Below are 63,100 nucleotides of genomic sequence, written 5' to 3' on the forward strand. Positions count from 1 at the left end.
GAAGACCAGGTGGCTGCCTTGCAAATGTCATCGTATGGAACCTCTGCCCAATTAGCCCATGAAGTTGACAATGCTCTGGTTGAATGAGCCTTTATCTTCAGTGGAGGAGAGCGATCTTTATTGAGATATGCCTTTCTGATTACAAGAGCAATCCAACGCTTCAACGTAGATAGAGAGGCTGCCTCACCTCTCCTGGCCCCTGAAGGCAAAACGAAAAGCTGGTGAGTTTTCCTGTAAGGAGCAGAACGTTCAAGGTACACAGACAGGCAGTTCATAACATCCAAACGTTGCCACTTGATCTCCTCTGGTGAAGAAGGATTGGGGTAGAAGGAGGGCAGGACCACCTCTTGAGATAGATGGAAACGAGAGACCACTTTAGGCAGAAATGCTGGATTAGGTTGCAGGCACACCCTATTGTGGTAGAATTGTAGACAAGAAGGCAAGGTGGAGAAGGCCTTGATCTCTGAAACTCTCCTAGCGGAAGTAATTCTACTAAGAACAATGTTTTGTAAGTTAGGAGGACAGCATCCAAATTCTCAAGAGGAACGAATAGATCCTCAGTCAGGTAGTCGAGAACAAGCGGAAGGTCCCAAGGAGGGGTAGTGGATCTCGAAGGCGGTCTCAACTTGAAAGCTGCCTTGAAGAACCTGGAGATCAATGGGTCTGATGACCAAGAGGTGTTGCACAAAGCTGACAGGGCCGAAGACTGAACTTTAAGAGTGCTGATGCTAAGACCCTTATCCAGACCTTCTTGCAGGAACTCCAAGATTTCAGTGTTGCAAGGGCGTATGAAGTCAACTCGCTTGGCCGAAGCCCATTCCTGAAACACATCCCAGATTCTATGGTAGCATGAGGACGTAGAAGCCTTCCTTGAGTGTAAGAGGGTATTGACCACTGCTTCTGAAAGGCCTAATTGTTGAAGTCTCTCTTTTTCAAGACCCACCCCCCCAAATTGAGGCGTTCCGGATGAGGATGGAATATTGGACCCTGCGTTAGCAGATCCTTCAGAACAGGCAGGGGCCGAGGCTGTTCCTGGCTCAACATTGACAGTAGGGGAAACCACGGCCTTCGAGGCCAAATTGGGATTACGGCAATAACCTTCTTCCCTTCTGACCAAACTTTTCTCAGGAACCTGGGTATCATGGGTAGGGGAGGGAACGCATACCCCAGATCGAACGACCAAGGAAGAGATAGAGCATCCTGGCCCATTGCCTGACTCTCTGGGTGGAGGGAGTAGTAATTCTCCACCTGGCGATTCCTGAACGAGGCCATCAGGTCGATCTGGGGCATGCCCCACCGATGGGTGATCCAAGCAAAAACTGACTGGTGAAGTTTCCATTCTCCCGGGAGAATTTCCGTTCTGCTGAGAAAATCCGCCGCTACGTTCTCCCAGCCTGGGAGATAGACAGCCTTCAGTCCCTGGAGATAGGTCATGGCCATTTCCATTAGAGGAGCTAGCTCTTTTAAGAGCTGCTTGCTCCTTGTGCCTCCCTGGTTGTTTACATATGAGGCCACCGCTCGGTTGTCCGTCTTGATCAACACCCAGGAATTCCTGATCTTCGGAAGGAACACCCGAATGGCCTTTGAAAAAGCTCGTAGTTCTCTTAGGTTCGAGTGGAGCCGACTTTCTTCTCGAGTCCACCACCCCTGAGTCCACGAGGAATCTAGGTGGGCACCCCAACCAGAAGAACTGGCATCTGTCGTAATAACGGTCCACGGAGGCTCTTCCAAGGGAAAGCCCTTTGCTAGGTTCTTCCCGTTCTTCCACCAGTTCAACTCTTTTCTTACTGGCAGTGGCAGAGATATCTTCTTATCCCAATCCGTTTTTTCTCTGTCGAACTGGAGAAGGAAACAACTCTGTACAGGGCGAAACTTCCATTGGGCCCACTTCACCAAACCTATCGTAGACGTTAAAGAACCCAGGAAACTCATGACTTCCCTTGCCGAGGCCCTTTCGAGAACCTGGAGCTTCTTGACTTTGTCTTGTATCTTCATGACCCTCTCTGGAGACAAAAACACACGGGCAGAAATGGTATTTATCACCGCTCCGAGGAACACGATGGTCTGAGACGGAATCAGGGAGCTTTTCTCTATATTGAGAAGCCACCCGTGATCTTGCAGGACGTTCATTGCCATTAAAGTATGATGCTCCACTATTCTTTGTGAAGGCCCTATGATGAGTATGTCGTCCAGGTAATGGAATATCTCGATACCTCTCATCCTTATGACGGCAATCAAAGAGACAAGGACCTTCGAGAAAGTCCTTGGCGCTAAGCTGAGACCAAACGGAAGCCCTCGGAACTGGAAATGTCTTCCTAAAGCCCAGAACCGAAGGAACTGCATGTGATTGCTGTTTACAGGGATTTGGTAGTAGGCGTCTTTTAAGTCTATGGAGGTCATCCAATCTCCTGGTTTTACGCACTTTAGGATAGTCTGTAAGGATTCCATTTTGAATGTCCTTACGTCTAGAAAGGCGTTCACTCCTTTCAGGTTCAGGATGAGACGCCACTTTCCCTGGGGCTTTGGGGCCAAAAACACAGTGGAATACATCCCCTGGAACCTTTCGTGAGTAGGGACTTCCTCCAACACCTTCTGTTCCAGCAGAGTGGAAATGCAAGTCCTCATAGCCCTTCGTTTGACACCTTCTGACACTTTTGATTTTCTGAAATGGGCAGCATGTGAACGAGAGGAAAATTCTATCCTGTAGCCTTCTTTTATGATTGAGGTGACCCACTCGTCTGTGACATTTGCGGCCCATACCGGGTAAAAGAACTGCAGTCTTCCACCCACCGTACCCGGATGGGCCCGAGGACCTTCAGAAGGTCTTCCCGGAGGTTCTGGCACCTCTACCTCTGGAAGCCTTATTGGAAGAGGAGTGAGAGAAGGACTTCCACGAAGAGTTCCTGGAATACTCCCTTCCGGGCTTGTAGCTTCTACTGTCCCGAAAGGACCGATCCTTAAATCGCCTGGTTTTCCAGGAGGAGGAAAAACTCTTTCTGCTGACTTGTGGAAGAAACGCTTTTTTCCCATCAGCAGCTTTCTGAATGGCATCCTCCAGGGTCTTACCAAACAGGAGGTCCCCCTGGAACGGGAGACCACACAAGGAAGCTTTGGAGGCATAGTCCGCCCCCCAGGAATGAAGCCATAAGGCCCTTCTGGAGGCCACAGATAGGGCCATACCTTTGGCAATCATGCGAGTGATGTCCAGGGAGGCCTCAGAGCAAAATTCAGTAGCAAGGCTCAAATCCTTGAGACTTTCCAGGAGATGTTCTCTACGGACACCTTGACCAATATCTTCCTCCAAATTAGCGAGCCAAACTCTTAAGGCCCTGGAGAGAGTGGTCAGCGCCACTGCCGGATGAAGGGTGGAGCCTAGCGCCAGATAGGCTTTAATTAGGTCACCATCCATACGCTTTTCCATAGGTTCTCTTAAGTATGCCATGGAGTCTATAGGAAGCGTGGTCTTTCTAGCCATATGGATCACTGCGGCATCAACCTTGGGAACCGAATTCCAAAGGCAGCAGTCCATGGCAGAATAAGGATAAGTCCTTGTGAATTTGTTTTTCAAGGTGGACTTCCTCTCCGGCTTATTCCATTCCTGAAGGATCATGTCCCTTATAGAGGAATGTACTGGGAACGTTGGTCTATTAGGTTTCAAGTCCTCAAAAAACCTGTCAGCCTCTCTCAATTCAGATTTTTCTTCCGTGAGGCTAAGAGTGTCTCTGAGGAGGGTAATAAGTCGATCTATAGATTTAGAGTCCAGAGACCTGGAGGCATAGTCAGCCTCCTCCTCCCCCTCATCAGAGACCTCCCACAGGTCAGGATCCTCCTCAGAGCTGGAAGACTGAGGTTCCGCTCTGCATCTCTTAGGAGGGCCACCACATCCCGTGGTAGACTTAAAGCCCTCAGCAATTGCATGGGAAATCCAAAGCTTAAGGTCGTCCTGCGGTGAAGTCTTACTGGGGACATTAGCCGCTTCCGACAAGCATTCCCTGCAGAGGTTCCTTCCAGGTGGAGCAGGTGATGAACAATTGATGCATCTGTTGGTCTTTTCTCTGGATTTTCTCGCTGGAGAATCCAACTGTTTGCTGGGGCTGAAATAAAGCCATATATAACATATATTACAGGCTCAGTATGGCACTCTTTTAATAACCCCCCCTGAACAAAATAAATGGCTCACCTATGTTTTCTAGAGAGGGATCTAGCAGAGGCAGAGGGAGAATCCATACTAAGAAAGGAACAAAGGCAAATCAGAACACATCCCTAAAAAGCCCAAAAGGTAAACTGGAAAGCAAACCCAAAGCCCCCAGCAAAAACCAGGCAATCCTACCTCATAACGGCAGAAAACACACTCCAGGCAGCCAGGAGACAGCAAGAAGGAGAACTGGCGAAAGTTCAGACCGCAAATCAGAAGTTCCGAACAGCTGACAGGCAAGTGTCAGTATTCCCCTGTTTAAATACCTCTGCGCCCGGTCCGCGCATGCGCAGAGTGCTGGAACGCACGCCATGCGTTCCAAGCCTCGCGGTCGTCGCGAGGCACTTCCGGGTTCGGCAATTCCGCGGCTGGAATGCACACCACGGCAAACCAGCCAATCCGGGCGAATACAGCCCCCACAAGGACAGCAACTCCCAGCAAGCCCCCAGGGGCAATACAGGGCACTCAGGCAGAAAACAACACGCAATAGAGCCCAACAGCATCCACCATCCGGATGACTGCAGTATGGATCCCCAAAACACTGCCAACAAGGTAAGGGGGGGATTTCGACCCCAATTACTAGGGGCACTTCCAGAAACAAGGGGAAATTTTTAAGGATAACCAAGCCCAGGAAGTTTTAGAACAGTGTCTCCCTCAGAACACTCATACATCCCACGCAGCAGTTCAGTACTTACTCTGAACCTGACCCAGTTAGTCCTGCCCATGCAGGCCGTTTACTGGGTCCTTCAAATGAAGAGAGGCTGAACTTCATTTGGAACGAACCCACGACAAACGCAGGAAGGTGGCCATAAAATAAAAAGTAAAAAGTCCTGTAGAACTTGCTAAGGACAGGAAAAAAGACTGTGGTGTAAGGGGAGGAGGGACTCTTTATACCTATCAGTCTAATTAATTAATTAATCTAATTAATTCCTGTCCTGTGACTGCTAAGGGAGGAGCTACCCATAAGTGATGCTGCCATGATTAGCCAGGAAAGTCTTTTTTTGAGATACAATGGGTATGTGACCAAGGCCTTTTACTCTTTACCTATTACTCTTAATATTATTAGGTTATGGGGGAGGGGCTATACCAACATTGGGATATACGTATACTAACATTTGAACAAAGGATATATTTGGTATTAAGCATACACATTTATAAACAAAAAGTGTGCTGCGCCCCTCCTGCCGCTCTGGGTAGCATGGCCGAGCGGACCACATCTGACAGGAAGTGTTCACTGAGAGCACTTCCTGTCAGTCCTAGTACCGCAGTCTGGGTGAACAGGTACAGAAGTGAAGGCAGGAGAGACACATGCAGAGGCTGGGGTGGAATGAAACACATAGAGGGACCGAGGTGAAGGAGGGGCAGAGATATGTGGAGGGGCGAGGGTGAATTGAGACACATGATGGGGTGGGGGGAGGGAATGAGACACATCTCCATAGGGGGGAAGGAGACACATGGAGGGGCTAAAGGGGGAGGAGAAAATGGAGGGGCTTGGGGCATGGGAATGAGACACATTGAGTGGCTGGAAGAGGGAAGGAGACACATGGAAAGGTGGGGGGTAGAGAAAACACATGGAAAATTGGGGGGATGAGACATGTATGGGGAAGCAATAAGCCACTTGGAGGGAGGGAATGAGACACATGGAAGGACTGGGGGTAGATGAGAGACATGGAGAGGCAATGGGGGAATGAGACACATGTAGGGGCTGGGGGAGGGAATAAGTCACATGGAGGGGCTGGGGGGAGGAATGAGACACATGTAGGGGATGTGGGGGAATAGGAGACATTGAGAGGCAATGGCGGGAAAAGCTGAAAATCGCTTACAGTCCCTGTATTTAAAAAAAAACAAAAGAGACTGTTTACCTCTCAGGTGATTACACTGACGAATGATGCCATATATCTTAAGAGAATATATAGCATTCTTAAAATAGCCCCACATGTAGGGGCTGGGGGAGGGAATAAGTCACATGGAGGGGCTGGGGGGGAAGGAATGAGACACATGTAGGGGCTGGGGGGAATAGGAGAAATGGAGAGGCAATGGGAGGAAATGAGACACATGGAGGGGCTGGGAAGGAATAAGACACATGGGGGGCGAATGAGACGCATGAAGGGGTTGGGGGGGAGGGAGTGAGATGCATGGAGGGGATAGGGGGAAGGGAATAAGACACAAGGAGGGGCTGAGGGGGATGAGATGCATAGAGGGGGGCCCAGGTCAATTTTCGCACCAGGGCCCAGTGATTTCTAGTTATGCCTCTGTGTCGCTTTATATACTTTATTTAATAAACTAAATTTTACTTCAACCTACAATGACAACTGCTATTCAATAAATCAAATTGGTACATAATATCGTAATTAAACAAGTGGGGTATAAATTGTCATTGGCCAGAAATCATTACAATAATTAAAATAGATATAGTGTAAAGAGACATGATATAGCATGAAAAGAGTATCAAAAGGGTTAAATTTTGTGGGGAAGAGGAATAATTAGGATGAATCATCTCCAAAAATCCCAGATCTGCAGCTGGTCACTGCATAGAGAGAGAGAATTTTACCACAGGCAAAACCCACGGGATCTGTTCTACAAAATGGGCATGTTGGCCACATCATACACATAGTACAGCTTTTCCCTTAAATATTCAATGTATGACTATCATAGAGTCAGCAGCACACAGGGTACAGTCCCTGACCCTTATAGTAAATGCTTTTTTTTTTTTTTTAAGAAACATCTTAAGTCATTTAACCACTGTTGATTTTTAACAATGATCAAACTTGCGACCACAGACCACTTTAACATGGTATTTTCAATCTGCCGATCACACCCTGCCCTGCTGTGTACCATTTGACATTGTTCAAGCTGAATGCAGTGTGACATTTTATTAAGATGACTAGACTGGTGGAATAATTAAAGCATGCCCCCCAAGATTTTCAATGGGCAACAAAGTGGTCACACATGATTTAGATGTTTAAGAAGTAAAGGTGGGTCTAGAATTTGTTTAAGGGCTTTCTGACCTATTGATAGGTTTCTAGGTAACAGGTTCAGTTGTTTACAATACGAACAAAATATTATATATGTAATGGTTTATTAGCACATTTAAAACAGGTTTAACACAGTTTACTGTGTTTTATTGCTCTAGAGTTTTGTGATTTACTCATACACAGCAAAGGTTCTGAGCTCAACTAAAGGACGGAGTGGCAGGAAGAATGACTGATGAGAAGCCATCCCACCTAAACAACCGCCATCTTGTATTTTCTATAGTGAGGTGGCTTGTCTATCCTTCTTCAGGTACGTGAGCTCCTATTTTGCAGCTTTCCTGTTCAGATCAAATAAATGTACATCCCCTTGTACGCTTTCTGGGAGTACGGCTCACAGTGCAGCTCTCACCCTGTTTTTATTGCATGAGGGCTTTATTACACGTCAACAGATTGCCCTCTGCAAATGAGCTAAATACTGCACTGCGAAGGGAGGCTCAGGAGAGCGAATGGAAGCTTTTCGGGGTTAGTAATGGAGGTGGGGAGTGTCACGTGGCAGACCATAGGTAAGAAGTCAAACTGTTCAAAAAGAATGGAGGGCACCAGGATAAGTAAGCTGTAGTGGTTATAGTGCTTGTACTGTTCCTTTAAAAGTAGCTATGTCACCTTCTGGGGTCTTTGCATGTTATGCAAAGACCTCAGACGGTGACTGCTCGGCTTGCATTGCGGTGGTCCAGGGGTTTAGGGAAGGTGGTTTTTACTTATCAGAACCTGTCCCTTGTGGTTGCTGTCATCTTCTACGCTCCTGGTGCTTCATCCGCCATAAGCCAGTGCTGTGTCATAGCCAGAGCCTTTTCCCCACAGCTGTCACTGGTGGCGGCTGAGTTCTTGGCAAAGTTTGACAGTGGTAGCGCCACCTTTTTGTCAAGCGTAGGAAAAATACATCAGACAAAGTGGTCCTAAATTTGTCTTGTGTTATCTTTTGACTGGGTTGGAATTTCAGTTAAATGGCAAACATCGAGGCATTTCATATAGATTTTATCTTTATTAAATTATCTTTTTTTTTGGGGGGGGGGGGGGTTGACAAAGTCACTTTAATGTATAATTGTACTATGTATGTTAGTGTTATGTGTATTGGGCATATTGACGTGATTACACGGACCCAGCGGCCCCCTTAGTACAACTTGGCAGGTATGAACCCGTCATCACTTAATCAAAAGCTTTCACTGGTCCATAAAATGTGGTGGGTTACAGTAGCCATTCTGTGCAGGGCTCTGGCATGAGATGGGTTAATTAGATCATTCAGTGCAGGACTGGGGCATGGGGTGGGCTAAAGTAACTATCCTGTGAGTGACTATTATAAGCCATAAGAAAATGAAATAATTGGCATTAAATGATAATTCCTGTTAGAAGAATTAATTGAAGCATTGTCTTCGGGGATATTGCATTAGATAGGTTGATAGAAGCATTCTTTTTGGGGCTGTGGTATGAAATGGGTTAATTTCAGGGCTGAGGGATGAGTGTGTGTAAACGGAAATATCCTTTCTGGCTGGCTGATAATGATGTGAGTTGTTTCTGGAAGTGTGCCATGAGATAAGTTGTAGAGGGATTCTCTGTAGGGCTGTGGTGTGATACGGGTTAATAGAAGCATTTTGTTATAGCCTGTGGCATAAATTGGGTTAAAACATAAAATTATTATGAAAGGATAATTCCCAAACTGTTGTTAAACTACAACTCCCATGATGCCTCATTGGGGGACCTACATTTTAGTCACAAGTGACTTTTAGGAATCATTCTGTGGCAAGCTGAGGAATGAGATGGGTTAGAAGCAAAAAAAATATGTTGCATTGATTATGGCATGAGACGGGTTAAAAGAATCATGTTGTGAAAGGTCTTGCATGAGATGGGTTAAAATAAGCATCTGGGCTGTAATATGAGATGGGTTAAAATAAGCATCTGGGCTGCAGTATGAGATGGGTTAAAATAAGCATCTGGGCTGCAGTATGAGATGGGTTAAAATAAGCATCTGGGCTTTAATATGAGATGGGTTAAAATAAGCATCTGGGCTGTAGTGTGAGATGGGTTAAAATAAGCATCTGGGCTGCAGTATGAGATGGGTTAAAATAAGCATCTGGGCTGCAGTATGAGATGGGTTAAAATAAGCATCTGGGCTGCAGTATGAGATGGGTTAAAATAAGCATCTGGGCTGCAGTATGAGATGGGTTAAAATAAGCATCTGGGCTTTAATATGAGATGGGTTAAAATAAGCATCTGGGCTGCAGTATGAGATGGGTTAAAATAAGCATCTGGGCTTTAATATGAGATGGGTTAAAATAAGCATCTGGGCTTTAATATGAGATGGGTTAAAATAAGCATCTGGGCTGCAGTATGAGATGGGTTAAAATAAGCATCTGGGCTGCAGTATGAGATGGGTTTAGAAAAAGCAATATGTTCAGGGCTGTGAAATAGGACTAGTTCATGGTTGTGTAACACTGGCATGGAAGAGGTTAATTAAAGCACATTGATGGCAGGGTGATATGAATTATATTTTTACCACTGCTGGGAGGCTGTAAATTGCCCAATCTAGATGCTGTGCTTGCACTGTCTGTTTGCTCCCTGTCTGAGTCACACACCTTGGGGGGTGACCTGTGTGTGTCTGGGGGTCAGTCCCTGGGAGGTGAGTCACATGTACCAGACAGGGCAGGGTGTGTTTGCTGTGTCTCTATCTGCATGTCTGTCTGTCTGTCTGTCGGTCTGAGTTTGTGTGTAAATTGGGGAGGGGGCAGTCTGTCTCTGCTTCCAGACAAAAACATGTTTTTCTCCCTGAAAAGGAAATTCTTTGTCTGGAAGACACAGCTGTGGAAAACACACACACACACACACACAACGTAATCCCTAGATTGTAAGCTCTTGGGAGTAGAACTTCTCTTTGTTGTACTGCGTCTAGTACTTATTTTGGGGCTTTATTCACTAAACAGTGAGCTTTGAAAAAAAAATAACTATACTTGGAAAGTATAGTATTTTTCCAGCTCACAGTCATTGACATTTTAACACAATTTACTGTTTAGTAAATAATCCAGTTATTTATCCTCATACAATATCCCTCTACCTATTTATTATATATTAATCATACAGCAATATAAAAAATGCCATTTTGAGTGTACCTTGTTTGGGGAAAGTATTAAAATTCTCTTTGGTGCATCCCAATATTGTTTACACGTGTGTTGTAAACTGTGGCCCCATCTACTGTTGGACTACAACTCCCATTACAGGTTGGTTGACTGAAAATTATGTGAGTTGCGATCCATGTAGACAAGGAAGGGACTTGGACTTACATTGTAATGTTAACATGCAAAGAATACCCGGCAGATATTAACCTCTTAAAGACCAAGAATAAAAAAAATCCCTTTATATGATGACAATTAGTTTTAAAAATCACTGCTAATTTATATATAGAGATTGTCTGACAAACAAGGGGTTTACAGAACTGATCAGGACTGCCATCCTGTCTGTTGGGGCTCCTAGCCCAGCTCAAGGTCACCCCCAAGTCCACCCACAGGGCCCACCCTGAATGCTCCCTCTGGGCCTACCCCTGTGTCCTGAGTCCACCCACAGGGCCTACCCCCTGAGTCCGCCCACAAGGATGCTGTGTATGTAGAGTAGATGCAGTGTGTGTGTAGTCATAGTGCATGTAGTGTGTATAAGGAGTGTGTGTATAGTGGATGCAGAGTTTGTGTGTATTAGTGGATGCAGTGTGTAAATAGTAGATGCAGATTGCAATGGATGCAGTGTGTGTGTGTGCGTAGTGGATTATTGGATGTAGAGTCTGTGTGTGTAGTTGATACAGTGTGTGTTTAGTGGATGCAGAGCGTGTGTAGTTGATACAGTGTGTGTGTAGTTGATACAGTGTGTGTTTAGTGGATGCAGAGTGTGTGTGTAGAGGATGTGTGTGTACTTGATACAGTGTGTGTTTAGTGGATGCAGAGTGTGTGTGTAGTTGATACAGTGTGTATTTAGTGGATGCAGAGTGTGTGTGTAGTTGATGCAGTGTGTGTGTAGTGGATTCAATGTGTGTATAGTGGATGTAGTGTGTTTGTGTAGTGGATGTAGTGTGTGTCATGTTGTATGTATGTATATATATACACACACACAGCGGAGGATAAGAAGATCAGATTCTCCCTGAGTAATCAGAGTCTCCAGGACCTGCGTACCGAAGCTGTCAGAGACTTTGGCAGCACATACAAGATAGAGGGAGATTGAGCAGTCCTGCCCCCCCCCCTCCCCCCCCCCCCCCAGGATTTCCGGGGGTTGTCACACCCTGATAGCGGCCCTGTTACTGATCCTTGTGACTCTCTGCTGTATATATAAGGGGTTAACAGAATGATGACATGTTTATAAACAGGCAATGTGCAGTGCAAGGAAGTTGTTGCAGACTGATTAGGTTTACTGGATCTGAAGCCCTCCGGCATGAGATGTAAGAAGTATATAGGAGGTTAAACAAAGTATATGGGTCATGGAGTGGTTAAATACTGAGCCTGTCATTGGAAAGTTGTTGTCAGGGTTAATTGGAGGAGGAGGATGAGTAATGAGAGAAAGTCAGTGATAGGTCCCTGGGGGGTACAGGCAGGGGGCAGAGGAGGGGGGTTAAACCAGGTGTTAGAGATTCCCAGAATCCATGCAGTATGTTGGAGGAAATCCCAAACCAGGGGAAAGGGGGCGGGTGGGAAGACACAAGCTGGGAACAGGATGGACAGCATAGATAGACCATCAAGGCAGATGGGGATATTCTCTGAAGTCTGAACTAAAACAGGGAAAATGGTTTGGGGCACCTCCGGAAAATTGGGGTTTATTCACTAAACTGGGAGCTGTGTCGGATTGATCACAATTAGCCAGGACACAGGGCATTGAAGAAGGGGAAATAATGATGACACAATGAAGATGTTTCAAAGTGTTCTTTTCTGAAGTAGTCTAAAGTTCTAAAACCAGGGCAATCACAGTGGAAACTAGGGTAGCCTACAGACACATTCCATTGAAATCGTCTCCTCTATGTCTTTGCACCACTTTTTAAAAACTGAACACCTTTATCCATCCCTTGAATTGAAGAATATCTTTGGATTAACCCAAATTGACCTCTCAATATCCCAGAGCAGCATGAAAATTGCTCAAAGATTAAGTTCAGTTTCCTAAATACAGATGTTATACCTGTCATAGTGCACACAACTTTTCTTTGAATAATATGAGCATAAAAATATGTAAATTGGGCAAGCTGAATGGCTACAAAATGTATGGAGTTTAGATGTAGATATTTATATATATATATATATATATATATATATATATATATATATATATATATATTCTTTTTTATTAACTCTTACACTGCTGCCTGTGGTGTGAGAGAATGGGAGGCATTATCTGATTAATAGCAGGCTTTGGTTGATTTTAATTACATATTTATTTACATTGATTTTAGCCCTTTGCAAATGTGCCACAAATATACAATTCTGGGTCTTGGTAGCGTTTCAGGAATGTGTGACTTCATATGCCATATAGAAAACTGGTTGTATTGAGGAGTGTTTATTTTTTATCAGACATAATATGGCTCTGAATTGGAATTTCATTATTGGAAGTAATCAATAATGTTGCCCCCTAAAATGCCTTTAATAAATGATCGAATTGCAATTTCTGGTCAAATTCTGAGATTTCTCTAAAATTTGCCATTCAAACGGACAGCCCAAGGCCTGTGACTAAATGCAAGTGGCAGACAGAGAAACAGGCATACTGAGGCATTACTTAAGTTAATTTTGTTTGCATTCTCTGTCAGCAAAAACGCTCAGTCACATAACTATAGTCTGCGAACTCACATCATTCCAGCCAGGGGCGGTTCCAGAGACTGAACTTGGGTGGTGCACTGCTGGGTTTTGAGGATGTTATAAATAGTGGACACATACATACACACAAACACACTTACAAATGTATACAATGACAAATGCCCACTTACACCCACACCCAAAATTAAACAGACAGACACATAACAATGCAGCGATAGATACAGATTCATACAGGTACAAATTGATATATATGAATTGACCAGGCATTTATTGACAGACTAGAGGTGACTCATTCTGTTGCCAGCCAGGCATATTGCCCAAAGCTTCTCTGATGGAAGCAATAGCCCTGCTGCCCCCTCCTTGATCTGCCACTGATTCCAGCAGACCTTTTGCTCATCACAAACGGAGCATAACCCCAGGCCGCCACCAAAAGTCTTGAAAGCCTAGCCTGTCCCCAGGGCACAGGTGACAACGAATGTTCCATGCCATGGCTCCTGCTTTTTCGGGCAACATTTCCTGCTGTAGGGACTTAGCTTTGTAGAAAATGGAGTCTACATCACCTGGTGTGCCAAAGCTTAACGGAACTCTAATCTAAAAATAAATATATTGTGTTATATGTACAATGTGTTCATTTTTTACTTTAATTTTAAACTGACCTGTAATTTAGAGCTGGGGCGAAAAAAAACCCCTCTCTGCTGCCTTACTAAGACCATGATGACCTCTATCCAATCAGATGCTTCACACAGAGAAGCATTTCAGACATACAGCACATAGCGTGACAACTGCAGTGATCGCCCAATCTATTGCTTACCTATGAGAAACATTAGCTGCATTCTGTGTATCATAAGAGTGAATGTGAAAATCAAAGTATATGGAGGTGGCTTTCAGTCTGACAGCCAATATAGGCACATTTTTATAGAAACATAGAATGTGACGGCAGATAAGAACCATTCGGCCCATCTAGTCTGCCCAATTTTCTAAATACTTTCATTAGTCCCTGGCCTTACCTTATAGTTAGGATAGCCTTATGCCTATCCCACGCATGCTTAAACTCCCTCACTGTGTTGACCTCTACCACTTCAGCTGGAAGGCTATTCCATGCATACACTACCCTCTCAGTAAAGTAATACTTCCTGATATTATTTTTAAACCTTTGTCCCTCTAATGTAAGACTATGTCCTCCTTTACTGTGTTGATTTGGCCAATATTTGGCCAAATTGCTGTTTCTCACAAATAGTAATGATTTGCATTGCCATACAAAAGGGGGGCGTCTATGCACCAAAACCACTACATTAAGATGCAGTGGTTTTGCTGCTTCGAGTGTCCCTTTAAGTGTAACCTATGTGTTACTTTGCAGCATAAGCTGTCTCTTGTATGCAATTGCATGATTCAACGCACAGCACCAATTGTCCCATTCTGTGAGTGCCATGTGTGCTGAGGAAGGATGCTGAGTGTTTCTTTCATACAGTTGCCTTTTATTTCTCTGTATGTAGCTTTGGGCTAGTAAAATTTATAGCTGGCTGACTTCTTCCCAACAATAAGAGAAGAACATATTCTAGATTTTCTTAATTAAAAAGCTTCCACTAGTATCAAAAGTTATTGTGTGTTTCTGTTTTGATACTTTATCGCAGTTCCATACAGTATGATTTATGAAATAATAAAATTCAATTTCCGTAATTCACTGTTAATATGTTTCCCCCACTCTAACCCCAGCCCTAAAAACAAGGATTAACAACAGGGTGAGCACACACGTCACACTAATTATAGGCGCGTCCTAATGTATAATTACATGTAATTAGCTGTCCTCAAAAGGTGACAGATTAATTGCATGTCCTTGTTAATGTAGGGTAAACGGAGTGACTGCACTAAATGGAACGCAAGAGCTAGGATATTGTAATAAGATGTTACGGGGTAATAAGGCACTCAGGAGCCGGGTTACGGGGTAATAAGGCACTCAGGAGCCGGGTTACTGTAATAAGATGTTACAGGGTAATAAGGCACTCAGGAGCCGGGTTACGGTGTAATAAGGCACTCAGGAGCCGGGTTACTGTAATAAGATGTTACAGGGTAATAAGGCACTCAGGAGCCGGGTTACTGTAATAAGATGTTACAGGGTAATAAGGCACTCAGGAGCCGAGTTACTGTAATAAGACGTTACAGGGTAATAAGACACTCAGGAGCCGGGTTACTGTAATAAGATGCTACAGGGAGTAATAAGGCACTCAGGAGCCGGGTTACTGTAATAAGATGTTACAGGGTAATAAGGCACTCAGGAGCCGGGTTACTGTAATAAGATGTTACAGGGTAATAAGGCACTCAGGAGCCAGGTTACTGTAATAAGACATGACAGGGTAATAAGGCACTCAGGAGCCAGGTTACTGTAATAAGCTGTTACGGGGTAATAAGGCACTCAGGAGCCGGGTTACTGTAATAAGATGTTACGGGGTAATAAGGCACTCAGGCGCCGGGTTACTATAATAAGATGTTACAGGGTAATAAGGCACTCAGGAGCCGAGTTACTGTAATAAGATGTTACAGGGTAATAAGGCACTCAGGAGCCGGGTTACTGTAATAAGATGTTGCTGGGTAATAAGGCACTCAGGAGCCGGGTTACTGTAATAAGATGTTACAGGGTTATAAGGCACACAGGAGCCGGGTTACTGTAATAAGATGTTACAGGGTTATAAGGCACACAGGAGCCGGGTTACTGTAATAAGATGTTACAGGGTAATAAGGCACACAGGAGCCGGGTTACTGTAATAAGATGTTACAGGGTAATAAGGCGCTCAGGAGCCGGGTTACTGTAATAAGATGTTACAGGGTAATAAGGCGCTCAGGCACCGGGTTAATGTAATAAGATGTTACGGGGTAATAATGCACTCAGGAGCCAGGTTACTGTAATAAGATGTTACAGGGTAATAAGGCGCTCAGGCACCGGGTTACTGTAATAAGATGTTACGGGGTAATAAGGCGCTCAGGAGCCGGGTTACTGTAATAAGATGTTACAGGGTAATAAGGCACTCAGGCACCGGGTTAATGTAATAAGATGTTACGGGGTAATAAGGCACTCAGGAGCTGGGTTACTGTAATAAGATGTTACAGGGTAATAAGGCGCTCAGGCACCGGGTTAATGTAATAAGATGTTACGGGGTAATAAGGCGCTCAGGAGCCGGGTTACTGTAATAAGATGTTACAGGGTAATAAGGCGCTCAGGCACCGGGTTAATGTAATAAGATGTTACGGGGTAATAATGCACTCAGGAGCTGGGTTACTGTAATGAGATAAAGGGACATTGTTGGGTGAATTTCTAACCCTGTTTATTAATAGTGTTTTAAAACAACCTGCATTTAACGAATACTAAAGAAACATGTATTAAATATTCTTGCGACTTAATGTGCCTTATTTACATATTTTTTTCAAGGAACCTTATCTACTTCCAGGGCTATCACAGCCATACTTTGTCCCATAAGCACATGAATGGGAGGATTAGTGGGCCAAACATGAATGAGTGGTTTACTTGCTCACTAAATATGCACATACATATTTATATTAATGAATAAAATAATGCTCTTAAAGCACATGGATGCTCTGCCACAGTAGGCCCTTAACAGGACCATTACTACCATGGTGTGCATCATATCTGATATGTGGGTATTTCACTCTTTTTGCTTCCTTACTTTGCTACAGGCAGTACCAAAAAGAGAAATTATGATAGGTGCCCTTATTCTCTACAAAATTAACAGAATTTAGGAATTATACCAGCTGTATAAGAAGAAATAATTACCCAAGAAACTAGGTCGTGTCCTGGCTTCACAGCTGAGATGATATCTGTCGATTTGTTTGAGCCTCGGGCCCTGATTTTAAAGTTGTGCAACCCAGCAGGAGAGAGAGGCGTTCACCCTGGTATAACATTACTAGCCGAGAAGGCCAGGATAGACATACGTTATCAGATCAGACATATGTTAATGCTGTAGGACCACTCTGTGGGCCTGAGCAAGTGAGCACAATACCATCTGCACATCCATTATGCGTGGTAGGGGAGACATCAAAGTGACTTGGGACCCATCCATCCCATCTCCTTTGACACAAGGGACCACAGCAGCAATCTTGCCGCTGGGCAGGTAGGTAGGTATTAACACCCCTATATGCTCCTTTCCATAGCTACATGAGGAACTCCCAAAAAAAGCTTTAATTAAAATCGGGACTGGTGTTAAAAACAGTACATTTACATTATGGTGACATACTCAAAACAATACGTAAAACATAATTGTATGGTAAAACATAGAGGCAACAACACAATAACTATCACAAGTATGGGTGAGTCAGGGGAACGTGAACAATAAAAATCTAAATATTCTGCCTGCATTACCACAATATGCAAATATATGCAAATACAAACATTACTCACAGCACTCTGTGACATGGGGAGCTTTCAACAACAGAATGCTGTGCAACACAATGTAAATGCTGGAATCTTGTAAGAGCGTGTGGGCTGGCTGACAGAAGCTCTTTGAGTCCAAATATAACCTCTTGGCTGGTGGCTAGTTCTCAACCGTTCCACAAGCCCTTTCAGTCTTTTTCACCACAGGTGTAAAGTAACCCTCAGGAGCCGAGTTATGAGATATTTTTAATCCTCAAGACATTTTCTGTTATTTGCCATTATGGCCAACTTTTCCCTATTGAGCAGTTTCAGCAGTCATAATTAAATCTAGATTAAAATCACCGTTTGGAAATTATCATCATTATTTTATTAGGACAGACCATGTTGAACTTAATTGCATTCTAGAGTATAGATATAAATCACAGTGTTGTGGTGGATGTGATCTATTCTGACTTTGTTAAACTTGATACTAAAAATTTAAATTTGAGTGGGATTGAACACTGGTTTTAATGTCACCAGGATGTCCTAAGCTGTCCTCACAATAGTCCTTAAATGATGTAGAATGGCCTGCAGTTTTAGTGGTAGCAAGGTTAAATTCCTGCTCACACTACGGAGATCCAGGTATAGATTGAAATCTGGATCTCTCCTCTTTCAGCTGGGGCCATATTTAGTGTCCCTAGACCGACCAAGGAGCTGTGTGGATCACGAGAATCACGGTGATTCTCAGAGAGAGGGAGACCTATGGGGTCTGAAAAGACCACAATCAGATCTCCCTGCATTCCTTCCTGCCAACAGTGATCAGTGAGGGTTTTGCATGCTGCCCAGTACTATACATTGTGCGATTTTCAGCTACAGCATTAGATGCAGATTTTTCTACAATTATATACTTTTGTGTATCTATTTTGGATTCTGTGACTGCTATTAAAGGATCAAACCAGGCACCAGACAATGAGCCAACACTGCACTGTAGAGCTTAGTTCGAGGGAGCTAAGAGAAGCTCTGTGCAGGAGCCTCTGGTTTTCCTGAAGGCTGTGACCTGTGTCTGGTGGACCCCAGGTAAGTTATCAAACTATTTGCAAATGGTTTTATTATTTACCCTGGGAGGGTGCCACAGCACTGCTGGTACCATAACCATTGTTGTGCACATGTACTACCCCCATTGTTTAAATCAATCTGATCTGATACATATACTGCTTCGAAATCAGAAATATTCATATTTGTAATATGTATTAATTCTATACCACTGGCGTACATACCGCAAACCGCCGGGGCCGCACGTTAAGGTGCCTATCGGGTGGCCCATGCTGTCAGGGCACCCGATGGAGATGGATTGTCAGGGGGCCCGGTCAGCGCTGGGCGCTTTAACAGTGCGACCGGGCCCCCTGTAATGAGATCATCACTGCTGGGAGGAAGTGACTGCACTTCAGCTAACACTGAGAACCCGCACGGGAGGAAGAACAGGGAGTCAGAGTGGGAACACTGACTCCCATAAACCTGAGCCACTACTGGACCCCAGGGAAAGTCACTCTCCTGCACCCTCAAAGGTAGTAAACAGGAGGGTGACTTAAATATTGTGTGTGTGTGTTTGTTTGTATGTATGTATGTGTCTGTGTCTATCTGTCTGTATGTATGTATGTGTGCCTGTCTGTTTGTATGTATGTGTCTTTGTATGTATGTTGTGTGTGTCTGTCTATCTGTCTGTATGTATGTGTCTTTGTATGTATGTGTGTCTTGTGTGTATCTGTATGTGTGTGTCTATCTGTCTGTATGTATGTATGTGTGCCTGTCTGTTTTTATGTATGTATGTGTCTTTGTATGTATGTGTGTCTTGTGTGTGTCTGTATGTATGTGTGCCTGTCTGTCTGTTTGTATGTATGTATCTGTGTCTTGTCTGTATGTATGTGTGTCTTGTCAGTATGTATGTGTCTTTGTATGTATGTTTGTCGTGTGTGTGTGTGTGTGTGTGTCTGCCTGTCTGTGTCTGTATGTATGTGTGTGTGCCTCTGTTTTTATGTATGTATGTGTGTCTTGTATGTGTGTGTCTGTCTGTGTGTGTCTGTCTATCTGTATGTATGTCTGTCTGTTTGTATGTATGTATGCCTGTCTGTCTGTTTGTATGTATGTGTCTGTCTGTGTCTCTGTATGTATGTGTGTGTGTGTGTGTGTGTGTCTGTCAGGGGGTAGTTAGAGGGGGGGAAGAGAGAGGGAGGGGGCCCGTGGATCAGTTTTGCACCGGGGCCCTATGGGTTATGTGTACACCAATGTTCTATACATTATTTTAACGGCTACATCCTTTTGGCCAGTGATCATGGCTAAGAAAGGAAAATCCTCTTTTATATGTCTGATTTTTTATTCTAGTACCAATAATTCAACTTTTCCGTGCAATAGAAATGTGATGGTTTTATGTTTCTTTGTCTCTGACTAAGTAGTAGCTCTCGTGTGGAGAATGAGATTGGAAACCCCCAGTTAGAGGAGGAGGGGCACATGATGTTTTAATCTGTGTACATCATGTGTCTTGGCAGGATCTACAAACGCTATTAGAGACTATAAAGAGGGACCATAGCACAAGAATTATAAGGCGACCCGTGCATGACTCCTCATCAAACATGAGTTGAGTTTAAAAGACGGGCATCAAATAAACTGACTCATTAATGATGTTGTAATTTAAGAAGGATGTGCAATGTACCCTACGTTGGGTTTGGAGGGACTTCAAGCTTGGAGGAAACCAACTTCAACATACAATGAACTTTAATGCCTATCACTTCCAGCCTAATTGAGCTGATGAGAGTTACCATTCACAGCATCTTAAAGGCAGGGTCTCCCTAACACCCCCAAACAATTAAAGGGACTCTATAGGCACCAAAACAACTTTAGCTTACAGGGATCCTATAGTACCAGGAAACCAAACCCATTTTCCTGGCACTATAGGCTCCTGGAGTGTCCCCTCCCGCGGACCACTTACCTGAATCCAGCTCCAGAGTCAGGCTCCGCCTATGCTCTTCCCCCGCTGACATCAGCCGGCGGGGGAGACCTAAGGCGCGAATGCGGCAATGGCCGTGCGCGCATTAGACCTCCCCATAGGAAAGCAGTATTCAATGCTTTGCTATGGGGAAAATCTGATGCTGGAGGTCCGTGAGGACGTCCAGCGACAGATAACGGAACAAAAGTCAGTTTGGATTCCGGAAGCCCTCTAGTGGTTGTCTGTTAGACAGCCACAGAGGGCAGACTTCTCTGGAACTGCAATGTTTTACATTGCAGCACTAAGTGCAGAAGTGTCATAGCACCCAGACTACTTCAATTGGGTGGTCTGAGTGCCTACAGTGTCCCTTTAATGAAGCCGTTTTTGTGTAGTGATCATATCTCTGATGTTTTACTGCTCAATTCACTGACATTTAGGAGTTAAATCAATTTTGTTTATATTAATGCAGCCCTAGCCACACCTCTGCTGACAAAGCCTGGATGAAAATAAAATGGTTTCATTTTCAATCAGCTGTTAGCTTATTTTAAAATTAATATAATAATTATATATATATAATAATTTTCAATTTTTAGAGTGCTTTTCTCCCTGTGAGACTCAAAGCACTTTACAAGTATCCAAACATAAAGACATAAAAGTTAGGAGTTTCTGAAGGTCAGCTGAGCTGACTGAATACCTGATGGAAGAAGTGGGTCTTTAGCTTTTTAAAGAAAAAAAAAGTCTGTAAGGACGGTGCCTCTCTGATTGCGCATGGTAAATAGTTCCAGAAGGTAGGGGCAGCGTGGCTGAATGCCCTGGAACCTGAGTCTGTCCTTATTCTTGGCACTTGATAAAGGCCCTAAGGGGTCGAAACGTTGCATTTTGGTTCTTGGGTCCAATAAAATTGCCTGGATAACTTGTCTACTAATTTATTCTTGGCACTGACAGGAGGGATTTGCTGGCTGACCTGTCAGCGCCAAGAATAAATTAGTAGAAAAGTAATCCAGGGTGTCAGGAGCTCTTTCAGGTAACTGTGGGCCTTGATTGTTTAAGGCTTTCAAGGTTAGCTGGCCAATTTTAAAATATGTTCGCCATTTAATTGGAAGCCAATGCAGGGAGTGGACAAAAGGTGTTATGTGGCACGAGCAAATTTGATTGATCAGTAGTCTGGCTGCTGCATTTTGAACAATCTGAAGGCGATGGAGTTATTTTTCTGGGAGGCCCAAGTAAAGTACATTGCAGTAATATAGCCAAGAGGATACAAATGCATGGATTAATGTTGATATATCATCCGGTGGAATTAAGTGTTGTATCCTGGCTATGTTTTTCAGATTAAAGTAGGCAGATTTTATTATGCAGGAAATCTGCTGTTTAAATGATAGTCCAGAGTCAATCAGCACTCCGAGGTTTCGTACCTTTGATGAACTGATGAGTTCAGAGCCTTCAAGCTCCAGGCCAGTTGGGTGATCATGGGATATTTTTGTTGCCCGGGGTCCCCTCCCCAAGAGTAACTCTGTTTTGTCCTGGTTCACTTTAAGCCAATTAGCATTCATCCATTCTACGAGGTCTGCTAAACAACTGTTGATGTGGCATGTTGGGTCTGTGGTATCTGGAGCAAAGGAGAAGTAGAGTTGTGTGTCATCAGTGTAACAATGATACCTTAGGCCATGACGCCTAATGATGTCCCCCAGTGGTAGCAAGTAAAATGCGAATAGCATGGGAGACAAGATGGATCCTTGTGGAACTCCGCAGGCCAGTTCTGTTGGTGCCGATGAGCTTGATCCTGATGTTGCTCTCTGTGATCTATGAGTGAGGAAAGATTTAAACCAGTTAAGGACTGTGCCTCCTAGACCACAGATGTGCTGCAAGTGCTCTATTAAAATCCTGTGGTGAATGTTGTCAAATGCAGCTGAGAGATCCTACAGGATTAGGATGGGGTAATCACCTTTGTCTCTTGCCATAAGGAAAACATTTAACACTTGGAATAGCTCTGTTTCAGTCTTGTGGCGGCATCTGAAACCTGACTGGAAAGGATCAAAGATGTTCAAGCTTGATGGATGGGCCTCTAGTTGAGTTGCAACTACTTTTTCATTTTTTCCCCCCAGAAATGTAAGGTTTTAAAGGTTTTTATCTCCTGCTCTGCAAATTGAACTTTAATTCAATGCAGGAGGCTCCTGCAAGGTCCAGCAAGCTATTAACATAGCAGGGGATAAAAAAAAAAATCTAAATTAAACCGAACTTGCAATAAAGGAAGTGTAAACATTAGATGACTTTTTACAAAATGTGTTTAGGGAGGCTGTGCAAGTCACATGCAAGGAGGTGTGACTAGGGCAGCATAAACAAAGTGATTTTACTTCTAAATGACAGAAGTGAGCAGGGGCATGATCTATAAACCACAACTTCTTCATTAAACTAAAGTGTTTTGGTGACCATAGTGTCCCTTTTTACTGTCTCTCTAACTCTCTCTATAACTCTATTCTATTGAAACTCTAACAATTATCCTACTCATTACTAGGAACTGGCATGGATAAGGGCATGCATACATGTAAAGCGCTACAGAATTTGTTGGCGCTATAGAATAATAATATAAAAAAGACAGCTCACCTGATCAAGGACAGACGCATCATCTTTAAGCGTATCTTATATAGAAAGGACCAGGTACTCAAAAAGGGACGAGCCAAACAGCAGCAACTTTAATCGAAAACATTAAGTGGAAACGTTTGGGCTCAAAACAAGCCTTTGTCAAGCCTCACTTTTCTCAGACATGGCAATGTTTAACCCCCCTGGTCACATGTAGTCAGCCCTCCCCTGCCTGGGAGACCACAAACACCAGGCTCAATCTTCATTTTCCTACAGATCGCCGCAATTATGGAATAACTTCAGGGACAGTCAAATCTTCATTCAAACTAAAATCTTCTAAGAGATCTATGGCAATATACCAAAGCACAGAATGCACCTGTCATGGTTGAACATATTTATTACCTGTTATGTATTAAATTTATATATGTGTTTTATCCTACTGTATCAATGCAATGTTTTGTGGACCCAGGACATACTTGTAAACGAGAGAAGTCTCAAAGTATCCTTCCTGGTAAAATATTTTATAAATAAACACCTTACCTACACCTCCCCAACCCAGCCCAACCCAACCTAAATCTGGCAGCCCAACCCAACTATACCTGTCAAACCAACCCACTTACACCTCACCTAAACCTGACAAACCAACCCAACTATAGCTGACAGATCAAACCACCTACACCTGACAGACCAACCCACCTACACATCAACCCATCTGCACCTGACAGATAAACCCACCTACACCTGGCAGCCCAACCCACCTACACCTGGCAGCCCAACCCACCTACACCTGGCAGCCCAACCCACCTATGCCTAGCAGATCAACTCAACTACACCTGACAAACCAACCCAACCACACCTGGCAGATCAGCCCACCTACACCTGGCAGATAAAACCACCTACACCTGGCAGAGGAGGAGGGGCAGATATCTACACTCCCATGTTACATTTTATGACCAGTTGTTGTCCATTCCTACGAGTGACAGAATGTATCAATAATTTCTCAGATCAGGCGCTATCCCGGACAGCTATATCTTTTGCCGGGGAAGGACCCCGAACCCGGAAGTGTTGTCATGGTAACAGCGAGCACGCTGTATCAGGATAGGCGGAGCTCTGAGGAGGGGGCGTCATGCTTCGCGTGTTACGTGGCATGCTTGGAATCTGCTGGCGGTACGGCGGCCGCGAGGGCACATAAACAGTCAATCTCCGGAGCGGCCTAGCGCGACTCAACCGAGCCTTGGAGCAGAGTGCCAGGAGGAACCGGGGACTGAGCGAACATGAGTGCCTGGAGGGAAGGGGAGCTGTGTGACTCCCTGCTGACATGGGTATAGAGAGTGTTTACTGGGGACATGGGGGGTCATTACTAGGCATGTAATTCACTTTCCTCTAATCTACTAACAGGTGCCTGAGGGACAGTCTGACTCCACTTACTGGGCAACATCTGGCACCCACCTGTGGAGTGTGTGCAATTATAATACATTCAGCTATCTATATTGTAATAATAATAATATAATATCCAGCCAGGTATCTGTATTATAATAATATATCCAGCCAGGTATCTGTATTATAATAATAATAATAATAATATAATATCCAGCCAGGTATCTGTATAATAATAACAACAAAAATATAATATCCAGCTAGGGATCTGTATAATAATAATAATAATAATAATATCCAGCCTGGTATCTGTATAATAATAATAATATCCAGCCTGGTATCTGTATAATAATAATATAATATATCCAGCCTGGTATCTGTATAATAATAATATAATATATCCAGCCTGGTATCTGTATAATAATAATATAATATATCCAGCCTGGTATCTGTATAATAATAATAATAATAATAATAATAATAATAATAATAATAATAATATAACATATCCAGCATGGTATCTGTATAATAATAATATAACATATCCAGCATGGTATCTGTATAATAATAATATAATATATCCAGCCTGGTATCTGTATAATAATAATAATAATAATATAACATATCCAGCATGGTATCTGTATAATAATAATATAATATATCCAGCCAGGTATCTGTATAATAATAATAATAATAATAATAATATCCAGCCTGGTATCTGTATAATAATAATAATTAATAATAATATAATATCCAGCCTGGTATCTGTATTATAATAATATATCCAGCCAGGTATCTGTATTATAATAATAATAATAATATAATATCCAGCCAGGTATCTGTATAATAATAACAACAAAAATATAATATCCAGCTAGGGATCTGTATAATAATAATAATAATAATAATAATATCCAGCCTGGTATCTGTATAATAATAATAATATCCAGCCTGGTATCTGTATAATAATAATATAATATATCCAGCCTGGTATCTGTATAATAATAATATAATATATCCAGCCTGGTATCTGTATAATAATAATATAATATATCCAGCCTGGTATCTGTATAATAATAATAATAATAATAATAATATAACATATCCAGCATGGTATCTGTTTAATAATAATATAATATATCCAGCCTGGTATCTGTATAATAATAATAATAATAATAATATAACATATCCAGCATGGTATCTGTATAATAATAATATAATATATCCAGCCAGGTATCTGTATAATAATAATAATAATAATAATAATATCCAGCCTGGTATCTGTATAATAATTAATAATAATATAATATCCAGCCTGGTATCTGTATTATAATAATATATCCAGCCAGGTATCTGTATTATAATAATAATAATAATATAATATCCAGCCAGGTATCTGTATAATAATAACAACAAAAATATAATATCCAGCTAGGGATCTGTATAATAATAATAATAATAATATCCAGCCTGGTATCTGTATAATAATAATAATATCCAGCCTGGTATCTGTATAATAATAATATAATATATCCAGCCTGGTATCTGTATAATAATAATATAATATATCCAGCCTGGTATCTGTATAATAATAATATAATATATCCAGCCTGGTATCTGTATAATAATAATAATAATAATATAACATATCCAGCATGGTATCTGTATAATAATAATATAATATATCCAGCCTGGTATCTGTATAATAATAATAATAATAATAATAATAATAATAATAATAATAATAATATAATATATCCAGCCTGGTATCTGTATAATAATAATAATAATAATAATAATAATAATAATATAACATATCCAGCATGGTATCTGTATAATAATAATATAATATATCCAGCCAGGTATCTGTATAATAATAATAATAATAATAATATCCAGCCTGGTATCTGTATAATAATAATAATTAATAATAATATAATATCCAGCCTGGTATCTGTATTATAATAATATATCCAGCCAGGTATCTGTATTATAATAATATAATATATCCAGCCTGGTATCTGTATTATAATAATAATAATATAATATATCCAGCCTGGTATCTGTATAATAACAATAATAATAATATAATATATCCAGCCAGGTATCTGTATAATAACAATAATAATAATATAATATATCCAGCCAGGTATCTGTATTATAATAATAATATAATATATCCAGCCTGGTATCTGTATAATAATAATAATATAATATATCCAGCCAGGTATCTGTATAATGACAATAATAATAATATAATATATACAGTCAGGTATCTGTATAATAATATAATGTATCCAGCCAGGTATCTGTATAATAATATAATATATCCAGCCAGGTATCTGTATAATAATAATAATATAATATATCCAGACAGGTATCTGTATTATAATAATAATATAATATCCAGCTAGGTATCTGTATAATAATAATAATATATTATATCCAGCCATTATCTGTATTGTAATAATATATCCAGCCATTATCTGTATTGTAATAATATATCTAGCCATTATCTATATTATAATAATATATATCCAGCCAGGTCTCTGTATTCTAACAATATATCCAGCCTGGTCTCTGTATTGTAACAAAATATATCCAGCCAGGTATCTGTATTGTAACAAAATATATCCAGCCAGGTATCTGTATTGTAACAAAATATATCCAGCCAGGTATCTGTATTGCAACAATATATCCAGCCAGGTATCTGTATTGCAACAATATATCCAGCCTGGTCTCTGTATTGGAACAATATATCCAGCCAGGTATCTGTATTGCAGCAATATATCCAGCCTGGTCTCTGTATTGTAACAAAATATATCCAGCCTGGTCTCTGTATTGTAACAAAATATATCCAGCCAGGTATCTGTATTGTAACAAAATATATCCAGCCAGGTATCTGTATTGCAACAATATATCCAGCCTGGTCTCTGTATTGTAACAATATATCCAGCCAGGTATCTGTATTGCAACAATATATCCAGCCTGGTCTCTGTATTGGAACAATATATCCAGCCAGGTATCTGTATTGGAACAATATATCCAGCCTGGTCTCTGTATTGGAACAATATATCCAGCCTGGTCTCTGTATTGGAACAATATATCCAGCCTGGTCTCTGTATTGGAACAATATATCCAGCCAGGTCTCTGTATTGGAACAATATATCCAGCCAGGTATCTGTATTGTAACAAAATATATCCAACCTGGTCTCTGTATTGGAACAATATATCCAGCCAGGTATCTGTATTGCAACAATATATCCAGCCAGGTATCTGTATTGGAACAATATATCCAGCCTGGTCTCTGTATTGGAACAATATATCCAGCCTGGTCTCTGTATTGGAACAATATATCCAGCCAGGTATCTGTATAGGAACAATATATCCAGCCTGGTCTCTGTATAGGAACAATATATCCAGCCAGGTATCTGTATAGGAACAATATATCCAGCCAGGTATCTGTATAGGAACAATATATCCAGCCAGGTATCTGTATAGGAACAATATATCCAGCCAGGTATCTGTATTGGAACAATATATCCAGCCAGGTATCTGTATTGTAACAATATATCCAGCCAGGTATCTGTATTGGAACAATATATCCAGCCAGGTATCTGTATTGGAACACTATATCCAGCCAGGTATCTGTATTGGAACAATATATCCAGCCTGGTCTCTGTATTGGATCAATATATCCAGCCTGGTCTCTGTATTGGAACAATATATCCAGCCAGGTATCTGTATTGGAACAATATATCCAGCCAGGTATCTGTATTGGAACAATATATCCAGCCAGGTATCTGTATAGGAACAATATATCCAGCCAGGTATCTGTATAGGAACAATATATCCAGCCAGGTATCTGTATAGGAACAATATATCCAGCCAGGTATCTGTATAGGAACAATATATCCAGCCTGGTCTCTGTATTGGAACAATATATCCAGCCAGGTATCTGTATTGGAACAATATATCCAGCCAGGTATCTGTATTGGAACATGCCTCTCCCCTCCCTGGTGTACCTTATTACATCTCTTGTAGCGTGGCTGAGCGAAGCGGACCGTGGTACAGGACTGACTGGTAGAGGGAGCGCTGTGCGCTTCCTTCCTGACGGTCACTTGATTGTTGCGGCCACATGTTCCACCTTATGGACACGCCGTCCCCCTGCTGCTGGGTCACCTCTCGCATTATTGGCAATATCGGTATCAATAGTGGCTAATACCGATATTTACCAAAATCCGGAATATCAGCCGATAATATCGGCCAAACCGATAATTGGTCTATCGCTAAATAAAATAATACCTCCCATTCAGTGGGATCTTGTAGAGTGAGGATACCCACACCCCGTGTGCAGTAGCAGTAGTTTGTGGCTAAAATGAGCCTTTTCCAGTTCTATAATTGATACTTTATAAAGAGTTCAGAGAAGGGCTACTAAACTGGTTCATGGATTGCAGGATAAAACTTACCAGGAAAGGTTAACGCATCCTAACATGTATAGCTTGGAGGAAAGACGAGACGGGGGATATGGTATAGTTACATAGCTGAAAAGAGACTTGCGTCCATCAAGTTCAGCCTTCCTCACATCTGTTTTTTGCTGTTGATCCAAAAGAAGGCACAAAAAAAACAGTTTGAAGCACTTCCAATTTTGCAACAAACTAGGGGGGGCAGTCAGATTTATCCCTGGATCAAGCAGTTATTACCCTACATTGAAAGATGATATCCTTGAATATTCTGTTTTTGCAAGTATGTATTTAGTTGCTGTTGGATGAAACATTTAAATACATAAAGGGAATCAACACAGTAAAGGAGGAGACTATATTTAAAAGAAGGAAAAACTACCACAACAAGATGACATAGTCTTAAATTAGAGGGACAAAGGTTTAAAAATAATATCAGGAAGTATTTCTTTACTGAGAGGGTAATGGATGCACGGAATAGCCTTCCAGCTGAAGTGGTAGAGGTTAACACAGTGAGGGAGTTTAAAGGACCACTCTAGTGCCAGGAAAACATACTCGTTTTCCTGGCACTAGAGTGCCCTGAGGGTGCCCCCACCCGCCCGGCTCTGGAAAAGGGGTAAAACGTACCTTTTTCCAGCGCTGGGCGGGGAGCTCTCCTCCTCCTCTCCGCCCCGTCGGCTGAATGCGCACGCGCGTCTAGAGCTGCGCGCGCATTCAGCCGGTCGCATAGGAAAGCATTTACAATGCTTTCCTATGGACGCTTGCGTGCTCTCACTGTGATTTTCACAGTGAGAATCACGCAAGCGCCTCTAGCGGCTGTCAATGAGACAGCCACTAGAGGATCAGGGGGAAGGCTTAACCAATTTATAAACATAGCAGTTTCTCTGAAACTATGTTTATAAAAAAAATGGGTTAACCCTAGCTGGACCTGGCACCCAGACCACTTAATTAAGCTGAAGTGGTCTGGGTGCCTAGAGTGGTCCTTTAAGCATGTGTGGGATAGGCATAAGGCTATCCTAACTATAAGATAAGGCCAGGGACTAATGAAAGTATTTAGAAAATTGGGCAGACTAGATGGGCCGAATGTTTATCTGCCGTCACATTCTATGTTTCTGTAATGATGTAAACTTGAAATAAAAAAGCATAGCTGATCTGTATTTAAAGAGGAGTCTTAACATTAAACTGCTGCAGATTGTGGCTTATTGCCAGAATAGGTAATATTCTGCTCTCTGTTACACAGATCTGGCAATGACTCAATAAAGGACAATAATTATTTTAAAATAGTAGCTTTTCATAACTGGACCAATCTAAAAAAACAGAGTTAATCATGGCGTACCCCTGTGACATTGAACTGATTAATATTACAGTATACCTTTTTTATTTATTATTTATTCATTGATACTTGAACTGAGCTTTATTGTACACGCCGTGTGGTACACTTTGAAGTGTGGCAATTCTATGATCTTTAATTATTCACAATGCAGTTGCAATCACTGATATGTCTGCCAATCCTGGCACTTCTATTGTTTTAAAATGAAGAACTCTGGGTGTAGTTTAATTTCCTGCTTAGGAGTTTGTGCAGTATGCAGTTCAGAAGCTGGTAGTAGATTTATTTATGAAAATATATGTATGAAACCACTTAATAATCAACCTGGGTAGCATCTCCAATCTCCTAATTGTACAGGCTGTGTTCTATAAAGCTATCAATGGAAAGCCCATATAACTCCTCGTATGTGTAATGTTACATGGGAGAAGGGTTAAAGGGACACCATAGGCACTGTATCTGCTTCACCTCATTAAACTAGTTATAGTGTCTGGAGTCCCCTGGTTCCATCATTTATTTCCGCATTAAACAGTTTTAAATGTTTTAATGTTAAACAAGAGTCCCTGGCAGTCCATCCCCTCTGTGCTGCTTTGGCTAATAAGGAAGTATTAGCCTGAGCAGCAATGGGCAGCTGTGATTGGCTGAGAGTGTCAGCTGACTGCTTTTAGCCTGTTAGAGCTCCAACTGACGGTATGACTGGGTATGACAACAAGGAAGTGTGTAATCGCTGCCTTAGCTACACATACAGAAGGGGCCGGACTGTGGGTGGCCAGGGACTCTTATTTTGTGGCATACTGGATGAACATGGTGCAACACTAAATGGAGGGACAGTGCAAGGGCACTCCAGGCACTATAACCAATTCAAAGAGATGAAATGGTTATAGTGACTACAGTGTCCCTTTAATAGCTACAACATACGTTGTGGGGCTTCTATTCCCTTCCCAGGGAGACTTTTTCTTTGTTCAGCTACTCTCCTTATTCTCTCCATCAATCTAATCTATCTCTTCCACACAGTTATAGTAAGCTGAATGAAGGTACTCAGGAAAGGCCAGTTCAGTATACAAGGAACATGGGTTGTTAGTATCTGGTGTGTCACAGACTTAATCTCTTGACATTCTTATGGAAATTTAACAAAACAAAAGATCAAGGTAATATGTATATCTTCCCTTAATCACCAATGGTGTCAATATGTGTTGTAACAAACCAACCTACCTTTTAAGATCAATATAAATGTAATGTCCCACTATTTAATGAATGAGGGATATATAGATTTGCAAATGCTAAATAAGCCTGGCACTCTGTTTTGGCATAGGATATTTTTGGTAATGGATTGTGAAGCTTAACGGAGCACTATAGTGTTATAGTGCCCTACCGTAGATTTATGTGAAATCCAATATTCCGCATGAAGGATGAGCGGGGAGTGGGCATCCAAATGCTTCACGTAGGAAAGCATTCAATTCAGTGCCTTCCTGTGCTCTTACACATCTCGTGATCGTTAGTGGAGTCGGAGCGCCTCTAGTTGCTGTCACTAGAGGTGGATGTAAACATTGCAGTTTCTAAAAAAATAAATAAAAGCAATGCAATGTCTTACATTGAAGGTTTAAATCTAAAGGACCCCTGCACCTTAACCACTCCATTGAAATGAAGTGTTCTGGGTGACTTTAGGGGTTATCAATAATCAGGTCCTTAAAGGGTTAAAATAAGAGGCGCACCTTTTGGTATTATTATTTTAGATGGCCATAAGAGGTTACTGCAGTTCACCAATGAAAAAGAGAAGGGAGGCATGTTTAAGTACAAATGAACCCAAGTTACATATCTTTGCTCCTGTGGCAGATTTCGACTGATTTGGATCATATGCCACTATTTCACGTGGGAGATTAAAGACACAAACTATTTTTTGGTTGGATTGCTTGGGAGTGCTGTAACAACATGCCAGTAGTTGATTTGAAGAAGAATTCAACACGTGATTAAATAATTTGCATCCCTTGGGTAATGATTTAATCTGCTGTTTCAGCTACTTTTTTCTTGAGAAATCAATAAATCGTTCGGAATTCACAAGGGTATAACAAAATTAAATGCTCAAACTCAGCCTTTTTATTTTTTTTCACTTCTAATCTACTTTTTGGCCTACATTTTCCCATTTGTAGTATAAACCTCCCTCCCCCGGTGTATCTTTTACCTGGTTATCTTCACATTCCCCTTGTCTTTCTCTGTTAGATGCAGACATTTCAAGTCTCTGGTCCCTGCAGCTCATATGAGGACCTGACTGGGGGCGTTGCGATTTCTCAGGTTCTCCATGTCATGTAAGTTTGAGGTTGAATCTGTCCGTGATCCATGAACTTGCACTCCTCTTGTGTGTTGAGAAAGGAGCATGTCAATGGATTGCAGCAAAGTGTTCTGGAGAAATGTTTTAACTCGGTCTGCTTTTCTCTACCCGTTGTCATGTCTGCTTCTGTGTTCCCTTCTCAGAGACTCGACCTGGTTTAATGATGCCTGGCTCATGAGGATCAAGAAGGACACTGGGGAGAACTGGAGACTAAAGGTAATCTCATTAAGCCAAAGGAAGTCTGACTTGGCAAACAGAAATCATTTATTAACCGGAAATAGTAATGTAGTTTAAAAACAAGTGTAACCTGCATATAAGTGAAAACATTCCAATTACATAAAACGGTGGAGCTTATTGGAGATAAAATCGCGGCAGACGATACATATCCGGAGGCGTTCCTAGATTACATAGATCCTGGTGTGGAAAGGTATTTTGAAACCCACCACCACCTTGAGCTGTAAAAAGATTGAGCCTCTCTGCACCACCTCAAACCCCTTTTTGTTAGGGATACACACGCGTACTGACATTCATATAGATACACATATACACACATTCTTACATTCATGTACGCACATACATTCACACACGCATTGATATACACTGATTCATAGGTCCTATAAACACACATTCGTATACACACACACACTGACTCATATGCACACATTTATGTACACATACATTCATATCCACACTCCCAATTACATTCATAAACACCCACTAATTAATAAATCATAAAATAGTAACACTTTTTTGTTCTGTTCCAAACCACCAAGCCTCATTGTTCTCACACTGACATTGAGAGCTGCAGTGGAACCTCATCCTTGGGGTCCAGTGGGGTGCAGCTTTGATCAGTCTCTGTGCACATATTTGCTGCATGGCAGAACCAGAAGCAACATGCATGCTTTGGTGGTACACAGGTGTGCTATGCACCAATGCAGCCGCCTGTAAAACGAGGTGGGTCACCCTTCCCCCTTTAGTAACTTCCCTGTGCATATCTTGCATCTCTTTTTTTGCCTTTCTTAGGTCAGTAATCTCAAGAGAATCTTACAGAGTGTGCTGGAATACTATCAGGATGTGAGTATTGAGTATTTTATTTATATATATATATATATATAGCTCTCTCTATCTATCTATCTCTATCCTGCATTCCCCCTGCTGACTGAGTAAGACTCCAAAAGTGAGTCCCGAACAGACCGATTTATTCGGGCACAGATTAAAAGACATTTTGATTGGTTCGTACTAGCTTAAAGGCATCTGTAGAGAAGTTTTAGTTTTCAGTTCACCATGATTGATTATTTTATCTACTAAACAGCTGAGTTCAGAATTAAGAAAAGGCCCTTCTTCTTAATTTTGCTGTTTCAGTTGCTTAGATGTTAAGTTCCTAATTAGCTGTCCTTCTTGTTTCAACTCTTTTTTTTTTTTTTTTTTTTTTTTTTTTACCATTAAAAAAAAAAAAATAATGTTTTGGTTTGTAAAGAATTTGGAAATCAGTTCTTGCCCCCCAGGCCAAATGTCGCCAGCCTCCCCAGGTGCTAGTTTAATATCAATGCTGATCATGATTTAAATAAGATTTTTTATTTTTTTTTGTAATTGCTGATATATATAGGTACTGGGACATCCTGTTTCCGAAGATCATATCCCTGATGTTGGCCTTATAGGCGAATTCTCAAATGTTGCTGAACTGCGCAAAATGGTGCAGCTGGTGCTAGGCTGTGCTATCAGCTGTGATAAGAAGGAAGGTGAGCATAGGGGCAGGTAGTTATCTCATACCCCTTCCCATGCTGAAGGCATTGTGATGCATTAATTTAGAAGGGCATGTTGAATGAGGGAAACGTATGTCTTCTGGGAGCATTTCCTGAAGTCCCCTATTTACGTGCACCATCTCTGGAAGGAGTCATTTCCGTACATTAAAGGACCACTCTAGTGCCAGGAAAACATACTCGTTTTCCTGGCACTAGAGTGCCCTGAGGGTGCCCCCACCCTCAGGGACCCCCTCCCGCCCGGCTCGGGAAAGGGGTAAAAACTTATCTTTTTCCAGCGCCGGGCGGAGAGCTCTCCTCCTCCGATCCTCCTCCGATCCTCCGATCCTCAGCGGCAAGAGCTGCGCGCGCATTCAGCCGGTCACATAGGAAAGCATTCATAATGCTTTCCTATGGACGCTTGCGTGCTCTCACTGTGATTTTCACAGTGAGAATCACGCAAGCGCCTCTAGCGGCTGTCAATGAGACAGCCACTAGAGGAAATGGGGAAGGCGTAACCCATTCACAAACATAGCAGTTTCTCTGAAACTGCTATGTTTATGAAAAAATGGGTTAACCCTAGAAGGACCTGGCACCCAGACCACTTCATTAAGCTGAAGTGGTCTGGGTGCCTAGAGTGGTCCTTTAAGTATTTTTTATTTGTTTTCACATTTGTGTATTCTTTTCTGATTTGGTTATTGAATCTTTCTCTCCTTCCCAGAACACATCCAGCAGATAATGACTTTGGGAGAGTCTGTCCAGCAGGCAGTCATGGAATCCATACAGGAGGTAGGACCCGTTTCTGTTGTTTTTTTTGTTAATTTGAAAAGCTCCTGATGGGCATGTTCTAAATGTCCATATATCTGAAATATGGTTGCATACAATGTCTGCAGTATATTATTCATATGACTGAAAGCATAGTGCTTTTAATAGTTTGGGGCAAAGAATTGTCTAAATAACTGCAGTTTCTGATGACACCATTTCAGAATTATTTTCTGCTGGAATTCTAATACTTGGCTGTAAATTTCCCCTTAACTTCGAGTTTTTTTCATCCCTCTCATTTGTGACTATATTTGTTTGGCAATTTTGTTGTTGTGTTTTTGTTTTGTTTTTTCTTCTCATCCGTAAATACAGTATATATGTTAACCTGGGTGAGGTGTGCAGTGCAGCTATGCAAAAACAGATCAAACCCTGTAATACTTGTATTCCTGAACAATCCCAAAACAGCTATTTAAAAAAAAAAAAAAAAAAAAAATTTTCATCGTATTCTCTTCCCCTCAAATGTACGTGTGCATTAATGTTCTAAAGCCACGCACAGAGAATATTAACATTGTATAGGATGCCAGGCTAGCCTGAGTAGCAGAGTATTTTGATGCACGTTTAAAAAAAGAAAATCAAGCTTAACAAAAATCTTATATGTACATTTACTTAGCTTATAGAATTTGAGATGCTCTTTAAACAATCCTCAAAGCATATCAAACAGTGATACTTTGCAGGACTCCTCTTGTAAAAGCAGGTGAATATTGCATTAAAATTCTCAGTGAAAATGTCTTTTGTGAAAAATACACATTCTGGTATGGTCGTAGTTTGAGTCTGTTTAGTATACGCATAGAGCAGTATCTATTCACAAGTGCTTAATTCTCATTTGACTTTAACAGTATAGGCAGCCCAATGCCGCTGTGTAACATTATGACCAAATTAAATGTAGGAATCCACACGGCTGTATTTAGCTGTATCCTTGCACTGATCTGTCCTTGGGCTACAATGTAGTCTGTTCAGACAGGGTATCTAGGGGCCCATGTAGCCATTTCAGCTTGTCCTCATAGGATCCAATCTTGTAAACAGTTGTGTTAAAGGAACACTATAGTCACCTAAATTACTTTAGCTAAATAAAGCAGTGTTAGTGTATAGATCATTCCCCTGCAATTTCACTGCTCAATTCACTATCATTTAGGAGTTAAATCACTTTGTTTCTGTTTATGCAGCCCTAGCCACACCTCCCCTGGCTATGATTGACAGAGCCTGCATGAAAAAAAAAAAATGGTTTCACTTTCAAACAGATGTAATTTACCTTAAATAATTGTATCTCAATCTCTAAATTGAACTTTAATCGCATACAGGAGGCTCTTGCACGGTCTAGCAAGCTATTAACATAGCAGGGGATAAGAAAATCTTAATTAAACAGAACTTGCAATAAAGAAAGCCTAAATAGGGCTCTCTTTACAGGAAGTGTTTATGGAAGGCTGTGCAAGTCACATGCAGGGAGGTGTGACTAGGGCTCATAAACAAAGGGATTTAACTCCTAAATGGCAGAGGATTGAGCAGTGAGGCTGCAGGGGCATGATCTATACACCAAAACTGCTTCATTAAGCTAAAGTTGTTCAGGTGACTATAGTGTCCCTTTAAGTTCACTACAGACTTGCAAAATGTATGTCAGGATAACAAATCGTGATAAAAACAGAATAAGAGATTCTCTACTTTTGCCCCATGTTGTCCTGAATACTTTGTATTTACAGCAGGGCACTGCTTGGCATCAGGCCTCACCGATTCTTATTCAATAACTAGGTTTCATATTTGGGTTAATAACTTCTGTTTGGTGGACTGAGTACATCATTTATGTAACCATATATAAATAGTTTCTTCATCTTTGACAGTGTCCTCATATCCTAAAACTCCAGCGAGCTGGAACTTCTGTATAAATACATTTCCATCTAAACTAGCACAAATTGCATCTGTTTTTGTATCTGTCTGCCACCTGTTTATGTAGCCTGATCTGGAATAGAAGGGGTTAAATAGAAGCAAAAATCAAATATTTGAAAGAATTCTACGTACCCTATGTTGAAACTTGCTATGCACCCCTTAGGTGCTGTTTATCCCCTGAAGCTAATTTTGTTTATCACATATTTTAAATATTTTCGCAACTGAATTTCACAACCATTTTATTTACGGTAAAAGCCAACCGCCGGACCGTGGGCTGGTTATAAATCTCAGCGGTATTCGTGTAGCCCCAAGCTTGTCGGAAAACATACCATTGATTTCTGTATGACATCACTGATTTAAGAGTCTCTTTGTAGGTTTTTCCCACCACAGTTTTATATGGATAGTCACCGGGGCATTTGTTCAGGCCTATTCACTAAATGCATATATTGTTCTTTTAAACCCTTTAATCTGCAGCTTCTGAGCAAGGATCCTCCTGACACAGTTACTGGTGACACTTATGTCAACTATGACAGCCAGGTGAGTGTAATTGTTCTTTTTAATGTGTGATAAGTGAACGTCACTGAGACGGAGCAGGAAGATTTGGGCTACATTGGGGATCCCATTTTTATTTAATTTTTGGTGATCAATATCTAGAGAAAAAACATGTGCTTACATCTCTCCACGCTATTGATAGAGCTGAGCAGCAGCAGGAGAACGGTAGATTATGTCAGTATGTACATGTGAGTGTGTGTAGCTAATTGGGCATGAGAGAGGGGGTATTGCTAGTTAGACATGTTTTTGGATTTGAGTGTGTGGTTACATAACTGTGTGTGTGGTTACATATCTATCCTTATGTGGTTACATACTATCCTAGCACTATACCCTACTCCCTCTAGCATGCAGGGCCCTCAATCCTTTTTTTCCTGTGTGTCCAACTCGTCTGGTTACAATTATGTGTCTGTTAGTCCACCCATTTTACAGCGCTGCAGAACTTGTTGGCGCTTTATAAATATTAATAATAGCTGTGTGTGGTCACATTATGTAACTTGCATAGCTCTGTGTGTGGTTACTTTATTTAACTTACATAGGTTTCTGTGTGTGCGTGGCTTCATAGCTCTGTCTGTGTGTGTGTGGTTACATAGCTGTGTGCGTGTGTGTGGTTACATAGCTGTGTGCGTGTGTGTGTGTGGTTACATAGCTGTGTGCGTGTGTGTGTGTGGTTACATAGCTGTGTGCGTGTGTGTGTGTGGTTACATAGCTGTGTGCATGGATTTGAGTGTGACTTCTTAGCTCTGTGTGCAGCTTGTTGGGTAAATGTGTGTGTTTGAGAGAATTGACAACTTAGCGGTGTGTATTTGTGCATTATTAGATATGTCATTGTCACTAGTTATGAGGGAAAGTAGGGATCTAACACAGAATCATTGGAGGTCCCAAATATGTTTGTCTTAACAGTCACCCTGGAACTAGGGTTTTTACTTTTTAAATACTGAAATGAGCTCATGACAAGTGGGTAAATTGTTTTGCTAGAAATGCAAGAGTGCTGGTGTTGATTTTTATGTTTTTTGTTTTCTTTTCTTTTCCCTTAAAAAATACTCTTTAAAGGCCAAAAAACTTTCTATTGCCTTTTATCACAATCTAGTGTGTGGAACCCATAGCCATGCTGTCACTGAATAAATTGGCCATTCCATGGTAGTGTGTGTCTCTTAACGAATTACATTTTTGTAATATTGTCTGTCAATAGTCTTTAAGGGTTTAAAGGGACATGCTAGGCACGAGTAACATGGGCAGTTGGAAGTGTCCTGTAAAGCAAAAAGGTCTTATTAAAAGAAGTTGCAAAAATCTCCCTGCTCCCCTCTTAGATAGTCGAACAAAACATGACAAGCCTTACTTGTTATAGGTTAATCTCTGTACTAAGCAAGCATTCACATTGGGAGATCCTATATGGCTAAATTTGGCCCCAGAATTAGAAAGCAGTTGGGAAGAAATCACCTTCGCAATTGTCTTTCTTTATATTACTCACCCATACTCTATTTTTGTTTTTCAGTCCCGTAAATACTACTTTATCAGTGAAGACACGGATGAAAAAAATGAGATATTGCAGCGGTGCCATGACCTTGAACAGCAGGTATGTGTGTATCCCAGAGTGGGGACATGCATGGGCCCGTGACAGGTGGCAGGGTGCTTAGTACATGTTGGCTAGCGGGTGTCTCCAGCGGCAAATACCTCCACAGCATCTCCCTCCTGGGCATATTCCATCAGAAAACAAAGGGTTAAACCTGCAATTATATTACAGCAGTAAATTATACTGTTCAAACCTCTATGACCCTCTAGCTGTGTTTAATTAAACTGACATGGACTTGTCCCAAAACGAATTGTATTCCAGATGTATGTGGGAGTTAAATGGGGAAAAAGCCCCACGTGGCTTGTTAATGTATACTATTCTTGTATATACAAACACTGCTAGCACTGGTAAGGGTAGCTAGATGTGATTTGTGTATTCTGTTAGATCCAGAATAGCCCTCCAACTCTTGCAGAACTACAACTCCCATGATGCTTCTGGATGTGTGGCGGCGGTAACGGCCTACAAGCATTCTGGGCTGTTTAGAGCTGGATGGCTACCTGTTTCCCCCTTTTTAGATGTTGGAGTGCTATTTCCGCTATGTTTTGGAGACTTGGGGCTTTAAAATTTTTACAATTCATTTTTTTTTTTATTCTAACATAAAAGTCTGCATTCAAAAACCTCCTACTGATTTATTGAGTTTGAATAATGACAAATTAGTCACAAGGGGTTTATTCACTAGGCAGTGACCTATGGAGCCTTGACCACAGACTTGCATAATTTACAGCAAAAGGACAAAGTCCAAATCTAATCTTCACTTGTGTAGTCTAAATCTCGCCACTTGCCGTCATTTCCCACTTGGTGAATAAACGCTGTAGTCCTATTTTTATCTCTACATGGTGTTGAAATATTGACCTTTTACCCACAAGCAGACAACACATATTTCTCCATTTTTGTCCAGGCGTTTAATCTTTCTTTTTTTTGGTGTACAAACGTTTTTTCTGATTTGGCGCAGTTTCTGTGCTGTTAGTGATGCTAATAATTTGATCTGTGCAGATGATAATGAGTGTGGCAGTAGACTGCTGCCTTTATAACAACTGCAGAAGTTTGATAAATCTACCCCCGCCCCTCCCCGTGTCGTTGTATAACTCCACTAAAACTCAGCCATTGGATCATAGTACCGTCATACCTCCTGCTCATTGACTGAGGTCTTGGATTGCAGACTTTGGTTATATTAGAGGCTTTATCTCTCACACCTGAATGAGTGATTTCACCTTTTGATAAGGTCTTGACCTGAGTTTGATTTGGCATCCGAACATTGGGTGAGTTAAAATTCTGCCTGTTGCTATTTCTAACACAAACGCACCATGTGCCTGCCGTGCCTGCACACTAACTCCGTGCCCTTCCTGATTGGGGTACGAGCTACAAAAAAAGCAATTCCTCGTCCTAAAGTCTGGCTGCTTGCAGCAAGTTATCTATGTGCAAGCTTATTTTTGTATTTATTCTTTGTAAATCTGTTCTAATACATTTATTGTGTGTGTGTGTGTGTGTGTGTGTGTGTGTAAATGGTGCACAAAGAAATCTAATTACCAGTAGAATATGCAGCAAAAATATGTTACTTGACACTTTGGCACCCAAAAGACACAATATGTAGCAGGTTTCTAGGATCTGGTCAATTATATACTACAAAAAAATGTGGGTCAAATATCAAAAATACAGGCAGATTAGAAGTTAACACTCCGAAGAAAATAGTTTCTAACAGTTTAGTTGTCATATCCTAAGTGAAAACATGCATTCATTTAATTACACATTATTTTTCCCATTGGGGTATATCTAAAACAGCTGCAGATCTCTTGTCTGCCGCCTCTGCAAGCCCTCCCCTTCTAACCCCGCCCCGATTTGTTGTGACTGTCCAATCACAGACTTCCCAATACAGCTCAATGAGAAGTCTTTGCAAGGCAGGTACTCCACTGAGCTAAACACATAAAGTAACAAGACCAGTTCTCTGATTTGAAAGCCGAGGGGTGTCGACAAGGTTCACTTAGAAAAGAGCTGATTTGAATTGAAACTGCACTTTTGTGAAATAAAAAAGGACTCACTCTTAACCAATAAAGCACTTCAGCAAGCTAAAGTGATTTAGGTGTTGAGTGTCACTTAAACTACAAAACAGAGTAAGTGGTGAGAACCGCACTCAATCCCAACGGCCAAGGGTGCTCCAGAGCAGGACCAGCAATCCCAGTACAATAATCCAAGAAGAAAAAACTCACAGGCACTCCAATTTTCAAGCCGCAGGCAGATTTATTGTGACAGAATGCAACGCAACATTTCGACCGGAAAGGTCTTTTTCAAGCTTGCCTGTGAGTTTTTTCTTCTTAAACTACAAAACAAACAAAAAACACAGAACAGTCGGGGAAAGAGTTGGTGTATGTATGTGTATAGGTAGCCTAGAAAACATATTACCTGGCTCACTTTTATACATAAGTCAGTCCAGCATTGACATCTCTGACTCTTTAGACTAACCTGGCTATTGGTTTTATTAATTAAAAGCCATGGTAAATATGTCCGAACACCTGCCAGCCCAAACTTCCTATGAACTCTGTAGTGGAACCCACAGTACCTAATGAGTTCATACATTACTTGATAGGTATGTAAGTGTGTCTGTGTAAGAGGTGCACTCGTGACATTTAGCAAGCAACAAAAATGTTGCTGGTCGGAGGTTATCTGCCTTTTAGTCTTAAAGAGAATTTGTTTCTAAAGACTGGGGCTTTTAGCATGTGACCTCAAGTAAATATTTTTGATGCTTGTTTGAAGTCCAGTGAGAGCTCCTCTGCCTTTTCCTCCAGTGTATTTATAAAATGGGTCTATTTAATGTTTCCCTACAGTAACACGCATGGTGTCCTGCATCCTCTCTGTGTACAGTCTAAATGACCCGTCTACCTGTGAGAAGCAATTCGGAGGCAAAACGTGAAAAGTGGAGCAATCGCCATGAAAACAATCGGAATGTTTCTGTGGATTGCTCAACTTTCAGAACATGCAATACTCCAGAATTGCTTCTCCTCCTTTGTTTTTTTTGTTTTTTTTTGTGTCCCTCCCCCACTGGCCCCTCCTATGCAACATGTTATTGTTCCCCAATGGCTGAGAGATCTGCGGCACGCTGCATGGATATATTGCCTGCAAGGGGTTTTGTTTACCAGCCCCTGCCCAACCTATATATCGATTCCCTCTACTACTTGCCTGGATATCTGTACCATACCTGCCGAGTCCTAAATCCTATAGGACAGTCCTGCATTTAGGGCCTCTTCCCACTGTCCTGTGTTTTCCACATGTGGGAATACCAGAGAAATGTCCAATAGAGCCACAAAGTGCTTGCTTTTTCCAGAATATTTTCCTTTGTAAGAAAAAGCTTTACCAGTGCTCTGGATCGATGACACACAGGCCTGCTTGTCCTTCTGGTTTATGTGTGCGTAAATGTTATACTCTTTTCATGGCCATAGATGGTTCTTACGATCTCTGTCCCCTCCCTTCCCGATTTCCTACATGCCAACATTGGCAAGTATGTTAAAGTAAATTTTATTATCTTCTCATTCACAATATTTTCCTAAATCAGACCATGGACTGCAATCTGATTTTACTATCCATGTGTTGCTCACCTGTGTGGAGCAGAGTGGTCACTGCTAAGCATGCCATCAGACATTTTGGGGTCCCTTACACACCTCCTGCAGCCAGGCTGTGCCCCCCCTCAACATGATCAGTGGAAATATGGCACTCCTATTTTTCTCAGTGGCCCCGGACGACTCCAAATGTATGGTTTTCTAGAAACCAATAGGTCAAATATCCTTATATCATAATTTGACACCCCTGTTTGGTGGCATTGCTTCCCTTTTAAACCTTTCGTTGAACCTGTAGAAGATAGAAAGCTGAGAATTTGATAAAACCTTTCACACTTTCACACAGAGTTTTTAACATCCAAATTGTAAATTAAATCCATAAACCAAATTCACATTCGACTTGTGCACAAATTATTTTCTGTTGGGGTGAACGAATCGATTTGTACGGGATTAGGCATTCGATTTTGTTCATATCAACTACAAAGAACTTGCAAACCAGTCTAGTGCACATTGTGTTTTGAGAATGTTGCAAAGCCCCCCATTATTTCCCAATATCTCTTCCTAAATGAAACTCCCCATAACAGATCATTTTCTTGCTATTTCTCTCTCCCTCTTACACTTTGGGGATTTGTCCTTTCTTTCCTCTCCCTTTGCACCCCTGTTCCTCCACAAGGTCTCTCTGCTCCTGGAAGAGAAGAAAGGTCTGGTGACTGAAAACCGAGCCTTGCGAGATCAACAGGACCACTCTGAGGGAGGCATGGGCACCTCCAATATGTTCAACAAGAAGATGCTCCTGTTACAAACTCAGATCGAGCAGCTGCAGGAGGAGAACTACAGGTAATGGGGAGCAAACCTTTCCCCGTAATTGGACTGATTGGCCATAGAACTAATACAAAGAATCCTAGAATATGAGAGCAAACCCAGAGTTTTGGCCTCTAACTCAGAACGTTTTACTGTGTGCTAGAATGCTCCCTGATCTATATAGAATCTGTACATTCAAGGAGATTAGCAACTGTGAATGTCAGTCTTTTTGTTCATTCCTTGGTGATTTGTCCCTCCTCCTCAGAGGTAGCCACCTATAGCCTTCAGGTCTGCTGCAGAATGTCCACTTAAGGCTAAACTGCTTTTAACCAGAAATTGTCCCTTGTCACCTAGAAAAGGTAATGTGATATACTATTCTATATAAGAGTGTGCATCGTCTGTGTTTGTTCAAAAGCATTTTACTTCATATGAGGCACCATGGCCATTTTAAACTGTACAAAACTTTAGGAACCACAACTGAGTGAACGGAGACAGGAAAATGGAGATAACCAACCCTCACATTAAACTGTGAAGGGAAAACATTGTAAAAGCCAAATGAAGCTAACTAGCACTCTTGTTTTCAGACTAGAGAGCGCAAGGGATGACTACCGACAGCGGTGTGACGAGCTGGACAGGGAGGTGCAGGAATTACATCAACGTAACCTAGATCTGACTGGTCTGGCACACGAGGCCCAAGCACTGAGGGATGAGATGGATGTCCTGAGGTAAGAATCAGTTCTACTTGATGTAAGCTTGGTAGAACCTATCCGCAGCTTTGGAAAAACATGGGTTTGATTTGGAATGTGAGTTTTACGTGGATGTAGATGGGAACCTTAAAGGGACACTATAGTCACCTGAACAACTTCAGCTTAATGAGGTTGTTCATTTGAGAACTATAGCTCCCTGCAGCCCTTCTCATGTAAACACTGTATTTTCTGAGAAAATACAGTGTTTACATTGAAAGCTACGAACACCTCCAGTTGCAGTCACTCAGAGTGAACCAGAGGGACTTCCGAGTTGATGGAGGCATAATATGTGCACGAGCATCCTGTGGTTCAGTGTCTCCTCCCACTGCATGCAAACACTGTACTTTCCTCATAGATATTAATTGATTCAATTCATCTCTATGCTGGTTGGCCAGGGCTGTGTTTGAATCATGCTGGCTCTGCCCCTGGTCTGCCTCTTTGTCAGTCTCAGACAATCCTATGGGGAAGCATTGTCATTGGATCATGCTACCACTTCTGATGATGTCGGCAGACTGCTTTTTTTTTCTGAGGCAAACCGCATGCAGATCCACAGCTTCTGGCTTGAATACAGTTGCTATATTTATGGAGGCATGAGGGGCCCAGGGGGGGCTAGATGGTCGTGTTAACACTATATAGGGTCAGGAATACATGTAGTTTCACTGGTGACTATAGTGTCCCTTTAAGAAGCTGAATAAAGAGCGAGAGCTGGCCAGGTATAAAAGGTCTTGTCTAGCCAGAATTTTAATCAGAGTCTCTTCCCATCATAGTTATGTAGTTACATAGCTGAAAAGAGACTTGTGTTCATCAGGTTCAGCCTTCCTCACATTTGTTTTTTTGCTGTTGATCCAAAAGAAGGCAAAAAAACCCCAGTTTGAAGCACTTCCAATTTTGCAACAAACTAGGAAAAACTTCCTTCTTGACCCCAAAATGGCAGTCAGATTAATTCTTGGATCAAGAAGCTATTACCCTACATTAAAAATTATATCCCTGAATATTCTGTTTTTGCAAGTATGCATCTAGTTGCTGTTTCATCTGTATGGACTCTGATAAAACCACTTCTTCAGGCAGAGAATTCCGCTTCCTTATTATCTTTACTGTAAAAAACCCTTTTCTTTGCTTAAGACAAAATCTTCTTTCTTTGTGTTTCTTATTAGACACTCCTCAGACAGAGTAGGCAAATTAGAGACCCTGGTGGAGTCATACAAGAAAAAACTGGAAGATTTGGGAGACCTGAGGCGACAAGTGAAGCTCCTCGAGGAACGGAATACCGTCTACATGCAGCGGACATGCCAGCTTGAGGATGAGCTTCACAAAGCACATGCATCCCGAGCCCAGGTGGAGACCCTCAATCGGCAGGTGAGAGAAGACTGAGCTTTACCAGGTCAGGCTACATTGAGATCTTAAAGGGGAACTGTCATGAAAAGTAAACTTTTCATATATTGCAGCATACACGTTACTAAATGCGCAACCGTTGTGGTCTTAGATATGTGGGTTTTTTTTGGTTCCAAATAATCCTGCTCGCAATAGGAGTCCTGTCATCCCTGAGTATTCTACAGACAGCTGTGTGATATACTCTGCTTAGAGCAGGTATGCCCAAGGTAGTTACCCAGATGATTTAAAATCACAGCTTCCATGATGTCTTATTCTAAATACTCAAATATGTTTTAAATGAAAGCACATTTCAACAGATATCCCAATTTTTTTTTTTTTTTAATTCTTTATTTTTGCATGTGCATATAAGTTACAGGCAAGCGTGCAGGGCCACAACAGCTACTGCAGGCATAATCATGGCATTTCAATAAGTGGCATTTGATACAGCACACTTTTTTTTTTTTTTTTTTTTTTTAAAAACATGGAACAGCAGGTTTTGGTACATTCTAGATATTCGTATAATTAAGTTAAGAGATCTAGGCTTAACGAGGGGTAAAACGATATGGTATGTCAGCAGGTCGTCTATAGCGAGGATGTAAGATCATAACGTAAGCTGACAGTAAGCGTAGATTAACGGCGAGTATACTGGCATTCTAGTGAGGCATTGGCATGAAAACAGTGCACATTAACATTTTAAAAAAAAAAGTAAAAAAAAAAAATTATAGACAGGCGTAAACTTTCCTACATGCCACCTAGGTAAGAAAGTAAGTGCTTCTCAATCTAGCACAAAGTGTAGACCAGCTTAGTAGTTATGGTGGACATGGCTGAGTGATAGGTAATTCTGGTCACTGGAGGGCCTAAGCATACAATATAACAAGCTTTTATATTGAAAAGGCTTATTTGGATCCCGCCCGTAGTTGCTTTAACCAGGGTAGAAAAACATAGTATGTACCTACTGAATGAGTTATAGCAGGGTAGTGTAAAGTAGGCTATGTGCGTAACTCAAGACGTGGGACTATAATCTTGGGGTAACTACTAGGTAGTATTTTTATACGTTTGGTTTGTAGCAAGCCTTTTTCAATAAGCGGTAGGTTGCAATATAAAATTAAGTTAAAACATTGAGGCCTAACGAGAGGTGAAACGATAGGCATGTCAGCCGGTCGTCTATAGCGGGGATGGAAGATCATAATGTAAGCTGACAGTAAGTGTAGGTCAACAGCGAGTATACTGACGTTCTAATAAGGCGTTGGCATGAAAACAGTGCACTTTAGCATTTCAAAAAATATAAACAGGCTTAAACTTTCTGATATGCCACCCAGGCAAGAAAGTAATTGCTTCTCAATCTAAGACAGTGTGGGCCAGCTTAGTAGTTATAGTAGACTTGGCTGAGCGATAGTATATGCTGGTCACAGGAGGGCCTATGCGTACAATATAACAAGATTTTATTTTAAACAAGCTCAATGTGGTCCCGCCCGTGGTTGCCTTAACCAGGGTAGAACAGCATACTATATACAGATTGATTGAGCTAAAGCAGGGTAGTTTAAAGTGGACTATGAGCGTAACTCCAGACGTGGAGCTATAATCTTAGAATAACTGTTTGGTTCGCAAGCGGCCTTTTTCAATAGGTGGTAGATTGCAACAGTTAAATCGATCACATAAACAAAACTTATAAACTGCATAAATAACTGTGGAGTCTTGCGAAATTAACTCTTGGTTAACTGGCTTGGTTTGGTTCAGTAGCCCCGGTCACAAAGTTGACGTGAGTATCTCTGCTTTCATGGTGGATCGGCAACAGGGAAGCCGTGTCTGGGTCGTCTTGGGACGAAAGTTTTTACAGTGTCCGGGTCCCATCTGTTCTGCGGTTTGGTGGCTCCGGAGTGAGCTGTGGGGCGCATAGCCTCTGGTGGTAGTCCCAGTGTAGATAGCAAGTCCTCTGCTCCTCGTAGATCGGAGACCTTGTGTGTGTTCCCACCATGTGTGATCAGCAGGGAGCGGTCGAGGCGCCATCTATATGTCGTGCCTCGTTGTTGCAAGAGTGAGGTAAATGGCTTAAATGACCTCCTCCAGGCCAGGGTGCTGCCAGATAAGTCCGCAAAAAAAGTGAGAGACAGGGATTCAAAGTGGTACTGGGCTTGGTTTTTTGTTGCCGCCATAATCGCTGTTCTGTCTTCTCTCCGGTGGAAGCGGAGTATAGTGTCTCTGGAGGCAGTTATCGGGGCCTTGGCCGGTTTGGGAACCCGAAAGACTCCATCTAGGCTTATATCTTTCGCTTGTTTTTGCGGCAGCAGTGCAGCTAGAAGTCTGCGCGCAAAGTGTGGCAATTCTTCCGCTGGCATATCATCGGGAATTCCACGCACTTTTAGGTTTGCCGCTCTGCGTTCATCCTCCATTGCTGCGAACCGCCGTTCATAGCCCTCTGTGGTGCTCTGCAGGTTCCGTATTTCTTCTTGCATGGAGCTGATGTGCCCCGCTGTGTCTGTGGAGGCAGTTTCCAGAGCGCCCAGTCTCCCAGTGATACCCTGGAGGTCCGTGCGGAGGCCCGCCATTTCCGATTGTAGCGTGGATTGGAGACCTGCCAGGAGCGCCTTGAGAACCGCCATTGTTACAGGCTTGTTGTCTGGGTCTAGGGGCTTGGCAGTGGTTACCGGCGGACCTGGAGAGGTATGTTCGTCCTCCCCCTGGGAGAAGTCATCCGACAGGTCGGAGTAAGTTGTTGGGAAGGCAGCCATCTTGGGCCCTGTCGCTCCGTGGGCCTGTCTCCACATAGCTCCGATGTCGAGCCCCAATCTCGGTTGTTCGGGCTTTTGCTTCTTAGTTTTGCGGCCCATGCTAGTTCTTACTCTGTAATCCAGAGTTTTCAACCGGTTTGATCGTTTTTTGCAGTCCGATTAGGGTACTTTTTAGCGTTAGTCTTCGGAGCTGCAGTGCCATGCATCTGCTCCGCTCCGTGGCTTGGCCGATATCCAAATTTTAAACACCAAAGTCAGTAGACCCCTTTAAGTAAATTGTTGCATACAAACGTTCAAAACTCTCAAAGCGTTTTTTGTTTATTTTGTGAGAACCTGACTTTATAAATGTTCTCCTAAGTTTTGATTTTATGTAATGAATAGCCTTCTATTTAAATGGATTGCGAATGGGTAATCAGTTGCAACCTTAAATAGCAAAAATCATAAAATATTAACATGCAGTGGATGCACAGTTTATTGGGTGCGTTCAAACTGTGTTTCAAATAACAACTGGAAACTAGTCTTTACAATTAATATACAGAAAATTCACATTGATTTCCTAGGTCTAAAATCAATAGAACATTCAACACTTAATTTGAAGACATACTGAGAATTTCCGAAGGATACATCAGACCGTATATTCTGCATGCCTAAATCTGTTCTTCCCTTAGGTTTGTTTCTTAAATACCTTAGGGTAATTTGTAGGATTATAAAGCAATTGCTCAGAAGTTAGTATTTTTGGAACTTCAAGCTAAACATTTTGAAAATCAGACTAAAACGTATTCACTGAAAATCTTTGTCGAAGCTAAAAGTAGAACTTTATTTATAAGACAATCCCTAAAGGAAAAGAAATATGAAAGACTCTCTCAAACAAGTCTGTAGTTTTGTAACGGAATAAAATAAAGAATTTGTGGAAATGTGAAAAAAATTTAGTAGTAAACAAAATAGTTTCTTGGTCAAACCATTAAATAATAATGCTCGTTGTATCACAAGGAAAACTAAAATATTAAATACGAGACTGTTTCCAAGTCACTTTGTGGATGCAACAACAAAAAGTGAAAACAAGATGTGGCTGAATCTGTGGCCATGTCTCGGTGTGAGTCTGGGACTGACTTTAACAACATTTCTAAAATGTATTTCATCAGCGACAAGAGAAGAGTTCTCCGCTAAGTCCAACAAGCATTGTGACTTGTAACATTACAATATGTGGGCCGAAAAAACGGACCGCCAAGCGGAGTGGAGCTCCGCATGAGCTCCTGCCCGACGGGCAAAATCAAACGAGGAACCCGCAATTATAAAAGCCCACAGACGTATCAGGGTGCACTCCCCAAGCTTAGGGGTGCACCACACAAGCGACAGACACACTCCTGCTGCCCGTCAGGGCCGGGAGCACTGGACGCCCACCGCGGCCTACAGGAGCTGGAACCGGGGCGAGACGGCCGCTCCCCTCGAGCTCGGAACGACCCGGCAAACAACCTCCCCCCCCCCCCCCCCGCTCTGGACCGGTGGGGGTCATCCCGGTCCTCCCCAGCCACACCAAGCACACTTGAGGACGGGCTGCGCAGACTGTAGGGGCGCAACAGCCAAGATGGTGGCCCAGCCCATGGCAGCACTAGATTGGCTCTGTAAAAGCTTTTGGGCAATACTCCGCAACAGCGGAGCCACACACGTTCAAGCTATGAGAACAGTGGCCGCGTGGCTTCGCCCGGCCACCAGACGCCGCCATTACGACGCCATGCTGAGGGCCCCCAGAACAACTACGCGGCGGGGCAGCCGCAAACTACCAGCAAAGCAGGAAACATTACCCGGGTGTACGGGCACAAACACCCGACCTCACCCACACAGGAACCCAAGTGCCGCGCAGGCCCCACAAGCTAGTTCCTCGCTGAGCCCGAGACTCAGAGCCCAGCGCGGCACTCAGGGCCCCACTGCGGTTGCAGCCGCCTACCGGATCGCGGTGAGCGTGTCCACACTGACACCCGTTGGAGGCTCTGAATCGCAGCATAGAGGTGCCACTGAATCCACCTGTCAACACAGACTGGACCCACAGGAACACCTGAATTATCTTCCAGGGAACGCAATCAAGGCATCCAGAACGGGCATCGGCTGATGCAACCCGGATTGCAGCCCGCGACCCTGCCTACAAAGCAGAGACTCTCTTTCCCCAAGGACAGAGGCAAAAGTACCCCAGCTGCATCCTCTTATCTACTTAATCGTGATTAATCGTTACAACCTTTTAACTTACTCTTGCCACAGTGAGGCTCAGAGAATACACTCATAATACACTAAATGTAAGCTTTTAGTAAACTCACACAGCCATAAATGTCTAGCCTTGAGCACAGCTACCACTGTATGCACGTTTAGCATAGATACCTCCTTACAAATAGTTTTTTCTACTGATGGGTATTCAGATAGTTATCTAGCTTGCAATATTCTTGAATGTTCAGCCTGACAATTTAATCACCTAATGCGTGTCTACGATGTTATATAGCCTACTGACTCTCTTCTAATAGTTTATCTAGACAGGCATTGCTTCTGGTTAGAATATGTTTTTGCTACACTACAATATGTGGGCCAAAATGCTTAAGCTGAAAGAGCACATAAGACAGTGTCTCCAATTAATGTTCATTTCCATAATGGAAACAAACTCCGTATTTGGTTAATTATCCAAAACCTCTCACTTTCTTTAAGCGCCATAGTAGACCGCTATTGCCTTTGACCACTATTACCACTAGGTCAGTTAATATTGGAAATCCTATTACCATCCAGCTTGATTCGTTACAAAAGTAGTAGATACAATCAAAAAGGTTTATTTAAAAAAAAAAAATTAATAATAATAATGTATTGTCCATTTTGCTTATTGCTAAGTTCCAGAAGTGAATTCTGCTTCCTCCAGTGTGTGTGTTTTATCGCATCATATAACTGACATAGTTTTACAACATCTAGAGATCTGTCCTTTGTCCAGCCCTGCAGTAAAGCTTTGATTACCAATGGGTGTCGTATGGGGTCTCTCCAACCAGAGAACATCATGTGACCACTCTAGTACCACCTCTTAACAACTTAGTGTTTTTTTTTGTTTTTTTTTTGCTTACAAGTAAGTGCGCTTGAAGTGCAAACCATATTAGAGGGACATGCTAGACACCAAATAACCTTGGTTTAATGAAGCAGTTTTGGTGTATAGGTCATGCCTTGCAGCCTCACTGCCCAATTCTCTGCCATTTAGGAGTAAAACCACTTTGTTTATGCACACCTCCCTGCATGCGACTTACACAACTAGTTTAGAGTTTCCTATGTTTAACTAGAGCCTGCAGGACCCTCCTGTGTGTGGTTAAGTCAATTAACAATGCAGGAGATGACCGCTTTTAAACTAAACACACTATGAGCATATGTGACTGAAAATAAAACCAATTTTTAATGGAGGTTAAGACTAAGCCAGGAGATGTGTGGGAAACAAAAGGTATTAAACTCCTAGATGGCAGAGAATTGAGCCGTGCGGGTGCAGGATCTATATACCAAAACGGCTGCTTTATGCTGCTGCTGTTGTTATTTTAGTGCTTAGAGGAACTTTATCGTGTTAGGAATACAAATATGTATTTCTAATCCTGTACACACTGTTTATACCGGTGTCAGTAAAGCATTCATACCTTGATTAATACACCCTTACTTGTATTCTAGAACCAAGAATTGCAGAAGAAGCACTCGGCTGAATCTATGAGAGCCGAGAAGTGGCAGTTCGAGTTCATGACTCTGAGAGAAAAGTTTGAGGCTTTGCAGAAAGAGCGAGAGGTAAAATGATTAAATCTAAAAAAATATCCCCCTGTTAACCAGAGAATCTCCTGAAAGATGAGAGATTTAGGAGGTCGCTGGATTTTCCATTAAGAGCCGTGTGTACTTGTTGGTTGTTGTCCATTATTATCTGCGTTTTTTTTCCTCGGACTGTCATCCCAAACGTAGCAGAAATATCAATGTTCTATGTAAAATACAAACTGTTTATTAGGAGTACAAATGAATAGTGACTTTGCTAAACTCAGAGCTTCTAAATCAAGGTACCCTTGATAACGGCGCAGCCAGTTGGTGCCGAAACGTTGGGGGGGGGGTTTGGTGAGAATTTTTTGGCATTACATTATTGTATTTGCCCCTGCTTCTGTCACTGTGTTTATCTGTTGTATTCTTTTTCACTATAGTGCTTTTTGTACATAATAAAATTAGACTTTTGAAAATTTGAAGTTGTTATAGTGTGCATTCTATATTATATAGATTTATGATGTCTGCCCTGCTTTTGTCTTCCTAGCGGCTTCTCATAGAGCGTGATTCTTTGCGAGAGACCAATGATGAATTACGCTGCTCCCACCTACAGCAGTCATGTCTGGTGCAGTCAGGTGAGGAACCAAACAATGGGGTTACACGTTATCACTCCAGAACAGTAGCATTATCTCTTGTATGGTGGCGTTTTTTTGTTTTTTTTTAGACCATCGAATCTCTCGCTAGAACTTAACTCACACGAGGACATCAAACTAAAACTGCATGTTGCAGTTTGGATATTCTTCTATATTTATTATAGTTGCCTTTCTGTCCTTGTGAAGAGATCAGATTTAAATTGTGATCTTTACAGCTGATGCCACGAGTGCTTCTAGTGATAGAACATTTAGTAAAATTTCTTTGATCTGTTTTTAATGGCTTTAACAGTAGGTTCATATCGGATCGCTCTAGCCCTCTTTTCCCTGGGACCTAACTAGGTAATTGTGCTTCAGACAAAACACGCAGCTTATTCTATTTACACCCAGCAGCTGGAGGGACAGGACTTCATCTGCAGGAGTACAGTGTCACGTCTCTCCTGTATCCCTGCTGCACTACAATACCAGCTGAATCTCCTTCTCTCCAACATCCGGACTTGGAGACACAATTCAGGGAACCCATGTTATTGTGCTGCTCATTACTTATTGCTCTATTTATTATTCCTGGGTATTTGAAATACTGCCATACCAAAGTAAGGAGTGTTATGCTCACATTCATGCTATATAATATTAGGTTCACTATACTCTCTGCATGGTTCTACTCTCCCCATGTGTGGATACTGGTTCATTGCATGGTTTTTATATATATTATTTTGAGAGGGTGGGTAATATTTATTATTGTTTTTTATTATTTTTATTTCTACCCCTATAAGTAGCTTCTGTTTTTAGTCCTTCATTTTCCTGTTTGTTTTGTCTGTCAGATGCCATGCTCTCTGGACCCTCTCCTCCGTTGGAGAATTTGGCGGCTGAGATCCTGCCTGCAGAACTCAAGTAAGAAGCTTTTGTTGTCTGTTACCCTGAACTGAAAGCGTCCGATATAATGTCGTGTTATAGTAGACCCTATTCTTCTCGCACAACCAGACTAGTGCGGTAAACTGTCAGTGACTAGCAAAATAGGCAGTTGATTTGCTCCTGGATGTTTCACCCGTTTTACTACACCCCTGCTCAATAAGGTTCCTCTAATTGGTCTGTAGGGAGTCCGTAGTCCGTTTGCAACAGGAGAACAAGATGTTGTGTGTCCAGGAGGCCACTTATCAGGAACGCTTGTGTGAGCTAGAGAACCTGCTGGAAGAATCAAACCGCAGCAAGAACCGACTTGAAAGTGAAAACCGGTGAGTTTGAGAAGTGATACATCAGTATTGATATGGGGGAAGTGGTTGTTAAAGGGGAAGTTCCACAGAAATCTAAAGTAACATTTATCTTGTAGATCTCCAACTGCTGAAAACGACATTCTGTGTATGATGGGGGTGGGAGCAATGTATTGAAAGTACCATCTGATCTTTATAAAAGTGATTTAAATGCACCCCATTAGAGTAGGGGGCGACTTGTAATAACTCTGAGAGTCTGCCTTTTAGATACAAACCTTTTCCAGTCACTATTGTTTGGATGTTAATAAGAAGGACATTGCTGTAAATTTCTTCCTATCTCCTTTCAGACTGAATCAGCAGCAGATCCTGGAGCTCCGGGCCCTGATTGAAGAGCTCCAGAGACGGCTCCAGGAGCACGGAAATCGAGAAGAAGATGTGAGTGTCAAGGACACGCAGTCTCATTACACTGATATTGTGAACACGTCATTCATCTTCTCTCTCTCTCTCTCTCTCTCCCCACAGTCATCAATACTAAAAAGGAAGCTGGACGAACACCTGTAAGTAACTAATGTACAATACAGAGCTACAAAGATCACACATCTAGTGCACCAACAGGCCTAGAGTTATATAGACCGGGACATTTGGGGGGCGATGCATTCCGAGCCACAGATCATCCTCTATAATTTGTAGTACGAAGGATTGGGAACAGAACATACAGTCTAATAGAAATGTGGTCAACAGGTAACCTGAATGGGAAATGCATTGTGGGTGTTGTAGTTCTAGCTGAAGCCCTCCTCTGGCATTCCCTGATTTCATATAGAGAAAGTATACATAGATATGGGTGAGAGCGTTCGAGCAATGTTGACAACTGCAGGACTTTCTCTAGTATTCAGGGATATTAATAGAGATAAAAGTTAAGGAACAGCTGTTTGGAATTGAAACGCATAGTGTAATTTACATGGAAATGTAAGGCACAGTCTGGAGGAACCAATAACAGCCGAGTATTCTCAATTCAGAGATTATAGATGGCAGTATTTAATGTAGGGAGGGAGGGGATCTGTTACACCCAGCATTGTACTGACTGCATTTTCCCTTCTATCAGCGAGATGCTACACGAAGCTCACTCGGAACTCCAGAAAAAAAGGGAATATATTGAAACATTGGAGCCTAAAGCTGATTTGAACAGTAAGGAGCGTTTTACGATCTCTCAATATCTTTCTCTGTAATGTAGAATCTGCAAATCTATACGGATAAAATGGAAAGCTGTGCTATAAATAAATACACTTTGTCCCTGTGCTACCAGCACGTGTTGTTCATTGACTTTTACAAAAGGAGACCATCACAGCTTATTTACTGAAGTGAATTTCACATTTAAGACCAAAGTAGCCAAACAGGACGCATAGCTGAGTTGGAGCATTTTTCCAGTTTGGCTATTTTTGACTTAAATTTGAAATTCACTTTGATTTTCTTCTTGAATTTAGTGAATAACTTTAAATGTACTCAAGTGCTGCAGGGACCAAACAGATTGCCCGATAGCTGTTTTATTTATGCAGAAAATTACAGATAAAGGAGATACTGTCAACAAACTGGTTTTGGTACCTGTTACATTCAAATCTAAATCCGGACAGCCAGCTGTGAAAACCAAGAAAGTTAATCTACTGCCCTGATTCTTCTCTCTGTGTCCCCTAGTGTCTCGTAAGGTGGATGAGCTGCAGCAGATCTTACGCCAGAAGGAGGAAGATATGAGAGTGATGGAGGAGAGATACAAGCGCTATGTAGATAAAGCTAGAACGGTGAGACCTGCCAATGAATAGAGCTGGACTGTATTTAGACTTTCTTTGAATAGATTTCACACTACATACCTTGGAGTCCATAGGTGTATATGTGCAAACCCCAAAAACTGAGAAATCTCCAAATAAGTGAAGTTGCACAGCAAACTAAAACCACACGAGATCATAAATAGATAAACATATTGTAATAAAAATGAAGGCTAGTCTAGGTTTAAAGAATGCAGCAATTACTTTGGTCATTCTTAAGGAAGTGTTCTGTATAGATATTCTAAGACAAACAAAATGACCTTGTGGATGTAGAGTAAACATTTTGTTTGTTTGTTTTTCTACTAAAAAAAAAAAAAAAAAATCACAAGGATATATATATATATATATATCTCCTTATATTTTAAAGTCTCTGGTAATGCTCTATTACACGTGGAACAGACTGACCCCATTATACTAGGGATGCTGTAGGAGATGCTATTGCAATTTCTTAGGGGGGCCAACGAACACGGCTTTTCTGGGATACATAAAATTTTTGAGATATATATTGCCAAGAGTCTTGCCCAATGACACTTACTGGTGAGGTGGTCTGATCAGGATTCCAATCTGGGTTTTCAAGTTTAACTACTGATGGAGCATAGCAAAAACCCCAACTATTCATCCTGATTCACATGGCTTCCTCAAGGTGGATGATCAGTATTTTTGCCAACTAACTTTAAATTGTCCTTGTTGCCATAATCCTGCTTTTATGGTAACGTTCATACCATCTGTGTAATATAGCAAGCTTAAATTGCTAAATGTTTTCTTTACATCAGAAAATCTATATGCGTTAGTGAGGGGGCTGTCAATATGATGATTTATTTAACGCACAGCCCAATGGCTTCATATTCCACTGCTCGAGGAATGGGGAAGAGGGGAGGTAACTATTCACAAGATTTTATTAAAACTGACACCACAGTGCAGAATGCGGGAGCAAAGCACGGGTTAGAGTCCTACACTCTGCCCAACTAATGACCGGTCTGAGAGCACACACATTCCTTTTACGTCTTATAGAATTTATTCATTTGATGCTTGCTGCTTGACAAATTACTTATAGTTTGGAAATCCATTCCCGAACATTTCAGGGCTCCAGCTATGAGCTTAGTTCGATGAGTTTTGAGGTGACGCTATTCATTTCAGTGAAATGTTTTGTAAATGTAGCATTTTAAATTGCCCTGATTTTGACCAAATTTATTATTGTTGTCATTTGCATTAATATAGTGCCAGCATATTCTGCAGCTCGTTCCAATTCTAGAAAGGGGATATTTAGAGTTAAACACAGCCCTCGTCGTGCAAGCTTACAATCTATGAGGTTTTGTTTGTTTTTTTAGATGTATATTGCTAAGAGTCTTGCCCAATGACACTTCTTAGGGAGGTGTTCTGATCAGGTACCAATCGGAGTTTCCAAGTTCTACATGTGCCAATGTATCTGTATGTGTACATTGATATTCATCAGGTTTAATTCTTTCATCTAAGGTTATTAAGACTCTGGACCCCAAACAGCAAAATTATATCCCACCAGAGATCCAAGCTTTGAAAAACCAGCTTCATGAAAAGGACACTAGAATCCGCCACCTCGAGGTGAGATACGCTGGGGCTTCCCGACCTCATGAAAGCTAAACTGCAAATAGTGAGCAGGGCTCGCTAATCTGATTTTATTTTTCCTCATTTCAGAAGGACTTTGAAAAGACAAAATCTCAACGGGACCAAGAGGAGAAGCTGATCATTAGCGCTTGGTACAACATGGTATGTGAAGGGAGGACAAGAGCAATATTGTAGGGCAATAAATGAAATGGTAATATATAACGAGGAATTCTCATCTTCTAATATAGGGCAATAAATTAAGTGACAGAACAAGGAATCTGCCTCTTTTAATGCAGAGCAAATTAAATGGTTTCAAAGAACAAGTAATCTGCCCTTAATGTAGGACAATATGTTACACTATCATATAGGACATGGAATCTGTTCCTTACACTATAGGGCAATTTATCACATGGTTATATAGAACTAGGAATTTGCTATTTACGAACCAGAATACTTTGTGGTATGTGGAGTGTGGCATCGTGCCATAGGAAGTGATCTATAGGTCACCTCCCTGCACAATTCTTATTGTATTCTGCCTTTTCCTTCTCTTAGGGGATGAGCCTACAGCAAAAAGTGGTGGACGAGAGGACCAGCGCTCCCAGTGGTCCCCAGTCTTTCCTGGCACAACAGCGATTGACTACTAATGCTCGGCGTGGACTCATCTCTCGTTCTCACTCCCATCTCCCCAGATACATCAACTCAGACAAGCAGTTAAACCTGTCCTGACCCAAGCACCACCAGCGCGCCGGAGAGCTGGCCAGGGAGATCTAGAAGCAGTTTGTGAAACTGGGCTGCTTTTTTGACACAAAGAAGGGCGATGGGAATTTGGTGTCATATAAGCTATATCATGCTATTAACAAGGCAGTCTCACCGGAGAGCTAAGTGACCTGATGAAGAAACTAGACAGTCATTATCGATATACACGCCTTATCTTCATCTGGTCACATCCCTAGTGGGGCTGTCTACAAAATGTACTTACCCTTAAATGGGGTCTCTGCCTTTAAATAGTGCTGCCTCTTTCACCTTTTTGTAAAAATCCTCTCACCCTTCCCCGAACACTCCTTCACCTTTTCTATGTAGACCAGATAGGGCCAACAGGTATATCTCTGCCGTTTGGAGAATGCACACTCGTGATGCTTCAGCCAGTCAGCATTGTGAAGTTCCCCGACCACTGAAAACATACCTGCTTGGCACTCTGATCTATAGACAATCGGTAGTCTTATGTCACGTAATGTCATCTCCCCTTTGTTAAAGAAATATTTTATTTTATATTCACCAGTCTGGTCCTAAAACGAACGTTACCCTCACCGTCCATCCCTAGATAATGGATACATACAGTTCCATTTACATTTTGAATGTTTCAGACAAATTCTACTTTTTTTTTTTTTTTTTTTAGTTCAAAGTATTTTTAATGTAGTTATTTTTTACTTTTATTACCTGCACTACATACTCACAGTTTACTGTTATGAGTTCTCCGATATGATATGCCATTTGTTAATTTAACCCTGAAAAGAATGCTGCAGGGAGCAAATCCGACCCAATATCCAAATCAATCGATTGATAATTACAATCATTTCCTTTTCCTGTCTAATAATAATATTAGAAACTAGCTAATAATCCCTGTTGTTAGTTAGGAGCACACCAAAGATTTTTCCCAGAGCCTACATCACCTCTCCCCTTTTATCGTCCGAAGACTGAGCAGTCTCTGTGACAATGGAAAATGTTTTTATGTACATTATGTCCTGTAATTTATTAGCCTTCCGTCTCTCTCCTTGTCCGGAATATTTTATTGTTGTTTTTAACTCCTTAGCTTTGTAGTGTGGAGAAGAGTCGGGTAGCAATTAAAGATGATCCACTTCTTCACAGGACAGTAGGGGGGGGGGAGATATTACTGCCATGCATCATCACCCATAATTCTTTGTTCTATAATTTTTTTTTTGTGAGTAGCTAGTAGAGTAACAGAGAATTCTCTCTGCATTATGGTCCTATAACAACCGCCTTGATGCAAGAGATAAAAGCACTTCCCTGTTACTTTAAATAGTGTGCATTGCCCTCTCCTCCATATCTCTCTTCTTTTAACCCTCTTAGTGTGTTTTTTCGTTTTATTTTTTTATAATATCTTAGGACTCTACCCATCTGCGAACACATCCTTTGCTTCAAATTTTTATCGAGGCCTTCCGTCGTATATTCAGTTCTGTAAAATCTGCCCAGGTCACCCTTGTCTTGTGTGTAAACAGTACCGTTTTTACAGTGAAGTGGCTTGTATCATGCATCTTTTTGGGAGACTGGAGAACCGTTTTGGATTTCGTTTTTAACTTCGTCATAGTATTCCTGGGTGCCCATTCTTGGCTTCTCATGCCGCTGTTTGGTTTCCCAGAATTTTCTGGCAGAGCATTCTGGGAATTGTTGTCCGGTGGCAGGCCAATGTTGGGTAAAGCTGATCTCACAATGAGCCATTCTTATGAACTGCTGCACAATATTGTTTTATTACAACATTCTGTGAGAAATCTCTATGTAAATACAATCTCATGGTACTAGTGAAATATTGATGGTATCTGCACGACTTTGGTCACAACCCTGTATGTTTTGGGTCTGCACATCTTTGGTATTATGGGGAACAGAAAGAGAGAAGACTATACCCGTTCTAGCTGCTATTAATCCTCCATCTTTAATGTTACAGGTTATACTCTTGTCTACTTTTATACACTACACTACAAAATAAAGTTTTACTTCTCTTTTTAAACCGTTCCTGTTTGAATTTGGTTTTCCTGCGCATAATTCACAGTAAGGGTTTGTATAAGACAATGTCTGTTAACGTGGAAGATTGATCAACTCTAGATGTTTTGATGAAAGATGAATTGTAGAATGTTTAGAACCTATGTATGTTAATCATTCGTAGACTTGCATTTGTTGCACCCTTCCTAAATAATATATATATTTTTAAATACATCCCTACCTTTAGTGTATGACTGCGTCCTACTGCCTTATTAATGCACCTTGGGTCAGACAGTGTTTGTTTAAAACCGACAGATTCTGGGATCTTCCCTGCACAGAAACAGGGTTAAACCATAGAGATGATCAGTTTTCCAAACACTGTCCGACCCAAGGTGGCTGATGGATCCTATCATATACTGAAGGTAGGGATGAGTTTATCCTCAAAAATATTTATTTTTTTCCTAGGAAAAAGTTGTCCTTTTAAATGGATCTACTCATTTGCCAATGAATCAATTTCTGGCTTAGACCCCATTTTTTATTTTGTTTTAAATTGATTATTTTAAAAACTATTCGAAATGGGGTTTTACGCCAGATACATTATAGCGAAGTATTCACTGTCCACCCTCTCTGCTTAGTAAAATAAAGATCACTCTCCTGATTTCCAGTGCTGGGACTCCTCTTCTGCACCTTCCAGTGATGTTTGTATCCAAACTGACATCACTTGTGACCTCCAATACAATCTGCAGCATTTGAGGACCGAGTTTTACTCTGTTCTGCAGGAGGAAGTGCTTCTTGTGGCTTTCAGGAAGACAGCTGCAAGAGTTATATTTAACCCTACAATATAAACATTTCACCATTGCAGGGTCAAAATGACAGACCCACTGTACCCAGATCACTTCATTCAGTTCAGACCAAGTATTCTGGGTGAAGTTGGTGATCCTTTTAAGAAAAATGCAACAAACACCCGTCTAATGCGTAGTGTACCTATAGTAACCGGTCATGGTGTCCTGAGTAGAGCAGCTATGGAGTCGATCTCTGTGTATTTGCACATTGGTATAAAAGGGATTATCTGTACAATGTATAGCGTTATAGATCCACAACTTACTAGAAAAATGATGAGGGATTCATTACGTAATATGTGTAGAATTCCAGCACCCCGGGAAATCTATACAAACCCAAAGGATATAGTAAACTAAAAACAGCAAACACCGTAGTGTGATATTCTTTAACACAATTGGTAGGTGAGTGGTTAGAATGTTACTCTATAACATATTAATAACTGAAGCCAGTAGTGGGTTAAAGAGGGGACTCTCTCTATCGGAACCTGTCCATACCCCAGCAGGGAGAAAATAGTGCAGAATACTATTTAAAAAAATTAAAATAAAGTTAATTTATTGTTCTCAACTTTAAAATCACAAACAGCTCATCAATCAAAAATACCTCCTCGTTGTTAGATTTTTCCAAACCGATTTGGACTGCTCCTTTTTTTTTGATTTAATAGATTTATACCTCAAGTCTTCCACTTCCAAAATGTGTGAAGTGGTGGTAAATAGAACAGGGAAGCGATATTGTTGGCTGATTAGCTGTTTTATGGTTTTGGTTTTTTTTTTTTCTTTCTTGGGGAAGTGATTTATTTATATTGTTTTTATTTTATTTTCCTGGGGAAGTTGAGTGCGATCATTTTAGAATTTTCTGGTTTAGGAGCAACCTAAACTATTTTTGTCTCTCTGTGTATTTTATTGTGCTTCTGTCGAGGTCAGTCGGGTTCGGGTGGAATAAGATCTTTATGGGGAAGTACAATAGAAGTCCTGGATAGTACAATTTTTAACCCGTTGGAGTCTCTATTTGCTAATCATTTTGTGAGCAGAGTACCAACCTTCACCTACAAGCTGTGTGAGAGAATTTCAAATTTAAGGTCAAAATAGCTGACCTGGAAAAAATTGTTAAATCATTTATTCTTTCATATCAGCTATATCTGAACAGGTAAGTGCCTCATTATAATGTCAGCAGATTTCTTTGGCAAAGCAGTGATGCTGCCAGGAACCACGACAGGTGTCATTCCAAGTCATACAGGGTTATTTACTAGCTGAAGTGAAAGCATTGATAACTAGCAGGGTTATTCACTAACTGAACTGGAAGCATGGCTAACTAGCAGAGTTATGCACTAACTGAACTAGAAGCATTTGTGTAAGGGATGTACTGTGTGAATCTGTGCTTGTATGTTTAAGGAATGCAAGGTGTGTTTCTGTATATGTAATTTATGTGTATGTAAGGGGTGCATTAAGTGTGTCTAAGAGAAGCTGTGTGTGTGTGTGTATGCATGCGTAAGGGATGCATTGTATGTTTCTCTCTCTGTGTGTAGGGATGCACTAGGTGTGTTTCTGTGCGTGCGCGTGTGTATGCATTTTGTGTTTTTTTATTTTTATGTATTTTTGTGTAAGGATGCATTGTGTATGTGGTTGAGTATGTTTTACTAATATTCAGTTAATTCCAAATGACAGAACAAAAGACACAAAAATGGGCAGGAATATATCCCTTTGAGAAGAGCCTTATGATTCAGTGGGAATTTGTAAGAGTTCTCTGTCAAATCTAGAGAGAGACGTATGTTCAATATATTATACTGAACTCAATGGCAGATTGTAGAGAAGGGACTTATTTTTCAATGACAGTTTACCAGTTGATTCCAGAAATTTTCTTGCGGTATAAAAGAACAGAAAAACAGCAGGCGTATACCCCTTTAAGAAGAGCCTTATTATTCAGTGGCAGTTTATAGGGCGCTCTCTCTCTCTTCCCCCCCTTTAATGATCCTACCTCTCCCCCCTCCTCTTTCTTAGTGGTGCTACCTCCCACCCCACCCCCCTTCTTGGTGGTCCTCTTCCACCCCTTTGTGCCTCCTACCTATCTTATGTTTCCTGTGGCCGGACTGACAGGAAGTTCTCTAACTTCCGGTCAGTCCGGCCGGGTACAGGAAACAGATGCTCCGGTACCGCAGTCTGCCACCTAGCCACGCTACACTGAGTGACAGGTAGAAGGGAGCACTGTGCGCTTCTCTCGTGCCAGGTCACTCAAATCTTGCGCCCCCTGGGCCGGTGCGGCCCTAAGCGACTGCCTAAGTCGCCTATAGGATGCGCCGACCCTGTGCACTATAAATATTCCGGAAAATATAACCAGTTCGATTTGTCAAAAAGATGTAAAAATACCCGTGCGACAGACTGCTTTGATCACAAGTTACAATG

The 63,100-nt window shown here is 41.6% G+C and overlaps 1 protein-coding gene across 1 annotated transcript; it reads left to right on the top strand.

The window, feature by feature from the left end:
* The first annotated feature begins 24,068 nt into the window (after positions 1 to 24,068).
* HOOK2 (hook microtubule tethering protein 2) lies at positions 24,069 to 59,892 on the top strand. Its single transcript, XM_063449583.1, has 22 exons — positions 24,069 to 24,234; positions 32,291 to 32,376; positions 32,543 to 32,615; positions 33,423 to 33,473; positions 34,006 to 34,138; positions 34,860 to 34,927; positions 37,313 to 37,375; positions 38,883 to 38,963; positions 43,179 to 43,342; positions 43,891 to 44,031; positions 45,207 to 45,408; positions 51,825 to 51,935; positions 52,441 to 52,528; positions 53,365 to 53,434; positions 53,638 to 53,775; positions 54,099 to 54,186; positions 54,274 to 54,308; positions 54,854 to 54,936; positions 55,441 to 55,544; positions 57,042 to 57,146; positions 57,240 to 57,311; positions 57,702 to 59,892. Exons 1-22 carry the CDS (start codon positions 24,187 to 24,189, stop codon positions 57,873 to 57,875), a joined length of 2,178 nt encoding a protein of 725 aa, XP_063305653.1. The 5' UTR covers positions 24,069 to 24,186; the 3' UTR covers positions 57,876 to 59,892.
* Positions 59,893 to 63,100: the final 3,208 nt, after the last annotated feature.

The sequence above is a fragment of the Pelobates fuscus genome, chromosome 3 (genome assembly GCF_036172605.1).
Source record: "Pelobates fuscus isolate aPelFus1 chromosome 3, aPelFus1.pri, whole genome shotgun sequence".
Taxonomy (NCBI): Eukaryota; Metazoa; Chordata; class Amphibia; order Anura; family Pelobatidae; genus Pelobates; species Pelobates fuscus.

Coding starts and splice junctions, on each gene's coding strand:
- HOOK2 (XM_063449583.1), top strand. CDS start 24,187: ATGAGTGCCTGGAGGGAAGGGGAGCTGTGTGACTCCCTGCTGACATGG. Junction 38,964..43,178: donor GCCATGACCTTGAACAGCAG/GTATGTGTGTAT, acceptor TTCCTCCACAAG/GTCTCTCTGCTCCTGGAAGA. Junction 45,409..51,824: donor TGGAGACCCTCAATCGGCAG/GTGAGAGAAGAC, acceptor CTTGTATTCTAG/AACCAAGAATTGCAGAAGAA.